The 54,842-nt window shown below is 38.2% G+C and overlaps 1 protein-coding gene across 1 annotated transcript; it reads left to right on the top strand.

Annotated features, from left to right (window-relative positions):
• Positions 1 to 3,696: 3,696 nt before the first annotated feature.
• LOC119510215 (lipase member K) lies at positions 3,697 to 28,482 on the top strand. The gene is made up of 9 exons (XM_037804423.1): positions 3,697 to 3,801; positions 5,748 to 5,865; positions 8,928 to 9,126; positions 14,191 to 14,300; positions 16,118 to 16,254; positions 19,757 to 19,903; positions 20,815 to 20,886; positions 23,354 to 23,425; positions 26,426 to 28,482. Exons 1-9 carry the CDS (start codon positions 3,697 to 3,699, stop codon positions 26,663 to 26,665), a joined length of 1,200 nt encoding a protein of 399 aa, XP_037660351.1. The 3' UTR covers positions 26,666 to 28,482.
• The last annotated feature ends 26,360 nt before the right edge of the window (positions 28,483 to 54,842 follow it).

Raw genomic sequence — 54,842 nt, 5'->3', positions numbered from 1 at the left:
TCTCTTTTCTATGCTAATCACATCACAAGATAAGCTACCTGTGACTCTCCCATTTATATAGCAGCAAAGACGTTAGGAATATAGACCTAGCCTAGGTCTGCTGCCAGTGAAATAGTCATGGGCAGAAACCATGTTCTGTTAATTAAATGGCTGGAGACTGAGTCCAAGCAGGATGAGGGGCACCGTCTGAGATCAGAGCCTAGAGAACAGGACCAGGTGGAAATGGCACACCAGACACAGGAGGGCCGATGGATTTGCAAGGGCAGCATCAAGTCATAGAGGTTGACAAGTACAAGGTTTAAAACCTGCAGATGCAAAGTCTTCCCCACTGCATCCTATCTTGCTTCATCTCTTAAAGTTAAATATTCTGATTTTTTTTTTTTTTCCATTTGAATCTCTACTCTCTGAGGCAGGTAGGATGGGTTTTTTAAGCTTCCTTTTACCACTAAGCAAACAGAGTTATCAGAGATCCATATTTGGAAACTGGCCATTACGTGTTTCCCAAACTAAAACATACTCAGAGCCCCCTGTGGGGTGTTTTGTACCTGCATACTCTGGCCAACTGCCACCTCCATCTCTGAAACATAAGTTGAGAATTTGGGGTGTGGCTGCATTAACAATGCTGCCCAATAATTAACATACACCCAGGTCTGTTTTCTTTTTTAAATACAGTTTTATTAAGATACAGTCACATACCCTACAATCATCCACAGTATACAGTCATTCACAGTACTATCATATAGTTGTGCATTCATCATCAGCATCAATTTTTGAACATTTTCCTTACTCCAAATAAATAAATAAAGTAAAAAAGAACACCTAAAACATTCCACCACCACCCCCAACCCACCCCATTTTTCATTTAGTTTTTGTCCCCATTTTTCTACTTATCTGTCCATACACTGGATAAAAGGGAGTATGAGCCACAAGGTTTTCACAATCACACGATCAAACCATGTAACTACATAGTTGTACAATCATCTTCAAGAATCAAGCTGCAGTTCAACAGTTTCAGATATTTCCTCCTAGCTATTCGAATATACCAAAAACTAAAAAGGGATATCTATGTAGCACATAAGAATGCCCTCCAGAGTGACCTCTCGACCCCATTTGAAATCTCTCAGCCACTGAAATTTTATTTTGTTTCATTTTGCATCCCCCTTTTGGTCAAGAAGATGTTCTCAATCCCTCAATGCCGACACCGGGGTCTGTTTGATGCACCTGACAGTTCTTATTATGGAGCAATGAGGCAACGTGACATAAAGTCTCTGTTATTTCTGCAACTGTAATAATATCTTAGAGGTATCCCATGCTGTAGTACTGCCGTGGGAAATGCTGATTTAGAGTGACAAATCTATAGTTGGCTTAGTCTGGGTTCTAGAGGTCAAGGGTCTCATCTTTAAACACTAAGCACCCCTGGAATTTGTAGTCTTCTCTCTTCTTTGCCTGATGTTCCAATATATGTTAGTATGGACCAGCATGAAGTCAGTGTGGGACACATGGGAAGGTGATATTCACCAGGGAGCTGGTGCAGAAACAGGTCATAGAAATCAGAAGACACTTGGAGTATCAATAAGAAGGGGTACCAACCTCAGGGAGACTTACCCAATAATTACAGTTAATATTGTGGGGCGCAGACAGGGCAAAGCAGGTAAGGAAACCTGTGGTGAGAAGTGCCTAAAGAGAGGCTGTTTGGTTTGGACCTGCCACTCCTTATAAAATGGAACAGAGTCTGCTTTTGCCTGGGTGTGTCCCCCATCTCTACGCAGATCCATTTACACAGGTGAACGAACCAAAGGCAGCTGAATGGGTTCTAAGTCATGGCTGTAAAAGGCACCCTGTCCTGACTAGTGCATTTGCCTGTCATTCCTTGAGGCTTGGACTTCAGCTTCTACAAGCATCTCACAGTGCTAGCCATCCAGCCCACCTCCCCTGCACCCTGACAAGCCCTACTGGCTCTCTGACTTGCCCATTTCAGTAGAGAGCTGGATCTGCTCTGATATGGAGGAACCCAGGGCTACCTGCCAGTGATTGTGACTCAGAGACCTCAAAATGGCAATTACTTCGCTGAAACCAGAGTACCTAAATTATAAAAGCCTTGAGAAAGAAGACCACTTGTTAAAACTTCCCTGCTATCTTACATGTGAAACAGCCCTAGATTAAGGACATCATACATTTTCAAAGCTTATTGTCAGAAAGGACCAATGAGGCAAGGTGAATTGAAACAAGTCAAGAAAGATGTGATACAAAATAGTGAGTCAACTGGGCTTAGTCATTAAGACTAACTGATTTACTCATTCATTCCTTCACCCATTCATTTGACAAACATGCAATGGGACATCCATGAGAGGTCCCAGAGAGCCAGAAATGAGAATGAGAACAGTTTTCTGTTCTCAAGGAGTCCAGTTTTTCAAACTGTTTTTCAAACTCTGTTGTGTATATGAATCACTTGGAATGGTGATTTAAAATGCAGATCCCTGGGCCCCAGTCCCAGAGATTTATGGGGATTGTGATGCACAGAGTCTGTGGGCCATCCTGAGAGAAACATTGAGTGGGGGTATAGCAACCAGAGGGCCCTAGTCATATTCTGAATGGACTGAGTGGTTAAGGGTATAATGCTTGCAAGCATTGCTTTCAGATCAGGTGACCTGAGTTCAGATTCTGGCTCCATCACTACCTATTTGACCTTGGGGAAAGGAAAAATGGCCTCTTCAAGACCTACTTTTATTCATAAAATGGGGACAATATTTTCTACTCCTTGTGATTGTTTTGAAAATAAAATGAGATAATGTATATCTGGCTAGTAAGTGATAGAGCGAGGACTCTAACCTAATGCTCTTAGCAACTATCTTATGATAAATCCATCCTTTATCTCTTTATTATATACTTAATTATATACATACACAATGTATACTCAGGCTGGCTTCTTTACTATATATATATACTTTTATTTTAACTGTGCTGATATATGGTGAAGGCAAGTCCTACAAATTTTCTTAGCTAGTCTTTGGCTGTAAGGACAAGGAGTTCATGTTTGTGTTTGTGAATCTTGTTCTCCATGTACATTAGAGTCATTTTGTCATGTACAGTCACTGAGAAAAATTCTCACACGTGATTTTTTTGAGCAAGTAATTGCGTAGTCATCTTTTTAGATGTACTATTTTCTACTACATTGTCAGGCTGTTGCTAATATACTGGACAGTTATTAATTTTCTATATTTATCTTAAGTTCATTCATGTTATAGCAATTTTTTATCAATTCAAAAAAGTCCTAGATTAATCTTTTGTGTTTTTTCTGGGTAGATAATCTTATAATCGAAAATAATAATAAATTGTGCCCACTCATACAATATCTCCTATTTCTGGATTCACTGCATTAAGTATTTCCAGAATACTGCTAAATAAAATGAGGTATTTAAAACTAATTTTGAGCACAATTAAATAATGGCACATTAACATGATGTCATGTATATCCGTGCTCATATCATGTCTCCCAAAACTAATGAACAAATACTTCAGATTTTTCATGGAATGAGTCTTGAGTAATTAAATAAAACTTGTTAAAGCATAACCTGGAAACATATGTTTCTGTTCTCTCCCTCAGTAGTGTTACAGATAGATTATATCAACTTTGACTCTGTAGAATTTCTCTTTGATAACAAATATTTAACATTTCCTCTCCCAAGCAGACCCCAAATGTGGCAGCTTTTAGCAGCAGCCTGCTGGATGCTTCTTCTTGGACCTATAAATGGTTATAATGCGAAAGGAAGCAACACAAATCCCGAAGCTAATATGAATATTGTAAGTCACTCATTAAGGAAAAAACATTATGATGGAGAATTATGAATTTAGATATAATCTGGTGTGTCTGTCTAGTTTTCAGCAGTTCCTCCAGAAACCAAGTTTGTGCTTCCTCCCCTGTTTTGACCCAAGTTGTGACAGTAACATTCCCTCTCTTGCTGTTTTGAACCACCATCTGACAGTGGAGGTCTCCTGAAGAGACAATCCATGAGTTCCTACTGATGATCTCTTCAAAGCATCCTTGAATCTTTCCTGAGGCTTTTTGTAGAACAGTTGCTTCAATTTTGTGAGCATGATTTTATTACTTTGGTTTAGTAAGCAGGGCTGGTTTCTGATGCTTGTAACCAAAAGTATCTTAACTTATGCAGAAATTCATACCAGAAGTGAAATGGAATAGTGCCCCCTCCAAAAGCCAAATGACCAATGTCTACCATAGGCTTCATTCCAATGGGATTGCTCACTATGGATGTTATTCCCACATCCAAGCTTGTATTAGAACTTTAAGAATGGAAATGTCAAGGGTTTTTATCAGCATCTTCTTGTTGCTTTCTCCAAAGTATTTGGCAAGTACCCCTGATCTCTGGCCACACTGCTGAACTCACAATCCATGAAAATATCTCCCCAAATCCAAATGGCCCTATTCATCCCATATTCACACACATTCTTTTTCTCCCTGGTCTGAGTGCTTCTTGGCTCTTTCAGTAATGATAAGAAGAATAACAAATACTTACAGAGCACTTATTTCATGGCAGGTGCTGTTTATATACTTTATATATAATCCTAAAAACAAATCTGTGAGGGAATACTATTATTATAGTTGAGGGAAATGAGGCACAGAGAATTTAAGTACCTTGTCCAAAATTACATAGCTAATAGAGGAAGAGGTGGAATTCAACATCATGCAGCCTGTCTCCAGATTCTGGACTCCTAAGCATTGCCCTATGCAACCCCATAATATATACATGCGTTTTATATATCTGATGTGGACAAAAGCATAATATTGTGGCAAGGGCATAGTCTTTGGAGCTAAGCTTACTTTGGCTTTAATATGTTCTTTATATCTTTCTGGTTTATAATCTTGGACAGATTATTAATCTTCCTAAATTTGTGTTTTTTCCCAACTATAAAATGGGTACAATTCTATCTCAAACACCTATTGTAAGGAGAGTCAACCACTTCATGTAGAAGATGACCAATAAGCACCAGTTCCCCTCTTCTTTGCATATCTGTGGATGGGGCTTCTTCCATTTAAACCAACCCCCCTCCCAGATCTACTTTCTATTCTTTTACACCCTTTTCTCTGCTCAGGGGCTTATAAGAGCTAGGTCAACAAGCCCCCTTGACCTCTGATTTTTTTAGTCAGTTTAGCCAATGGAAAGCTTGAGCAGGATGTCAGAAGGAGGGAGGAGAATGAGGTTGGGCTATTTATGGCCTTGGCTTCCTCCCTGTGAGGTCATCTTAGGCTGGCTGTATCCCTTCACTGAAAGTCGCAGCTCGTTTCAGTGTGGTTCTGTCTACTTGACTTTCTCCTTCTGGGTTCTGGTAACCACTTCCTCCCACCTGCCTTCAGGTCCAAGGTTAGTAACAGTTCACTTGTTATGAGCCGTACAGTATTACACTATACCTTGTGGCTTCCCTCATTAGATGACCGTATAATTTTTTTGTCAAGACATTTTGAGAGTGAACCAGGGCACACTGCCAATACCAGGTCAGCAGGCATAAACCAGGGACTGTCCTGAGCAGACTGGGATGTGTGGTCACCCCACCCTCTGCTTCACTCACGCAGCCCCTTCTTTAACTCCTGCTCAAGTTTTTTCCCTTTATATACTGTCACAATACATAGACAGACTAACAGTATATTGTGACTTAAAGTTCTACATTGCAACACGTGCAAAAGTTAAGAGATAACATCATGAAGATATTTATTTTTCTTTCCTTCCTTTCAGAGCCAAATTATTTCCTATTGGGGTTATCCCTGTGAAGAGTATGATGTTGTGACTAAAGACGGTTATGTACTTGGAATTTACAGGATTCCTCATGGAAGAGGATGCTCAAAGACAATAGGTAGACTTTATTTCACTATGAAAGGAATAATGCCTGAAGCAGAGATGCTTGGATGCCCTGGAAGCAGCAGGGCAGTTTTTGTTCTGAACTAGATCCTAGTCCCTTCCCTTAGAGGGAAATCATCGCCTCTATCTCTAGAACCCCGTTTCATTTGTATAACCCTTTGGAGTGTTCAAGAAACTTTCATAAACACTAAGTTCTCTCCCTTTCTCGCCTTTTCTCCATCACTTGGTCCTCATTACAAACACACACACACACACACACACACACACACACACACACACACACAAACAAAAAACAAAGAAAAACTTGTTCTTACACCAGAATACCCTGTCCAGTTTTGAAAACCAGAAATCTAGAACTCATTCTTAATACCATCTTCTCCTTCACCTCATATCCAGCCAATCACCAAAATCGATCAATTTTGCCTTCTAAATTTCTTTTTACGTTTCTTTCAGTTTCAACATCACTCAGGTCCAGGTTTGGATGTTCTCTCTTTTTCAGCCTCTACCATCTTCTTCTAACTGGTGTTACTCTACTTGTAATCAGCTCTCTATCAAAGCCAGTGTGATGTTTTTTAAAGTAAATCCAATCCTATTAGTTCTAGGCTTACACATCACATTGATCTTGGGATAAATATCCATGGCCTACAAGGCCCTGCAGGACCTGCTCTCCTCTCTCCAGCCACATGCACCACCACATTCCCCCTGCTTCTCTGAATATAGCACACAGGTTTTCTTCAAGTTCCTTTTTGGTGCCATGTCCCTTTCCTTTATCAAGGGCTTTTGCCTAGAAGGTTCTCCATTAATGGAGAAGTTTCCACATTTTGCTACATCACTTAAACTCATTTCCAGATTTTAGCTCACAAACATTACTTTTTCAGAGAAACTTTTCACACCTTCATCCTGCTGTTTGTTTCATTGAGTACTTTGTATAGTGCACAATGCTGAGTGCTGCACACACATTACCACATTTAATCTTCATAATAACACTATGAGGTAGGTATTACTATCATTACCAATTTATAGATGTGAAAACTGAGACTTAAGGAGGGTAAGTAATTTTTCCAATGCCCCAATATAGTAAGCAGTTGAGTAGGATTTGAATCTAAGCAGTGTGATTTCAGAGCTCGTGTTCTTAACAATTATGTCATACTACCTCTCCACAATTCTTTAACACCGTTCTTTTATATAGATTTTATTTTTAACTAAATGGTTCAACTACTTTAATAATATCAATTCCACCATTAGACATTTAATAACACAAGGGCAGGGACTGTTTTGCCTGCCATAATGGCCCTCAGCTCCTAGAGCAGGGAGCATTTGATATTTACTCAATTATTTGTTGACTGTGAATACACAGAGTAAGATTATTTTTTCCATTTGGAAGAGATGGAAACTAAGGGGATTTTTCTGAGTTGGCACTGAAAAGTGGTATCAGGTTTGGGACTGGGGCACTTTTGGTCCAAAGTTACTTTTTACACCCAGTGTGTCAGGGCCTTTCACATGTTGGTCTTGACTTGAAAAGTGATTTTAAGAAAATTTGAAAGAACTAAGGAAAGCATCCCTAATTTTTTTTAATTAGACTTAAAGTCAAATTCATTTTCCATATTCTGTTTGTAGGCTTTCTTACCAAATATTAATTATGAGCCATTTCTAGTCCCCTATAATGCCAGTTGGTATCCGTGGAGAAAAGAATGCTACATTTGGCTGTAATCATTTGCTTTCTTTTCTCACTTCTTAGCTCTTTTTATTTTTTCCTTTGGTATGTTGTATAACAAAATTTCCCAATATTGAGAGAGTTGGCTATTTAAAGAGAAAATCTAGATCTCTGGAAAGAGAGAGAGAGATATAAAGGTGTTGCTGATGTTATAGAGCTAATCGTTCCCCCCAAATAACTCCATTACCTTTGTAAATACTCATGAGGACTTCTCCAACTTCTATCATCTCTGCCAGATAACTGCCACAATGCAGGAGATGGAAAGCTGTCTGCCTGAGGGCTCAGCTCAGAGGGGATAGGCTAGGACTGCTTTTCGGTGGCACTTAACTTTGTCTCCAAAAGGTGGATAGGTGGACATAGACTCATTTCCTTGCTTCCAGATGGCTGAGGGCTCCTGAGTCTAGTCTAGCCTACCAATCTCAGGAAGCAGGTCTAGCCCAAAAGTGACCCAAGGGACTACAACAAAAAGTAAAAAATGTGGCCTGGGGAGAGAGCCCTGTGGTACCATCACCACCATCACAAACTTTATAAAAGACGAAAGATCCTAGGTTCCTCTTTCCTCTCTTCCATTTTCTACTACCTTCCATTTCCCCACTTCCTTCTTTTTCTTGCCTCCTTCTTAGTCAAGTTGTTCCAATTCTACAGAAAGAAAAGGATTTTTATATTAAATTCACAATTTCGCATGGTATAAAATTCCATTTACAGCCTTGCAGTTTACTTCCTGACAATGATAATTAAATGAAACTGTGGGTGTAAAATGTAGCTTAGTGCTTGGCAGTCACTAAACATTCAACAAATGGTATTTTTGTTATTTATTATTATTGTTGTTATTATTTTGAGTAAACCTTAAAGTTTTGTAATCAGGTGCTTCTTGGGAAATAAGACACTATTACATGAATAATAACAGAGCTAATACTTTTTGTGCTAGACAATCTTTTAAGTGTTTTAATTCTCAAACTTGTTATAACTACACTATGAGATAGCATCTGTTATCATTCCCCATCATACAGATGAGTCAATTGAGCGCAAAGATGCTAATATGTAACAGAATGGATTTTGAACGAGGGCCATCTAACTCCAATGCTACATAACAAAACAATGCATTCTATATTGTCCCAATTTTACAAAAGAGAAAAACAAGACATACATAATTTTACAAAAGAGAAAAACAAGGATACATAACTTTCCCAAGTAAGTAGCTAGAAGATATTGGAACCTAGTTTTGTCTGTCACCAAATTTCATCTCTTACGCTCTCGTCCATATAACAGGAAGTCAGAAAAGAGACTTTGCTCATAAACACTGCAGAAGTTCAGATGTGAAATTCTTGTTTCCTGTTCTGCAGCTCCAAAGCCTGTTGTGTATTTACAGCATGGCTTAATTGCCTCCGCCAGTGACTGGGTTTGCAATCCACCCAACTGCAGCTTGGCTTTCCTTCTGGCAGATGCTGGTTATGATGTGTGGCTGGGGAATAGCCGGGGAAACACCTGGTCCAGAAAACACTTGAAATTGTCACCCAAATCACCAGAATACTGGGCCTTCAGGTAAGGAGATGTCTACTAATGAATAAAGTGTGTACTTTGTTCTATGTGTGAACACACTTTGATTTTTCCTTCTTGCTCAAATGCACCTAATGGGATCCAAGAAATGGAAAGAAAGGAAACGCTTCTTCCTCTCCCAGGCTTTCTTCACGGCCTCTGAAGAAATACCCTTGTTATTGCATTGCTGGTTTGTTTGTTGTTGTTTTTCATTAGAAAAGATGTAAGTTCACAGAAAAATCATGCAGAAAATAGAGTTCCCATATACCACATTAGTGTGGTACATTTATTACAATTGATGAAAGAATATTATTATAATTGTACTATTGACTATTGTCCATGGTTTATATTAGGGTTCTGTGTTTGTGTTGTATAATCTTATGTTATTGTTTTTAAAGTTTTTATTCTAGTCTTACATATACACAACCTAAGATTTCCCTTTTAAAAAAAACAGTTTTATTCACACACCATACAATCCATCCAAAGTGTACAATCAGTGGTTCTTGGTATAATCACAGAGTTGTGCATTCATCACCATTATCAATTTGAGAACATTCTCATTGCTCCAGAAGGAAAAATCCCATATCTCTTATACTGCCCTATTACTGACACTTAGCATTGGTATAGTTCCTTTGGTATAATTGATAAAAGAATATTACAATGTTACTGTTAGAGTCCATTGTTTGCCTTAGGTGTATTTTTTTCCATATATCACAGTATTATTAACACCTTGTAATAGTGACAAAGTTTTTCCAGTTCATGTAAGAACATTCTTATGTTTGTACAATTTACTACACTCATTATCCATAATAGGGTTCACTGTGTTATACAGTCCCATGTTTTATCCTCTAGCCTTCCTTCTAGTGAGGTACATGACCCTAAGCTTTCCAATTCAACCATAATCACACCCATAATTTGGTGCTGTTAATTACACTCACAGTAATATGCTACCATCACTTGTATCCCTTTCCAAACACAATCAACCTTATTAAAAATTCTATACAAATTAAGCATCCACTCCCCATTCTCTACCCTCAATCTATCTCCTGGTAACCTATACTCTAGATTTTAACTCCAGGAGTTTGCTCATTATAATTAGTTCATATTAGTGCCCTTTGCGTCTGGCTTATTTCACTCAACATAATAGGTAACAAAATATGATACATACATATGACAGAATTATTTTTCAGCTGTAAGAAGTAGTAAAGTCCTGATGCATGAGACAGCATGGATGAACCTTGAGACTTGCCCTTTGAACCACATTCAAATATATAATTCAGTGCTGCTAATTATGTTCACAATGTTGTGTTACCAACCCCACACATCCATTACCAAAACTTTTCCATCACCCCAAATAGAAACTGTACAATTTAAGCATTAACTAACTCCCCATTCCCTATACCCACCCCAGACCATGGTAACCTACTTTCTGACTTTATGAATTTTTTTCCTAATTATTTTATAACAGTGAGATCATACAATATTTGTCCTTTTTTTCTGGCTTCTTTCACTCAAAATAACATCTTCAAGGTTCATCCATGCTGTTGCATGTATCAGAACTTCATTCCTTTTTACGGCTGAATAATTTTCCATGGTATACCACATTTTGTTTTATCCATTCATTGGTTGATGGACTCTTGGGTTGCTTTCAGCTATTGGCAATTGTGAATAATACCACTATGAACATTGGTGTGCCAAAGTCTGTTTGCATCCTCACTTTCAATTCTTTTGGGATATACCTAGAAGTGGAATTGCTGGGTCTTATAGTAATTCTATACTTATGCTCTTTGTTTTTAAAATCCCTTCTTCCTGGTGTGTGTGTGTGTGTGTGTGTGTGTGTGTGTGTGTGTGTGCATGCAAAATATGTGAGAGTGCATGTGTGAGCAAAGATCAGTTTTAGAAAAGTTAGGTTAATTCCAGGACTGATAATCAATGTGGATACCAGAGGAAGCTTGTATGAGACCCCATAACTTACTAAGAAGTAAAATGAAGCTGTTAGAGAAATGGGAATAGAAACGAGTTTCTGGTTGAAAATCTTGAGCACAAAACATTCACAATAAACCAAGAATGAGCCTGGTCCTTGGGCATAGATCACACTCAAATGTTTATTCATCCAATAGGGAGGAAACCCTGCCCTCCATGGGCTGGCTGTACTGAAAGCCATCCCTGGAATTAGGTCCTGAGGGGCGTAAAGGACAGGGCCTGATCACAGATGGAACAGGGACAGAGAGTTCAGCAGCCCCTGGACACTGTCTGCCTCCGAAGCCAGGCCAGCTTGGTCATGGGGACAAACCCAGGTATTTGCATAGAAGACAAAAACCATGCCTTGAAGGTCACCAAGCCATTGGTTCCTTGACCTCATTTCTGCCTTATTCCTGGAAGGCATTTGGCCTCTCCAAATCCACATACTGCAATGCAGTTGTGCCACTGCGTAATTGCAAGGAACATGATCATTCCCTAGGCCAGTGTTTCCCAAATTGCATACAGAATAAGAAGCACCTGAGATGACTGGTAAATATTTAGATTACCACCAGGACTTTTCCCTGGAAATTCTGATTCAGTGGATCTAGGCTAAACCTGGCAAATCTGTTTGTTTTATTCTGTTTTATAAATAAGCACTCCAGCTAATTGTTCTTTCCAGGGGAATTTAGTAAATTCTGCTATAGAAATATGGGAAATATTACTAGCCTTGCAGTAGGCCTCTGAAGATCAGATTTTTCTGATTTATAGATAACATTTCTTAAAAATGTTGGCTCTTCTTGGATTTGGCAGTGGGTTCTTAGATATGACACCAAAAGCATGAGTAACAAAGGAAGAATTAGATAAATAGGACTTCATCAAAATTAGAAACTTTTATGCATCAAAGGACATTATCAGGAAAGTGAAAAGACAATCTACAGAATAGGAAAAAATAGTTGCAAATCATATATCTGATAAGATATAAATGAAGATATAAATGACGCCTACAACTCAGCAACAAGACAAACAGCCCAGTTAATTAATGGGCAAAGGACTTGAGTAGACACTTCTCCGAAGAAAAGATACAAATGGCCAATTAAGCCTATGAAAAGATGCTCAACATCATTAGCCATTAAGCCTATGAAAAGATGCTCAACATCATTAGCCATTAAGGAAATGCAAATCAAAATCCCAATGAGATACTACTTCATAGTCATTAGGATGGATAGAGAAATCAAAACACTCATGCAAGGCTGGTAAGAATATAAAATGGTGCAACTGCTGTGGAAAACAGTTTGGTGGTTCCTCAAAAAGTTAAAAACGGCATTATCATATGACTTGGCAATTCTACTTCTAAATATATACGAGAAAGAATTGAAAACAGGGACTTAAACAGATATTTGTACATCAATGTTCATAGTGGCATTATTCACAACAGCCAAAAGGTGGAAACAACCTAAGTGTTTGTTCTAGTTTGTTAATGCTGCCATGAAGCAAAACACCAGAAATGGATTGGCTTTTATAAAGGGGGTTTATTTGGTTACACAGTTACAGTCTTAAGGCCATAAAGTGTCCAAGGTAACACATCAAGAATCGGGTACCTTCACTGGAGAATGGCCAATGGTGTCCAGAAAACCTCTGTTAACTGGGAAGGCACATGGCCAGCGTCTACTCCAAGTTCTGGTTTCAAAATGGCTTTCTCCCAGGATGTTCCTCTCTAGGCTTCAGCTCCTCAAAAATGTCACTCTTAGTTGCTCTTGGGGCATCTGCCCTCTCTTAGCTTCTCCAGAGCAAAAGTCTGCTTTCAAAGGCCATCTCCAAAATGTTTCCGTAAGCTGAAGCTCCACTCTCAGTTCCAGTGCGTTCTTCAAAGTGTCCCACTTGGCTGTAGCTCCTCTTCAAAATGTCACCCTCAGCTGCACTTCAAAATGTCACTCACAGCTGCACTGAGTTCCTTCTGCTTGTCAGTTCATTATTATGGCTCCAGTGATTTAATTTAGACCCACCCTGAATGGGTGGGGTAACACCTTCATGGAAATTATCCAATCAGAGTCATCACCGACAGTTGGGTGGGGTGCATCTCCACAGAAACATTCTAAGAATTACAATCTAATCAACACTGATACATCTGTCCACACAAGATTACATCAAAGATAATGGCTTTTGGGGGACATAATACATTCAAACCGGCACAGTGTTCTTAACAGATGAATGGTCAAATAAAATGTGGCATACACATGCAATGGAATATTATTTGGCCATAAAAAGGAATGATGTATTGACACATACTACAACATGGATGAGCCTTGAAAACATTACACTAGATAAAAGAAGCCAATCACAAAAGATCATATGCTATTTGATTCCATTCATAAGAAATTCAGAATAGGGAAATCTATAGAGACAGAAAGTAGATTAGTAGCTGCTTAGGGCTGGGGAGGGATAATGGTGTAGGCAAATTATGACTAGAAGGTATGGGTTTCTCTTGGAGGTGATGAAAAAGTTTTGGTAATGGATGATGGTCATAGCAGCACAACATTGTAAATATAACTAATATAATTAAGGGTACTTAAAATGATTGAGATGACACATTTTATGATATATATATGTTACCACAATAATAAAGAATAAAGCAGGTTATTTGGGCAGATACAGAAAGATGTCCTCAATATAGCATTGAATTTTAAAAAATAGTGTATGGTATGCCTAATTTCTGTAATACCAATAATTGTTATTACATTTATGTGTGTTATTAAAATTTACATGGGAAAAGACTGGAAGAATATGTTAATACCTGTTATTTTGGGGGAGGAAATTAGCTGACTACATTTTAAATGTTCCTATAGTGTTTGGAATATTAAAAAAACAAGCATGCATTGCCTTGGTAAGAAGAAAACATAAAGATTTGGAAGGAAAAGTGAAAACAAAACTTGTTTCTTGCAATCAAGGTGACGGCCTTAAAAGGTGCAGAGGCACATAATTTTGGTTAATTAGGCTCTGGTCTTATATGTATCAAAAGCAAAACATCTATGTCTGTAATGAATGTGTCTACATATTACAGATCTAATGATGAGACGTGTTTCCAATTTTGTTATTCCTTCTCTTTGGCAGTTTGGATGAGATGGCTAAATACGACCTTCCAGCCACCATCGATTTCATCATAGAAAAAACTGGACAGGAGCAACTTTTCTATGTGGGCCACTCCCAAGGAACCACCATCGGTGGGCTGGGGGCAGATGTGAACTGAGAATGGCTCTTTTTCCATACTCATGGCAGGGGTCAGAATTTCTTCTTTCTGTGCAGTGTCTATTTTGAAGACCTGATTTGGGAAACCATTTTACTGGCTGGTTTCTGAAGAGTGAAAACAAGGATGATAACAGGGACTTATTCCCAGCAATGAATTTGCAGGTTGATAGATAAGCCCGAAGGAGGGAGAATTGTGCATTTATTCATTTGCGCACTCAACAAATATTTGCCAGAAACTGGACTAGATGCAGGGGTAACAAAGTTAATATGGTATGTTGTCCTTCTCAAAAAGAAAGCAGAGAATTACCAAACGTGGTGCTTAGATGCTACAATCCATGTGACTTTTATTGCCAGGGGTGAGCCAGGGTGGGCAAGATGTGGGTGGGGCCACGTTGACAGTGCCACAAGGCACCCACATCACTCCCCTTGCTGCTCTCCATAAGGCCAGAGGCCTCAAGTATACCAACAGCATTTCCACCAGTCTTTTTTCTGTATCTTAATCTTACTCAGGTTTCTGGCAAAAAGTAGGTCGTTATATGCCTGTACTATGGTAGGCCTTTTATATATGGTTTCTCATTGGAAACCGCAAACATCTAAGACGATTATTGTTCTGGTTTGCTAATGCTGCCGTTATGCAAAATACCAGAAATGGATTGGCTTTTATAAAGGGGGTTTATATGGTTACAAAGTTACAGTCTGAAGGCCATGAAAAAATGTCCAAATTAAGGAATCAACACGAGTATACCTTCACCGAAGGAAGGCCAGTGGGTCTGGAAAACTTCTGTTAGCTGGGAATGCACGTGGCTGGCTTCTTCTGATCCCAGGTTGTGTTCCACCTCCTCTCTCAGCTCCTGTGAATTTTTCAAAATGTTGCTCTTGGGGCATTTGTCCTCTCCTAGCGTCTCTGGAGCAAACACTGGGCTAGCATCTCCAAAGTGTCAGCAAAAGTCTGCTTTCAGTGGCTGTCTCCAAAATCTCTCTCTCAGCTGCTCCCCAAAATGTCACTCTCAGATACTCTGAGGGCCTTCTATTTGTGAGCTCTTTTATAGGACTTCAGTGATTTCATTAAGACCCTGCTGAATGGGTGGGGCCACACCTCCATGGAAATAATCCAATCAAAGGTATTACCCACAGTTGGGTGGGTCACATCTCCATGGAAACAACCTAATCCAAAGATTCCAACCTAATCTACACTAATACATCTGCCCCCACAAGACTGCATTAAAGAACACAGTATTTGAGGGGACGTAATACATCCAAACTGGCACAATTATCATCCATATTTCACAAATAGCTGAATTTAGGGATCCTTTCTAATAATGATAATGCCAAGTACTACATTATGTACTTTATGTATGGATGTGGAGCCCTAACAAGATTTCTATAAGGATTCTATTACCTGCATTTACAGATTGAGAGAACTGAGACTTATAGAGGGAAGTCACTTGCTAGTGAGTGGGAAGCTGAGATTAGTGCCCAGGTTGTCTGATGCCAAAGACTGACCCTTGGAGTTTATCTAGATGTGCCCAGCAACAGATACTGAGACCTGTCCACAACACTCAATATAAGTAGACGTGTGCTCCCCAGGTACAGGGAACTCACTTCATTCTGAATTATCCAGTTCTAACATTGGGAAATTCACAAAATCCTTCCCTACAAATGATACCTACCCAGAGTTGTTCTTTTTTTGGTTTGGTTTGGTTCGGTTTTTAATCTGGCTACTTTTACTATCATTTCAAATAGACGACAGTTTTGTTTTAAATTAATGAACTAGTGTCTTATTCCTTTTCAGCTTTCATAGCATTCTCTACGAATCCTGAACTAGCTAAAAGGATTAAGATATTTTTTGCTTTGGCTCCAGTCACCACAGTAAAATACACCAAAAGTCCTCTGAAAAGATTTACAACTATTTCTAGGCAAGTAGTCAAGGTATGTGACTTCCCCACATTTAAATCTGTAGTAGCTAACACTAGCTCTATTTCCATTATTTCAAGAAGAGAACCTGTGTCAAATGACATTTTACAAACTTCTAAGAATACAATAAGAATTCAGGATATCCCTCTGGGTTTACTGATTACACATAATATTACTCAGAAGTTTCAGGGAGCCCATGCCAATATCATTCCATCCTATTGTCTTCATTTATGTCTAGAAGCTTCTCTCCATGTATTTCTCCATCCCATGGTGAATCTATTATGCTAAAGTTCTCTCCAGTGCTCCCTAATTTTTCAGGAGCAAAATAACGTAGTAGTTTGAGATCACAGCATGGAGCCAGATAGCTGGACAGATTTGGGCAAGATCTTAAGTTCTCTGTGAATTGTTTTCATCATCCATAAAATGGGGATAGTAATAGCCCTACTTCAGAGGGCTGCTGTGAGGATTAAGTTAGTTAATACACGTAAATCCCTTAGAACCAGGTCAAATACATTATAAGCCTTTAATAAATGTCAGCTATTGTTACTGCTGTCTTAAAGTTTAGACTGCACACCCTCTCCAATCATTCAAAGCCCAATCTTACTCAGTTGGCTGCCATTTCACAAGCTTGCATTCTGCCAACTCTCCAAACCCAAGGCAATAACACAGGCCCCAGATTTTCTCTGCTGACTGATAGCTAATTAATCTGATAATTTACCCAGTCAAGGCAAATTGAAGTACATATATTGTGGGTTGGTGGATTATCCTGTTGCACTTTAACGTGGGCTTCTCCCGTGGCAGACTGACAGCTATTGCACATCTGCAGTGAGGGCAGATGAAAGCAAAACAATCTTTACAGAACCCAGGGATTCCAGGAGTTGAGAGATAAACACATTAACTCATGGTGAGTCAAGTCCATACCTATAAAGCCCAAAAGGACAGGGAGCCGAAAAACCTCTGGAACAAGACAGAAAATGCTTGTATTTGTCTCATGATACTTGGGCCTCTTAAACCACAGAGACTTCACAGTAAGTTATATTGAGAGCTATTTTTAGAGCCAAGCTCACACGCACTGTAGTTATTTTCTTATTTATGTGTGTGTAGCCCAATCTTGACACCCTTGTCTATCCTTGGTTACCATTCTGGCACCATCCCAGATTATTAGATAAACAACTTTGGACTTCTTGCTAATTTATTTCAGCATTCCCACACAGTTCAGAGATAGTTCGGGATGGTGGATCTTTCTACTGTCCTCAGTTTACATGCTCTGCCTTTAAACTTCCGTATGTTCTGACATTCCTGGGTATGTTGCAGTGCAATTCAATTCAGCAAAACAATATGAAGGAGTTACTATTTCAAAAGTATGGAATGAGAAAACAGCTATGTTTGTAAGGTGGCTTTTAAGCAGATTGTAGGACTGAAATTTAGAGTGTGTGGGAGAGTAGTGAGTGATTCGACTAAGGCGAGGGGGACCAGTTAATGGAGGGCAGTTATGTAATGTTAAGGAGTTTGGACTTCCTGTCAGTGATGGGAAGCCATTAAAGAACGTTAAGCCAAGAAGTTGCATGATCAGATTTGCTTTTTAGAAGAGTGTCCTCAAAGAGCATTTACTCCAATAGAGGAGCTACCACATGTGTCACACTGATTCCTAATAGAAATTTAATCATCATCGTAATAATGTAGCAAAGAAAGTGCTAGGCAAACTCAGAGAAAAGTGAAAATGCTTTTAGCTGATGAAATCACAAAAGACTTCTTGGATGAGATAGCATTTAAATTTTGACTTAAGGACAAGAATTCAATATACAGTGTGGTGTAGGAAGGTTTTCCAAACCAAGAGGGAGAGAAGTCTCAATGAGCAACCACATGTAACTGATTTTAGTGGGATGTAAAATTTGTGAAGGAGAGTAAGAGAGATAATATTGGAAATATGATAAATTCTCAAAGGCATTGAATGCCACGTTAATGAGTTTGAACTCGATTCTGTAGATGATGAGAGACCATACAAAATATTTACATAGAGGAGCGAGATGCACAGTGCTCTTTTTAAGAAAGATTATCCTGGTAACAAAATGTAAGTGGATGAGAGTAAAGGACATCAAAGGGGCAAAAGATGAGGAGCATGGTTATGGGATTATGTTACACTTCAGTTAATAGGAGTTGGGGATGTCAGCTAGAATTGTGCTTGCAGAAGAGAAAATATATAGGATTTGGCAACTAAATGGCAGAAAGTCTTTTAGGCACAGTATAAACTTTCAGAGGGTAGGGTTTGCTTTCTCCTCCTCTGCTCCCTTTAGCCAGATGTTCTTAGGCGTGTTTGGAGAAATGACTTCCTTTTCCACTGGTGAGATCCTGGACTGAGACAATTTCTGATTTGAACTAGGTTAACGTATTCTAGTCTCCTCTCTCTGTTGCTTCCTTCCTCTCACTCTGGCATGACAGAGGAATAAGAAGTCCTGTTATGTTATACATTCCATTAATATTCCATGAAATATCAAATAGTCCATTAAATGTGGATTACCTTCAACCATAAAAGATAACCATTTTTCAAACTCAGAATTCAATAAATTATTCCCAGTAGGAAATTACAGGACTGAATTCATCAGAGATAGTGCAAGATCTTGTACTACATTAGTACAATAACAATAAATACTAATTATTTGTTCTTTGGTTGTAATTGCCAGTTAATAAAGGATTCTAAGAGAAAAATATGCCAGTTTTTATTGCAAGTGGGTGTTTCCAAAAGTTTTTAAGAACTAAGCAAGTCTTTTCACTGTCATATCTAGTTTAAGTGATGCTAAGTTTATAAAACTTGCTATTGTGAAACAAAGGCAAGAATGGATTTATTTGCACAAGGGTTTATTTACATTATGATTGATTAGAATGGTTCCCAAATTTCAGAAGGTAAGTTCGACTTATTTGCGACATTGCCTGAAATTCCACCAGTAGAGATTCATTTCTTTGGATTGAGCTTTTGCCTTTAGAGTTCATTAAAAGATTCTGGAGGGAATGGTTCATTAAGTCTCTATCAGTCATTAGTTATAATAATAGTTATTGTTCTGGGGTTGTTTACTAAGGACTAGAACTGATTTGGGTGCTTTTTTAAGCACCTATTACTTCACAACAGTTTTACCTAGTAGGTATTTTTTCCATTTTATACTTGAGAAAATTCAGGATAATAGAATTTAAGCTGCTTTCCCAAGGTATGAGGGGTGGATTCCAGAATCAAACCCAGGTATACCTGACTCCAAAGCCTTACCAGTTTCCCATGAGGACTGGTTTCTGAGGGGACATTCCAAGAAAACACCCCAATTAATGCTCTTGGGAAAGGCATCAAGTGGTGAGTTGGGAGAACCACAGAGGTGAGTAGGGAGGATGACACAAGCAAAATTTAACAGGTCTGATGGCCTCACCAAGGACCAGTACTGAGCAGATGTCACCTTGTCTGCATTACCACTCATTTTACACTCTTGACATTCAGAGCCACAAGATTTGACTGTGTTTTAAATTTATCTTGCAGGTTTTATTAGGTGACAAGATGTTCTACCCGCATACATTTTTTGACAAATTTATTGCCACCAAGGTCTGCAACAGGAAGATATTCCATCGTATTTGCAGCAATTTCCTATTTACTTTCAGTGGATTTGATCCAAATAACTTAAACGTGGTATGTGCAAGTAACCACTCTGGGAAAGCAATCACTTTGTTGCACAGAGGAGATGAGAGTTTGTTCTGTATTGTGTGGAAAACACATGTCAAGGTCTCACCTTTTGTTTCCTGGAATCTGGTAGGGATTTTTATCATTTCCAACCAGGGCTGAGGGTCTTTCACCTTGAATAGGAGGATTCTCACCGACTATTGCTTTTGTCCAAAATGCCACCATTGAAATGCCATTCATTTGAATTAAGGCTATGATTTTAAAACTTATCTGGCTGCCCTAAGACCTATCCCAGAGCTAATGAAGTAGAATCTCAGGTAGTAAGCACAGACATCTGTATGAAACTCACTTCAGTGAAAACTAACTCTTATAACATGATTTAAAACACAAAAGAAACAAGTTCTCATTTGATCCAGAAAAAAATTAAAATGTTAATGGAGGTTAAAATACTGGATGGATTATATCCCACCAATTTTCAAAGAGCCCTTTAGAATTTGACCACATTGTTTATCAGAAGGAAAAGGGAAACATTTACATGTGTTCTGATGAAGGACTTTTTCCAAATGTCCTTTAGGACTTAACACAGGGTGAAGGAGGATGTTTCCTCTCCAGATAGGTCACTGGGGCTTTTATCCCTTGACCTCCCTCTACTCTTGGAACTGTCAGAGGTGAGTCTGGAAAGGAAAGATGCATTACCTGAGGTCTCTGGTAGGCAGATGCCCAACGTGAACTTTACTGAGGGACCTTCCAGGACAGAACAGAGATGGGGAGGAGGAAGTTCTTAAAAATGGCTTCTTTGGTTAATATGTCTTCAGAGAATATAATAAGAGTTTTTCCTTAAAAAAAATTCAAATTTCTTTCAAATGTTTACTTCTAGTATGATTATCCTCTAAAAGAGAAATAATCTCTTTACTTTGCAGAGTCGCTTGGATGTTTATTTGGCACTGAGCCCTGCAGGAACATCTGTTCAGAATATGTTGCACTGGGCCCAGGTACACACTTCTTATTTCTGATATCACATGCATGGACCTGTGCAGTGTTCCTGAGGAGCACTTCCAGAGAGATCACTGTAGGGTTTTGCAGGCACCTGCCCCTGTCTGTGCGATGTTTCTGTAATCAGCATCAACTCCTCATAGTTACAAGGCCTCCCTTTCTGTGGAATGTAAATTCTGATTCCCACTACTCCCCTCCTCCTTGTCCTGGATTTTGAGCCCCAGCTCTCTGAAATTCTGACTTGAATTCCCACCCTTCGGTTATTCCACACTGCCTTTTCAAGGGAGGCTTGTATTTCCTCTTTGGACAAATTCTCAGCTCTACTAAAACTTTGTAAAATGTTACAACATGTTCCAGAAAGATCTTTTCATCCTCCAGTTGGCATTTGGGGCATTTTGAAGCATAAAAACAATGCTTTATTCAGAGAAAATAGGTTAATGTCTCACGTTTTACCCTCAGTTTAAGTACTAATTATTTTGCTATTTTAACTCAATATTCAGCAAGCTCAGAGGTAAGTTAAATTGCTATAGTTTTTTGAGATTATATATATATTCATCTCTTTCATTACATAACCTTTACCTGTATTCTTGGCCAGTGGCTTTAGTCTCAAACACTTTTGAAAGGTGGAAGACATTCTTGTATGTGTTGGGAGGAGAGGTGAATAGGTGTGTGTACAGAAAAGAGAGACAGAGAGAGGTTTGGTATATCTGGGATCCCTAGGAATTTGCATTTCAGCCAGCTTTAACGTTTAGAACCACTGCTAACGATTTTAGAAAAAAGGTTCTCTGTAGTCTGGTATAGCCTGAAACACAAGTTGAAGATTGTTGTATTGCTTTGAAGAGTTGCACCCTCCGGAGATCAGCTTTCAAGTTCCTATAGGAAGAAACATGTTCAGAGATATAGTGCTTCCTACTGGTGAGGAGACAGATAAACGCTCTGATGGGCATGGCCTCCCAGTTAACTCAATTTCAATTTACATTAATTGAGCACTTACTATGTGCTCTTCCTGCTGTTCATATACATAATTTCATTGTCTCATTGAATTCTCATAGCAATCTTTCAGTGAAGACACTGATATCCTGATTCTTCAAGGGTCATAGTCAATTCCTTATAAATTCCCTGGCTGACTTCTCTTAGGAATTCTTCTCCTTTGACAGGAAGTCCCTTCAGGATAGAAATAAAGAAGGGGCATGAAATATTTGGTCATACGTTCCATGGATGGCGGTTCTGTAGACGGCTAAGACAAGGACAATGATGATGGTATTTAATATTAGTAAAAAGAGCTATTTGTTGAGCATTCCCAGGTGTTACATGCTTGACCCTATTCATCACCTTAATTTAATTTTCACAACCCTATGAGATAAATATGATCATTTTCATTTCACAACTGAGGAAACAGCTTTAGAGAAATTAAGTATCTTGCCCTGGATTATAGATGCCATAATTGGTTAGAGCCTGGATTCAAGTCCAGGTCTGAGATAAGAACCCATGCTCTTATCTCACACAGTACACTCTTCTGCCTCCCCAGGGCTGAAAACCTGGGGAATTCAAAAGCAGCCCACTGATGCTCCTGTAAATATAAATCATGGTAGAAATAACTTTTAACTAAAAATTGAGATAAGATCAATGAATGTGAAAATAAAAACCTGAGGTTCAAGCTTAGAAAAAGACCCCTTAGAGTAGTCTGGGGATATTTTAACATATTTTGTTAATATGAAAATTGTCAATCTCCTGAATCTAATATGGGTGGCAAAGAGCATAAAAGGGAAATTCAAAATGTATAAATTTTCTATTCTAATATCTGAAGTCTGAAAATAAAAATGCAGCAATGGTCCTGCATGGAGACTCAGAGGCTCAGCTCGGGGCTCGGTTACTGTCAACACTGAGGCAGGTTGGCCCAGCGGGCGAGGGGCAGACTGCACCCCACCCAGAAAGCACTGCAGGATCTCTGGGGGTGGGCATTTCTCTCCAAGTGTAATAAAAATGTTTAAGAATAGGGAGTATAGTTATAATATCCTGACCACATGACTAGGATAATAAGGTGTAAAGTTGTTGAATAAAAATAGCAGTAATTTTTTAATGTAGGAAATGTATAGCTAGTGCCTTTTTAAAAAAATAATAAAAATTTCAGGAATCAAGATATTTCAAGAAGCGTTCAAATGAGCACGCTTTTTAAATTTTTTATGTGCTGTATTATAACATTTAAAGGCACCCCTGCCTAAGGGTTTTCACTGGGAATGTATAGAAGAGGAGTAAAAGATTGTGTCACACCAATTCAGCTCTGTGAATTAAGTTAAGTGTCATTTTAATTATTTGGCTTTTTAAACTTTATTGAATTTTAAATCATATCCCTAAATAGTGGGACATAATGTCAACCCTCTTGTTTATTTCTTGTTTATTGTCTTTAAATAACACTGTTTTCTTATTTAACATTTAAATATGCTTGGTGTTATTATTTTATTTTAGGCTGCTAATTCTGGTAAGTTCCAAGCTTTTGATTGGGGAAACGCAGAGCAGAACATGATGCATTTCCACCAGGTATGATAATAATAATAAATTGCATACTGCAATGAATTAATAAATACAGTAACCACTTGTTGAGTACCTACTAGGTCTCATTCACTATGGGATATTTTATATAGTTTCTTATTGGTTCTAATTATGCTTAATTATGCTTACCATGTGCCAGATCATTATTTCTAATTCTCACAATGATCTTCCAAGGGAAATGCTATTATTCTAATTTTCCCAATGGTTCCATGAGTTTAGGTAAATTGCCAGTATTATTTAACTAGTAAGAAACCAGGGATTCCAGGATCTAAAGTCCATTCGTCTTCCAATACATCTATTGCTTCTCAAAAAAAAAAAAAAAAAAAAAAAAAAAAAAAAAACAAAGAAAAACACCAACATATGGTTTATTAAAGATATACCAGAAAGAAATATCCCCATCAGGAAGAAAAAATTGTACCTCAGGAAATGGTGTGTCCAGATGTTTCTTACCATTATCTTTCAAAACCTGGGGAAAAAATTCCTATACTAAAGGGAAATGCATGTTGTTGTTGTTATAGTTATTATCATCCAGTGTATAAAGAAATCCAATAATGATTTTGGCTTCTTGCTGATAGATTGAGATTAAATTGAGCAAGTAGTCATCAACAGAAATGCTTCCTTCAATTCAGAAACATGGAAATTTGAAAATTCTTTTAAATGACTAATTTTCAGTGTCACTGTTATAACCACAAGATTGATAATGCTTAACAGGCATGAAAAATCTCCTTTTTCTCCTAAACTGCAATAGTCATACTTGCATGGGTGCGCATGCACACACACACACATTATTTACTCTTGTTATTTACTATTTACCATTGTTATTAACCAATCCTTTGTCCCAAAAAGAATATATAGTTGTTTTAGTGAAAGCTTTTTTTGGAGATTAACTTTCCTTAAGACTCAGATGCCTGCTTGAATGAAAGATAGGTCACAGGTGGGTCACAGCTTTTGCATTGATTCAGTCAAAATCATGAGTTCATGATGACTCAAGATTCAGTTATGGATCTTTTGCTTGAGCCTTTGGGGGTGAAGAATAATTAAGGAAAACCCAAAACAACACCAGGTTTGACCTGCATGCATGTTTAAAAAATAAGAACCTTCATTACAATTTAAAACATCATAAATTAAACGAGATTAACAAAGCAATCACCAATCCTTTCTTACAAAGGTGGAAACATTTCTTAGCCAAAAGTCACTGACTATCATTTGAATCCTAATCTTGATATTCATTTTTGCTTTGTCACCTTCTGGAACCCCACTCATCCTTAGCAGGGTAATTAGATCATTGTGGTAAAGGCCTTCTGCTTTCAGGGGCTTTTCAGACCTACTTTGTGCCTTGAAGCTTCCTGGTGCCTCTGCCATTGTAGTTTTGCTTTGCTATTCTTTATCTTTCTCTCCATCTTTGCATTTATAATTAAATAATGCTTTGCATTATGCTGCTGAGAAAATTCTAATGAAAAAAAAAAAAAAACAAACATGCCTCTTCTTTCCTGGGTTGCAGCTTGCATTTGGAGCAATGTACCAGGCTAGCCTGAGCCCATCTTCCCCTTGCATGCACCACTGTGCTAATCTGCACTCAGTTCCTCCTCTGCTCTTTGCATCACCTTCTCAAAGCTGCAGGCTCTCATTGACCACTTAGTTCTAATGCCAGATCCAAAGCCTACAAGTACTATGGGGCAGAGGTCATATCCTTAAAATACTTAGTAATGGAGAGATCCAGGCACCAGCCCATCAACTGGCAATAACACCTGGAGAGCTCTATCAGCGCCTCTGCCTGGATATCACCCTGCTTAGGGTGCACAGTCGCTGGGTCAGGGACCAGGCATATTTCTAGTCCTCCAAGAAACCTCTCCCTGCCCAAGGTCACAGTCTCCTAAGGATCTATACCTTTATCCACTTTACCTCTTCTTGCTAATCTTGCTGCCAAACTTAACTATGGTGACCTGTAATTATCTGTAGTAGTCAAGACTCTTTCGGTTGCAAGCAGCAAAAACTAACTCAAAAAAAAAAAAAAAAAAAAAAAAAAATACAAACTACAATAGCCAGGAACTTAAGCACTGACATCAGTTCTCTGGTGTTCATTCTCTCTCTCTCTCTCTCTCTCTCTCTCCCTCTCCTGCTTGTGTATCTTCACTGCCATTCTTAGTTCTTTCCAACATAATAGTTAAGATGGTAACTGGATGTGTTTAACTCATATAGTTCTTTCACTCTCAACCCCAAAGAAAAAGCCAATATTTTTTCTCAACTCTGTCAAAGAGTTCCAGGTAGAACTCTGGCCCAGTTTTAGTCATTTTTAGCCATTCCTTGTACAACCACTGTAGCCAGAGGAAAGGTGGACTAATTGGCCAGGCCTGGTCACCTGGACTATTCTAGAACGAGGGGATGGGGCCAAAAGGATGGACTGAGTTAACACACAAAAATAGCGTGTGTTCCCAAAAAGAAGTGGGGGAGGGAAAACTTGCTGGGAAATTTACACCAACGCCGCTCTCTTTCTCTATGACAAGTTGGTTTCTTTTTAATCATCATATTTCAAATGTCTGTTTCATACATCTGCTCAGTGCTTCCTGAAGAGGTGGCTAATGCTCAAGTCTTCAGTAATTCACTGAGCCCAGACTTCTATTTATGTCCTTCCCAACATTTTGTTTGCGAAAGACATATTCCTGAAGTGCTACTAGAAAGATGGTGCCCCGTGGAAATAAAAGCCTTCTCCCTCTAGGGTTTCTTCCTATTTCCCCAAAAGTGCAAGTCAGGAATATAAGGGTTGTCCTTATTATTCATATTATTCACAATTCGTATTATTGCTCAAAAACGCTTTCAAGTACTTTTTACATTTTAACATTTAATGTTTCTATATCACTAATTTCTAATTGTGCACTTCTAGTATTTGAAGTACTTGCTTAATAGCTGAAAGCTAATGTTACTTCTGTAATTTGGTTTTCTGTGAAAACTCGTTTATTTTCCCCTCTTTATCTCTTTCCTTGTATTTAGCTTACGCCTCCTTTGTACAATGTTACTAAGATGGACGTTCCGACAGCAGTGTGGAGTGGTGGACAAGACCGTGTAGCTGATCCCAAGGATGTGGAGAATTTGCTCCCTGAAATTGCCAACCTTATTTATTACAAGTGGATTCCACACTACAATCATGTGGATTTTTACCTTGGACAGGATGCACCCCAAGAAATTTACCAAGACCTAATTCTGTTGATGAAGGAATGCTTTCAAAATTAAATACACTTTCCTTTCTATCAGCAATTGAAGTTTGGTAATAATGTGGCATACAGACAGTAAAGTGATTCCCAATGATTCCCACCTTCTGGTATTTGTGCATTTGTGTGATCTGCTCTCCTTGATTGTGGGTAGGTTACCTAAAATATCTTAAAACTACGTGAGCTGGAGAGACATATAATTGAGAATTTTTATACATAGATAGATAAGTAATTTTATCTCACAGTTCAAAATCATTACATAAATAATTATGCATTTGATAGAACAACATATCAACATCTGAGGGTGGGGGACTAATCCTAACTAAATAAGCTTGTTTTCTAAAGTTCAGAGTATTAAACCTGAATTTACTTATGGGCATATCTTATCCTTCATCCCAAGTCCAAGTAGACTTTATGTTTTGAACAATGCAGTTTAATCTACTTGATGGACATAAATAGCAAAAAGAAAATGTATGAGGATTTTACTAAAGTGTATTAAGAAATATTGCATTGCTTATACTAGAATCTACAATATAGGACCCACTTGGTCAGTCAAGATTTGGTACCCTAGAGATTTTCATCCCCTGGAGCAATGCACTGCTTTAAGATTCATCATGTGTGAAAAGGATCTTTCCTTTAGTAGAGGGAGAAGGGTGATTTTGAATGGGGAAGTAGGAAAGTGCACACCTATATTCCCAGCAGAAAAGTCTTAAGAAAGTAACACAGAAAGATTTGAAATCAATACCCTTTAAATTATGCAACTCTGTAGACCTCCTGGAGAGCCCTCATGTGCATAAACCCACTGAGAAGACTTTTGAAGTAAGGCATCTGTCTACCCGTGTTTCTTACCTGAACTCGCTTTAATTTCCTCTCATGCTCTTCTCTCAAGAGCTACACAATCTTTGACTATATCATTTCAAAGAAAACTTTGTGCCCCAGATGATTTCAAAACCCTGGGTAATGCACTATAATAAGATTTGGAATGGCCAACAGATGTGTCTTCTCCTTAAAGTGGAAGAAGTCTCATTGTGATAGGGATCATGGTGGCAAAGGTGAGGAAGACAGCAGGGAGATGTTTGGAAAGTTTGGGAAGTTTGGATTTAGGAAAGAGTATACAGTATACAGAAGTTTAAGGTTTGAAAATGATTTTCCTTAAAACTATCTGAGCCTGTATACTACCAAGGAATGCTTCACTCCACCCACCCCTCAATCCATAGTGGTCCCTTTACCCTAACTTGAAGATTGTAAGCACAAAGCGTTATATGATATAAGGTCTAATAGCGTGACAGAATATATAAAGAAAATGTTACCCAAGGAAGTCTTCAGTGTATGATCACCCATCACCTAATCATAATAAATCATTCATTCAATCTTTTTTAATATCTTCATTATTCTTGGAATATGCACATCTCATTCTCCAAAGCAGGATATTTTGAAAAAGCCATTTGGCTTAGGGATAAGAGGAAAAAGACACTTATCAAAAAATCAGTTGAAATTTTTACTTTGTTATTATTATTCTAGTGCTGTGTGTGTGTGTAACACACTTGCTGTACCCTCAACAGATTTTTTCATGCCATCATGCTAATTCTCCTCATTCTCAGAGCTACCCTCTCAATCTCCTTTCATCCCTCCTCCTTTACCTCCTCAACAGTGTTTTGTGATTCTCAGTGTATAGATCTTGCACGTATATTGTAAAATGGATCCACAAGTATTTCATGGTTTTTGATGCTATTAAAAATGGCATTTTTATATTGTAATTTCCAGTTGTTCATTGCTAGCATATAGTAAAACAATTGATTTCTGTATGTTGACTTTGTATCCTGTCACTTTAATAAATGAATTGTTAGTTCTAGGAACTCATTTGTAGATTTCTTGGGTTTTTTCTAATACTAACATATCATCTGGAATAAAGACAGTTTTACATTTTCCTTTCCAATCATTGTGCATTTTATCTGTTCTGTCTTGCCTATTGCATGACTTAGCACCTCCAGAACAATGTTAAAACGAAGAATGAGAATAGGTATCCTTGTTTTGTTCCTGATTTTAGAGGAAAAGCATTTTTACCCTTCACCAATATGTATGATGTTCACTGTAAGGTTTTGGTAGGCTTCCTTTATCAGGTTGAGGAAGTTCTTTCTATTCACAGTTTGGTAAGAGATTTTTACCATGAGTGAGTGTTGATTTTTGTCATAATTTTTTAATGTCGTGAAATGATTATATGGATTTTCTCTTTTTTGCTGTTAATATGGTGAATTACATGGATTGAGTTTGAATGTTATACCAACCTTGCATTCCTGGATAAACTATACTTGGACGAGGTACATTATCAGTTTTTTATATTGCTGGATTTGATTTGCTAATCTTTTGTTTAGCTTCAAGTTTTGCTCTTTGTTTTTTATATTTGTATCATTCATTCTTTCCCCCTTTTACTTCTTTTCCTGACTTCTTTGGATAATATATGTGCTAGTCTGGATATATTATGTCCCCCCCAAATGCCATATTCTTTAATGCAATCTTGTGGGGGCAGACATATTAGTGTTGATTAGGTTGGGATCTTTGATTGAGTGTTTCCATGGAGATATGACTCAATCAACTGGGCAAGACCTTTGATTGGATAAATTCCATGGAGGTGTTGCCCCACCCATTCAGGGTGGGTCTTAATTGGATCACTGGAGTACTTTAAAAAGAGCCACACAGCCCAGATGTCAGAGCAACTGAGAGTGACATTTTGAAGAGCAGTTGCAGCTAACAGTACAAAACACTCCAAGAACAACATTTTGGAGAATGCCATCTTGAAACCTGGGAGCAAGTGGACACCAGCCACATGCCTTCCTGCCTTCCAGGCTAACAGAGGTTTTCTGGACACCAATAGCCATCTTTCAGTGAAGGTACCTGATTGTTGATGTCTTATCTTGGACACTTTATGGCCTTCAGACTGTAACTTTATAAACAAATAAACCCCCTTTTATAAAAGCCAATCCATTTCTGGTGTTTTACAAAATGGCAGCATTAGCCAACTAATAATAATATATTGTTATTGATATTCCATTTTATCTATTTTGTTAGCTTATTAGTCATACCTCTTTATTTTTAATGGTTGCTAGAAGGATCACAAGATGAATCTTTAGCATCTCATCATCTACTTTCAAATAATATTATCCCACTTTCCATATCATTTAAAAACCTGATACCTATTGTTCTAGTTTGCTAATGCTGCCAGAATGCAAAACACCAGAGATGGATTGGCATTTATAAAAGGGGATTTATTTGGTTACACAGTTACAGTCTTAAGGCCATAAAGTGTCCAAGGTAACACATCAACAATCAGGTACCCTCACTGGAGGATGGCCAATGGCATCCGAAAACCTCTGTTAGCTGGCTGGCGTCTGCTCCAAGTTCTTGTTTCAAATGACTTTCTCCCAGGATGTACCTCTCTAGGCTTCAACTTCTCACAAATGTCACTCTTAGTTGCTCTTAGAGCATTTGTCCTCTCTTAGCCTCTCCGGAGAAAAGTCTGCTTTCCAAGGCCATTGCCAAAGTGTCTCTGCAAGCTGAAGCTCCTCTCTCAGTTCTAGTGCATTCTTCAAAGTGTCCCTCTTGGCTGTAGCTCCTCTTCAAAATGTCACTCACAGCTGCATTGAGTTCCTTCTGTTTGTCAGCTCATTTACATGGCTCCACTGATCAAGGCCCACCCTGAATGGGTGGGGCCACACCTCCATGAAAATATCTCATCAGAGTTATCACCTACAGTTGGGTGGGGTGCATTTCCATGCAAACAACCTAATCCAAATGTTCCAACTTAATCCCCACTAATATGTCTGCCCCACAAGATTGCATCAGAGAATATGGCTTTCTCTGGGGGACATAATACATTCAAACAGCACACCCGTACACTTTCATTTCCCCATTTTGTCATACATTTTGTTTTTACATATATTCTAAATCCCAAAGTACTTTGACATTTAATTCACCTTAGAGGTAATTATTTTTGAAAAGTTAACAATGAGAAAATGTCATTTATATTTACATCTAGAAAACTCATTTCTAGTGAACTTGATCCATTTGTGTAGGTCCAAGTTTCCATCTTGTTTTATTTCTCTTATGCCTGATGAACTTCCTTGAATATTTATTGTTTTGCATATCTACTAGTGATTGATCCTCTCAGTGTTTGTTTACCTGAAAAAAAATCTTTACTTTTTCCCTAGTTTATAAAAAATATTTTTTTTCTGAGAAGAGCATTCTAGATTGATATATTTCCTAATTGTTATTTTTTCAGTCCTTTAAAAATGTAATGCATTTTCTTCTGGCATGCATAGTTTCTGATAGTATTTTCTCACCTCTGTTGCTCAGTGTTTAATGTACTTTTTTTCTTTGCTTTTAAGATATTCTCTTTAAATGGTTTTCAGCAATCTGATTTTTATAAGCCTTGTTGTGGATTTGTTGTGTATCCTGCTTGTAGTTTTGTAAGCTTCTTGGATCTATGCATTTATAGTTTTCATGAAATTGGAGAAAATTTGGGCCATTAATTCTTCAGATATTTTCTCTACCTCCTACCTTTTCTGGAACTCCAATTACATGTATGTTAGATCACTTTCTATTGACCTGCAAGTCACTATTTTTTCCAGTACTTTCATCTGTGTGCTTCATTTTAAATAGTTTCTGTGGCTCTGTCTTTTCTTCTTTAGTATTTCATCTGTTGTAATCAAATCCAGTGTATTTTCATTTTGGAAATCACGTATGTTTCTAGAAATCAAATGTGTCCTCTTTATATCTCCTGTTTCTCTCCTCATTGTTTTCATTTTCTTATTTAAATTGCTGAGCATAAGGAACGTATTTTAAAAATCCACTTTAAGATATTGCTTAATATTGCTTATTCCATAATCTCTGCCATTTCTGGGTTTGTTCTATTGTTTGATTCTTTTTTCCTTGGTCATGCATTATATATTCTTGATTGACTTTTTTCCTGTTTATGGGTTATATATTATATTTTCCTGTTTCTTTACATATTTAATACTTTTTTTATTTGGTGCTGGACATGGAATTTTGCATTGCTGCATGCTGGATTTTGTTTTATTCCTATATAGTGTGGGTTTTTTTTTCTTTTTTGGCAGGTGGTTAAGTTGTTTGCAGGTCACTTTGACTGTTATAGGGCTTGTTTTTTCATCTCTTTAAGGGCTTGTCTAGAGTAACCTCTACTCTAGGGAAGTTTTGCTCTACTACTGAAGCATGAACCTTCTGAGGTCTCTATTGAATATACTCCATATGTTCAGAAAGTTTTCTCCACAGTGGATGGTGGAAGCTTAAATTAGTCCCCTATGTGCACTATGTGCACTCTAGAAATTGTTTTGCTCACAGTTCCCTGGTAATTGTTTTTTTCTCTGGAAGTTTACTTTGTCTAGTCTTGTGGAATTTTACCCTTTGCATATGCAGATTATTATTCAGTCAAAGGTTTACAGGAATGCCTATGCAAACTCTACATAGTTCCTCCTTCTCCGGTATTCTGAATCACAAATTTTAGTGTTTTCAGCCTTTCTGTCTCTTTAAGTCAGTCTTAAGTCCCCTTAAGTCACAGAACTCTTGAGTTCCCCTCTCTCTGCTACAATCTAGAAATTGCTGCTAGGCAGAAGAGGTCCTCATGTAGCTTATGTAACTCATATTCTTTCTGTAAGGGCTCATAGTTCTATGCTTCCTGATGTCCAATGTCTGAAAACTGTTGTTTATTGATTTAGTTCCAATTTTCTAGTTTGGAAAATTGGATGTAATAACTCCACACCATGTTATTCCCTCATGGCTGAAGTATCAGGATTTTTTTTGTAATTATGTCATTCTGCTAACAGAAAACCAGCATAACCTGACACATACAAAGTAACTACAAAAAAAATGAATATGTAACAAAAATTTTAAAATTCCTCTATGTTCCATCTAAAAAATTGTCTCTTACTATCAGTGGCATATGCATATGAAACTCTGATGAATCCAGCATTTTGAATTTGGGATGAGTAAGTAGAGTCATAGAGAGTTTGAGTGCATGCCCAAGGTCTCATAGTTAGTGACAAAGATTACCATAATCTCTCCAGAATGCTGATCCAGTGCTATTGCTACCACATCAGTCTTTCTCTCCAAAAGCTTTACTGCTTCCTCCCTAGTATCTCTAGTTATAGGATTTCACATGGATCCATCTTCCCTATCTGTAACTGAAAAAATGTTTTTAACATGAAATATCACTGTACCAGAACCTACAGCAAATCTCTTCTTTTTATTATAGTCTATCAAATCCTAACTCCTCTATCTGTCTTTCAGGGTTTTTCCATACTCTGATACTCCATGCATAACCAATTACATTTGTCTCTGCTTCCTAACCAGATGTGCATCTTCCATTCAAGCAAGGTTTGTATCCTTAATAACCTTCTCACACATCTTTCTCATTCTCATCAATAGGATTTGCCCATACCATTTACTCTAAGCTGAATGGAACTTGATTAAAACTAGGACACATCATTGGATTTCTCAATCAAGTAAGAATTTTTTGTTTTAATTACTGTATCTTAAAAAGATTCTTTTTTATTTGTAATTTATTTCCAGTAGGAATCTCCAGGTAAATTACTATCACTACCATCAATCTTATCAATTTCATACTATTAGTTTGATTTTATATTACATACATTTTCAGGGAGTCTGAACACATAGCTTCTAAGGGAGAAAATTTTAACATCAAGCTATTGTTTCAATTCCACAATAAGCCTACGTTCTGAAGGACACAGCTTAGCAATAGGGTTGTGGTTTGTTTGTTTGCTTTTTGTAATCCCTGCCAAAACAGTTTCCTCAACATAACAAATCATTAATTAAGAAGTATTTACCTGCACTATGATGTGTTAGGGGTTGAAGATATGGGTGAAAAAAGAAAAACATGGTACTTTTCTTTATTGCTTATATTGAATTTAAAATCTGGTGGGAAATTTTAACCTTTGGAACATAATAATAAAAATAACTAACATTATTTATCACTTATTATGTGCCAAATACATGGCGAAGTCATTTGTTCCTGGCCCATTTCTGTGATATAGGTACTACACTTATCTCATTTTACAGATAAGACCCCTGATGCTCCAAAACTTATATACCAGCACAGGTCAAAATTTAAGAATTAGCAGCAAATCTGGGTCTTGAACCCAGTTATCTGAATGCAAAACCCAGGCTCTTCTCTTTGTCGCTCAGATGTGGCCCTGTCTCTCTAGCTAAGCCAACTTGAAAGGTGAAATCACTGCCCTCCCCCCTACGTGGGATCAGACACCCAGGGGAGTGAATCTCCCTGGCAACGTGGAATACGACTCCCGGGGAGGAATGTAGACCTGGCATCGTGGGACGGAGAACATCTTCTTGACCAAAAGGGGGATATGAAAGGAAATGAAATAAGCTTCAGTGGCAGAGAGATTCCAAAACGAGCCGAGAGGTCACTCTGGTGGGCACTCTTACGCACACTTTAGACAACCCTTTTTAGGTTCTAAAGAATTGGGGTAGCTGGTGGTGGATACCTGAAACTATCAAACTACAACCTAGAACCCATGAATCTCGAAGACAGTTGTATAAAAATGTAGCTTATGAGGGGTGACAATGGGATTGGGAAAGCCATAAGGACCACACTCCACTTTGTCTAGTTTATGGATGGATGAGTAGAAAAACAGGGGAAGGAAACAAACAGACAAAGGTACCCAGTGTTCTTTTTTACTTCAATTGCTCTTTTTCACTCTAATTATTATTCTTGTTATTTTTGTGTGTGTGCTAATGAAGGTGTCAGGGATTGATTTAGGTGATGAATGTACCACTATGTAATGGTACTGTAAACAATCAAAAGTACGATTTGTTTTGTATGACAGTGTGGTATGTGAATATATCTCAATAAAATGAAGATTAAAAAAAAAAAAAAAAAAAAAACCCAGGCTCTTAAGACCTCCTTTGGTTGTCTCTCTGAAGCTATAGATAAGGAAGTTCAGTATAGTGTCCTAGTCAGGGCTGCTCAGAGCACCTGGTGGTTGAAGAATTCTTAGGTATCTGCACAGGGGGCCAGGGCAGAATTTGGGACAGATTTAAAGAGAACTGGGAGGGTGGGGCAAGATGGGGGAGTGGTGAGGTGTATGTTTTAGTTACTCCTCCAGGGCAGTAGGTAGAAAGCCAGGAACTGTGTGGACTGGACACCACAGAGCAATTTGACTTTGGGCATACTTCGTACAACACTCATGAACATGTGGAACAGCTGAGATCAGAGAAATCTCTAAGTTTTCACAGCCGGGGGACCCGTGCCCCTCCCTGCCAGGCTCAGTTGCGTGGGAGGAGGGGCCATCAGCGCTGGGAACGAAGAGGGAGAACTGCAGTTGCGGCTCTTATCAGAAACTCATACTACTGATCCAAACTCCAAGCATAGACAGACTGAGACCAGATACCGGAGAATCCAGGAGCAGCCAGCCCAGCAGAGAGGAGACAGGGATAGCAAAAACAGCATGGAAAACCCAAAAATAAAAGCAGAGATTTTTTTGGAGTTCTGGTGAACATAGAATGGGAAAGGGCAGAGCTCAGGCTGAGTCAGGCTCATATGCAAATCCAGAAGGCCAGTTTCTTTGTCTGAAAAACTGGTTTCTCTGCTCCCTTGAGCATTCCTTAATAGCCCTAATCTCATTGTCTCTTAGCATTTCAATAACCCATTAGAACTGCAAGGAGGGCCCTTCCCTGCCCCCTTTTTTAAATCTTTTTCTCTTTTTCTAAAACAATTACTCTAAGAAGCCCAATACAGAAAGCCTCAAAGACTTGCAATTTGGGCAAGTCAAGACAAGAGCAGAACTAAGAGAGCCCTGAGGCACAAGGCAATAAGTCCAGTGGCTGAGAAAATTCACTAAACACCACAACTTCCCAAGAAAAGGGGGGTGTCCACTTACAGCCATCTTCCCAGTGGGCAAGGAACACTCCTGCCCATCGCCGGCCCCATAGCCCAGAGCTGCCCCAGACAACCCAGTGTGACGGGAAGTGTTTCCAACAACACATGCACACACCACAAAATCGGGCGTGGACATTGGCCTTCCCTGCACCCTCAGCTGATTGTCCCAGAGTTGGGAAGGTGGAGCAGTGTGAATTAACAAAGCCCCATTCAGCCATCCTTTCAGCAGACTGGGAGCCTCCCTACACAGCCCTGCAGCCCAGAACCACCCTGGAGGGATGGCACTTACCTGTGACATAACACAGTCATCCCTCAACAGAGGACCTGGGGGTGCACAGCCTGGAAGAGGGACCCACTCGCAAGTCTCAGGGTCCATACGCCAATACCAAGGACTTGCAGGTCAGCACCAGAGACAAACTGTGGCAGGACTGAACTGAAGGATTAGACTATTGCAGCAGCCTTAAATCTCGAGGATCACCAGGGAGATTTGATTGTTAGAGCCACACCCCCTCCCTGAATGCCCAAACACACACCCCATATACAGGGCGGGCAACACCAACTACACACGCAAGCTTGGCACACCAATTGGACCCCACAAGACTCACACCCCCACTCACCACAAAGACAAAGCAGGGGAGAACTGGCTTGAGGGGAATAGGTGGCTTGTGGACGCGACCTGCTGGTTAGTTAAAGTGTACTCCACGAAGCTGTAGATCTGACATATTAGAGATGAGGGTCTTAACCGGTCTACAAATCCTAAAAGAACCCTATCAAGTTAAGCAAATGCCAAGAGGCCAAAAACAACAGAAAATTTTAAAGCATATGACAAAACCAGACGATATGGATAACCCAAGCCCAAACACCCAAATCAAAAGATCAGAGGAGACACAGTACTTGGAGCAATTAATCAAAGAACTAAAAATGAACCATAACACGAAGGCACAGGATATAAAGGACATGAAGAAGAGCATGGCACTGGATATAAAGGATATCAAGAAGACCCTAGAAGAGCATAAAGAAGAAATTGCAAGAGTAAATAAAAAAATAGACGATCTTATGGAAATTAAAGAAACTGTTGACCAAATTAAAAAGATTCTGGATACTCATAGTACAAGAATAGAGGAAGCTGAACAATGAATCAGTGACCTGGAAGATGACAGAACAGAAAATGAAAGAACAAAAAAAAGAATGGGGAAAAAATTGAAAAAATCAAAATGGATCTCAGGGATATGATAGATAAAATAAAAACTTCCAAATATAAGACTCATTGGTGTTCCAGAAGGGGAAGAGAAGGGTAAAGGTCTAGGAGACTATTAAAAGAAATTGTTGGGGAAAACTTCCCAAATCTTCTAAACACCATAAATACACAAATCATAAATGCCCAGCAAACTCCAAATAGAATAAATCCAAATAAACCTACTCTGAGACATATGCTGATCATACTGTCAAATATGGAAGAGAAGGAGCAAGTTCTGAAAGCAGCAAGAGAAAAGCAATTCACCACATGCAAAGGAACAGCATAAGACTAAGTAGTGACTACTCAGCAGCCACCATGGAGGTGAGAAGGCAGTGGCATGACATATTTAAAATTCTGAGAGAGAAAAATTGCCAGCGAAGAATTCTTTATCCCGCAAAGCTATCCTTCAAATTTGAGGGAGAGCTTAAATTTTTCACAAACAAACGCTGGGAGAATTTGCTAACAAGAGACCTTCCCTACTTGAGATACTAAAAGGAGGCCTATTGACAGAGAAACAAAGAAAGGAGAGAGAGATATGGAGAAAGGTTCAGTACTAAAGAGATTCAGTATGGGTACATTAAAGGACATTTATAGAGAGAGGGAAAAAATATATCTGACAAACATAAACCAAAGGATAAGATGGCTGATTCAAGAAATGTCTTCATGGTAATAACATTGAACGTAATGGATTAAACTCCCCAATTAAAAGATATAGATTCACAGAATGGATCAAAAAAAAATGAACCATCAATATGTTGCATACAAGAGACTCATCTTAGACACAGGGACACAAAGAAATTGAAAGTGAAAGGATGGAAAAAAATATTTCATGCAAGCTACAGCCAAAAGAAAGCAGGAGTAGCAATATTAATCTCAGATAAAATAGACTTTAAATGCAAGGCTGTTATGAGAGACAAAGAAGGCCACTACATACTAACCAAAGGGGCAATTCAACAAGAAGAAATAACAATCATAAATGTTTATGCACCCAATCAAGGTGCCACAAAATACTTGAGAGAAACACTGCCAAAACTAAAGGAAGCAATTGATGTTTCCACAATAATTGTGGGAGACTTCAACACATCACTCTCTCCTATAGATAGATCAACCAGACAGAAGACCAAAAAGGGAATTGAAAACCTAAACAATCTGATAAATGAATTTGATTTAACAGACATATATAGAACATTACACCCCAAATCATCAGGATACACATTCTTCTCTAGTGCTCACAGAATTTTCTCCAGGATAGATCATATGATGGGACATAAAATAAGCATTAATAAATTTAAAAAATTGAAATTCTTCAAAGCACATTCTCTGACCACAATGGAATACAATTAGAAGTCAATAACCATCAGAGACTTAGAAAATTCACAAATACCTGGAGGTTAAACAACATGCTCCTAAACAATAAGAGGGTTAAAGAAGAAATAGCAAGAGAAATTTCTAAATATATTGAGATGAATGAAAATGAGCACACAATGTACCAAAACCTATGGGATGCAGCAAAAGCGTTACTGAGGGGGAAACTTATAGCACTAAATGCATATATTAAAAAGGAAGAAAGAGACAAAACCAAAGAACTAATGGATCAACTGAAGAAGCTAGAAAATGAACAGCAAACCAATCCTAAATCAAGTAGAAGAAAAGAAATAACAAGGATTAAAGCAGAAATAAATGACATAGAGAACAAAAAAACAATAGGATAAATAACACCAAAAGTTGGTTCTTTAAGAAGATCAACAAGATTGACAAGCCCCTAGCTAGACTGACAAAATCGAAGAGAAGACCCATATAAACAAAATAATGAATGAGAAAGGTGACAGTACTGTGGATCCTGAAGAAATTTAAAAAATTATAAGAGGATACTATGAACAACTGTATGCCAAGAAACTGGATAATGTAGAGGAAATGGACAATTTTCTGGAAACATATGAACAACCTAGACTGACCAGAGAAGAAATAGAAGACCTCAACCAACCCATCACAAGCAAAGAGATCCAATCAGTCATCAAAAAGCTTCCCACAAATAAATGCCCAGGGCCAGATGGCTTCACAGGGGAATTCTACCAAACTATCCAAAAAGAACTGACACCAATCTTACTTAAACTCTTTCAAAACATCAAAGAAAATGGAACACTACCTAACTCATTTTATGAAGTGAACATCAATCTAATACTAAAACCAGGCAAAGATGGTACAAAAAAGAAAAACTACAGGCCTATCTCCCTAATGAATATAGATGCAAAAATTCTCAACAAAATACTTGCAAATCGAATCCAAAGACACATTAAAAAAATCATACACCATGACCAAGTGGGGTTCATTCCAGGTATGCAAGGATGGTTCAACATAAGAAAATCAATCAATGTATTACAACACATTAACAAATCAAAAGAGAAAAATCAAATGATCATCTCATTAGATACTGAAAAATCATTTGACAAAATTCAACATCCCTTTATGATAAAAACACTTCAGAAGGTAGGAATTGAAGGAAACTTCCTCAATATGATAAAAAGCATATATGAAAAACCCACAGCCAGCATAGTACTCAATGGTGAGAGACTGAAAGCCTTCCCTCTAAGATCAGGAACAAGACAAGGATGCCCACTATCACCACTGTTATTCAACATTGTGCTGGAAGTGCTAGCCAGGGCAATCTGGCAAGACAAAGAAATAGAAGGCAACCAAATTGGAAAGGAAGAAGTAAAACTGTTATTGTTTGCAGATGATATGATCTTATATCTGGAAAACCCTGAGAAATCGACGATACAGCTACTAGAGCTAATAAACAAATTTAGCAAAGTAGCGGGATACAAGATTAAAGCACATAAGTCAGTAATGTTTCTATATGCTAGAAATGAACAAACTGAAGAGACACTCAAGAAAAAGATACCATTTTCAATAGCAACTAAAAAAATCAAGAACCTAGGAATAAACTTAACCAAAGAAGTAAAAGACCTATACAAAGAAAACTACATAACTCTACTATAAGAAATAGAAGGGGACCTTAAAAGATGGAAAAATATTCCATGTTCATGGGTAGGAAGGCTAAATGTCATGAAGATTTCAATTCTACCCAAACTCATCTATAGATTCAATGCAATCCCAATCAAAACTCCAACAACCTACTTTGCAGACTTGGAAAAGCTAGTAATCAAATTTATTTGGAAAGGGAAGATGCCTCAAATTGCTAAAGACACTCTAAAAAAGAAAAACAAAGTGGGAGGAATTACACTCCCTGACTTTGAAGCTTATTATAAAGCCACAGTTGTCAAAACAGCATGGTACCAGCAGAAAGACAGACAACTTGATCAATGGAATTGAATGGAGAATTCAGAGATAGACCTCCAGATCTATAGCCAACTGATCTTTGATAAGGCTCCCAAAGTCACTGAACTGGGACATAACAGTCTTTTCAACAAATGGGGCTGGGAGAGTTGGATATCTGTATCCAAAAGAATGAAAGAGGACCCCTACCTCACCCCCTACACAAAAATTACCTCAAAGTGGATCAAAGATCTCAATATAAAAGAAAGTACCATAAAGCTCCTAGAAGACAGTGTAGGAAAACATCTTCAAGACCTTGTATTAGGTGGCCACTTCCTAGACTTTACACCCAAAGCACAAGCAACAAAAGAAAAAATAGATAAATGGAACTCCTCAAGCTTAGAAGTTTCTGTACCTCAAAGGAATTTCTCAAAAAGGTAAAGAGGCAGCCAACTCAATGGGAAAAAATTTTTGGAAACCATGTATCTGACAAAAGACTGATATCTTGCATATATAAAGAAATCCTACAACTCAATGACAATAGTACAGACAGCCCAATTATAAAATGGGCAAAAGATATGAAAAGACAGTTCTCTGAAGAGGAAATACAAATGGACAAGAAACACATGAAAAAATGTTCAGCTTCACTAGCTATTAGAGAGATGCAAATTAAGACCACAATGAGATACCATCTCACACCAATTAGAATGGCTGCCATTAAACAAGCAGGAAACTACAAATGCTGGAGAGGATGTTGAGAAATTGGAACTCTTATTCACTGTTGGTGGGACTGTATAATGGGTCAGCCACTCTGGAATTCAGTCTGGCAGTTCCCTAGAAAACTAGTTACAGAGTTACCCTTTGATCCAGCAATTGCACTTCTCGGTTTATACCCCAAAGATCTGAAAGCAGTGACATGAACAGATATCTGCACGCCAATGTTCATAGCAGCATTATTCACAATTGCCAAGAGATGGAAACAACCCAAATGTCCTTCAGCATATGAGTGGATAAATAAAATGCGGCATATATAAACAATGGAATACTACACAGCAGTAAGAAGGAATGATCTCGTGAAACATATGACAACATGGATGAACCTTGAAGACATAATGTTGAGTGAAAGAAGCCAGGCACAAAAAGAGAAATATTATATGCTGCCACTAATGTGAACATTGAAAAATGTAAAACAAGTGGTTTATTATGCAGAATGTGGGGGAACTAGTGATAGAGAGCAATTAAGGAAGGGGGAACGATAATCCAAGAAGAACAGATAAGCTACCATGGGTAAATTTAACATTCTGGGAATGCCCAGGAATGACTATGGTCTGTTGATTTCTGATGGGTATGGTAGAAACAAGTTCACCGAAATGTTGCTATATTTGGTTACTTTCTTGGGGTAGAGTAGGAACATGTTGGAAGTAAAGTAATTATCTTAGGTTAGTTGTCTTTTTCTTACTCCCTTGTTACAGTTGTTTGAAATGTTTTTTATTGTATGCTTTTTAAATTTTTTTATTTTTTATATAGTTGGTTTAAAAAAAAAAGAGTTAATTAAAAAAAAAAACAAGGAAAAAAATATTCAGAGCCCCCTTGAGGAGCTGGTGGAGAATGCAGGGGTATTGGGCCTCCCCACCTCAATGGTTGCTGATGTGCTTGCAGACATGGGGGACTGGTGGTTTGATGGGTTGAGCCCTCTACCACAGGATTTGCCCTTGGGAAGACTGTTGCTGCAAAGGAGAGGCTAGGCCTCCCTACAATCGTGCCTAAGAGCCTCCTCCTGAATGTCTCTTTGTTGCTCAGATGTGGCCCTCTCTCTCTAGCTAAGCCAACTTGGCAGGCAAAATCACTGCCCTCTCCCCTACATGGGATCTGACACACAGGGGAGTGAATCTCCCTGGCAACGTGGAATATAACTCCCAGGGAGGAATGTAGACCTGGCATTATGGGATGGAGGGCATCTTCTTGACTAAAAGGGGGATGTGAAAGGAAATGAAATAAGCTACAATGGCAGAGATTCCAAAACGGGCCAAGAGGTCACTCTGGTGGGCACTCTTATGCACAATATAGACAACCCTTTTTAGGTTCTAGTGAATTGGAGTAGCTAGCAGTAAATACCTGGAACTGTCAAACTGCAACCCAGAACCCATGAATCTTGAAGACAATTGTATAAAAATGTAGCTCATGGGGGGTGACAATGTGATTGGGAAAGCCATATGGACCACACTCCCCTTTGTCTAGTTTATGGATGGATGAATAGAAAAATGGGGGAAGGAAACAAACAAACAAACAAAGGCACCCAGTGTTCTTTTTCACTTTAATTGCTCTTTTTCGCTTTAATGATTATTCTTGTTATTTGTGTGTGTGTGTGTGGTAATGAAGGTGTCAGGAATTGATTTTGGTGATGAATGCACAGCTATGTAATGGTACTGTGAACAATCGAATGTACAATTTGTTTTGTATGACTTCGTGGTATGTGAATATATCTCAATAAAATGAATTAAAAAAACTGAAAAAAAAAAAAGAAAAGAAAACAATCATGTGGAACTCTGCGAAAGCAGTATGTTGCTCCATTTTGAAAACTGCATAATACAACTTTAATTGACCTCTATGGAATTTTCCTGGGCAGAAAAATCAGTTTTTTAATAGATTTCCTTGGAAATCTGTGAAAGCAGTTTGTTACTCCATGTTGAAAACAAAGAACAATACAGGATGCACTGACTTCTATAGTGTTTTCCTGGGCTGAAAAACCACTTTTTTGACAGCAGTCACTTGGAATTCTGCAAAAGCAGTATGTTGCTCCATTTTGAAAACTAAGCATCATACAGTATTAATTGACTTCAATGCTATTTTCCAGAGATAAAAAATCACATTTTGGAAGCAGTCACTTGGAACTCTGTGAAAGCAATAGAGTGCTCATCTTTGACAACTAAACACAGTACAGCTGCCAATGACTTCTATGGTGTTTTCCATGGCTGAAATATTATTTGTTTTGTAAGAGTAACTTGGAATCCTGGGAAACCAGTAAGTTGCTCTGTTTCCAAATCTGAGCACAGTACATATTTCATTAATTTCTATGGGGTTTTCATGGGCTGAAAGCTCACTATTATGGAAAACAGTCACTTGGAACTCTGCAAAAGCAGGATTTGGCTCCATTTAGAAAACTTAGCATAATACAGATTTCATTGACTTCTATGGTGTATTCCTGGGCCGAAATATAACTTTTTTTAAAACAGTCACTCGGAACTCTGTGAAAGCATTAGGTTGCTCCATTTTCCAAATTCCGCATGATAGAGCTTTCATTGACTTCTCTGGTATTTTCCTAGAATGAAATGTCACTGTTTTGAAAATAGTCACTTGAAACCCAGTGAAAGTAGTATGCTGCTCCATTTTGAAAACTAAGCATATTACAGCATTAATTGACTTCTATGGTATTTTCATGGGCAGAAAAATCACTTTTTTGAAAACATTAACTTGGAATTCCGTGAAAACAGCGTGTTGCTCAATTTTGAAAACTTAGTGTCATACAACTTTCATTGATTTCTGTCATGTTTTCCCGGGTTGAAAAATCATCTTTTTTGGAAACAGTCACTTGGAAGTCTAAAAAAGCAGTACTTTGCTCCATTTTGAGAACTCTTGCATGATAAAACTTCCATTGATTTCTATCGTGTTTTCCTTGATGGAAAAATCACTTTTTTGAGAACAGTCAGTTGGAACCCTTTAAAGAAGAATGTTGCTCTGTTTTGAAAACTAAGCACAAAACAGCCTGAATTGACTTCTATTGTGTTTTCCTGTGCTGAAAAATCTCTTTTTTTGAAAACAGTCACTTGGAACTCTGAGAAAGCAGGATGTTGCTCCTTGTTTAAAATTAAGCATAATACAGTTCTCATTGACTTCTATGGTGTTTCCTTGGCCTGAAAAATCACTTTTACTGAAAATTTTCACTTGCAATTTTGTGAAAGCGGGGTGTTGCTCCACTTTGAAAACTAACAGCTTTGTCTTGTTTGGTGTTTCCATGGTCTGAAAAATCTCTGTTTTGAAAAGAGTCCCTTGGAACTCTGCAAAAGATCTAGGTTGCTCATTTTGAAAACTATGCATAATTCAGCATTCATTGACTTCTGTGTAATTTTCCAGGGTGGGAAAATCACTTTTTTAAAAAACAGTCCCTTGGAACTCTGTGAAAGGAGTATGAGGCTCTGCTTTGAAAACTAAGCACAATACAGCTTTCATTGAATTCTACAGTGTTTTCCTGGGCTGATAAATCACTAATTTGGTAACAGTTAATTGGAACTTCAGGAAAGTAGTATGTTGCTCCATTTTGAAATCAAAGCACAATATAGGTTACATTGATTTCTTTAAAAAAAAAAGAAAGTGAACTGAGAGACTAAAGCAAAATCAATGTCACAAGAACTAAAAAGAGGGAGCGGCTGAACAAGCAAGCAGGGCAGGGGAGGAAATGGGCAATGCCAGGAAAGAACAGGAGTGTACTGGGTATGTAAAACAGGTAACCTAAGTTCTGAGTCAAATTCAGGTTGGCAGAGAGCAGGGCTAAGGCTCCTGGGTTGGTTGGTCCCCATCTGACTGAAGTCTGTTGACAGGTGTGCCCTAATGCTTCTCCATAGCCAGCTTCTGAAGACAGATGCCAGAAGTCACCACTTGACCCTATCCAATGTAATTCCTCTCAAGGAGGCCCTGCTTGGCAATACTGAAGAATTACCCAGGCCCCAAAAGAACTCTCTCTCCTTCTATATAGGATAGAATCAATGATTTTGAGAAGTCACTACTGCTGTAATATAAAGTCTTTGCCTTATCTTCATACCTGAGACTTCAGACCCAAGGCCAAAAATATGCACATCTTTTGGGTTCTGTCTTCCAGGCCCAGTCCTTTCAATGTTCATTCAATCTGTTGTATCCTGCTCACAAATATGGTGTCAGTAAAACGTGTTGGTTTTCTGGCAGTCCTGCTTTCATGATGTCATGGATACTTCCAGTAGTTATAAAGATCATCATAACAACAAATACTCTCATTTCTATGGCACTTCAAGTTCTCTTCAAAGTGCTTTCACAGGCATAATTACCTTCCTTTTTATTGGTTTAGAATTAACATGGGATTCGCTATGGAAAGAATGCTCGTGTTAGCACTGAAAAACAGGAGTCCCAGAACTGCTCCACTACTTATTAGCTGTGTGACCCTAGAACTGTCATTTATCATTTATTCTAGCAATTTCCTTTTCTAGAAAAGGGGGATGGTCATTCTCCCTACCCTATAGGCCATCATGAAGATCAAAGATATATATGTAAACATGTTTGTATAGCAAAGCGGTTAAATATGGGCCTTGAAGTCAAAGTGTTTAGGTTTGATTCCTGGCTCCATTATTTATTATCTCTCTATCAAATGCAAGTAAGTTAATCTCTCTAATCTGCTTTTTTGCCAAGTATAAAATGGAGATGATGTTTTATGTCTATTAATGCATTAAAAGAACTTAGCACAATTCCACTTACATAGAAAGGGCTTAATAAATATTAGGTATTATTACTTATAAAATGCTATGTAAAGATAAAGGCTTAATGTTTTTAATTTTGACTGCTATATAACTAAATAGAATTCATAACAACATATGAATAAAATAAATACAAAATAGTTTAAATGACATATATAAATAATCCAGATATCTAAACATATCTAAATAATCATAAGACCTATTTCTTTGTCCTATGTGCCAGTTTGAATGTATTGTGTCCCCCAAATGCCATTATCTTTGTGGTCTTGTGTGGGGCAGACGCTTGGGTGCTGGTTGGATTTGCTTGGAGTGTGCCCCACCCAGCTGTCGGTGATAATTTTGATGAGATGTTTCCATGGAGGCGTGGCCCCGCCCATTCAGGGTGGGCCCTTATCGGTGGAGCTATATAAATGAGCTGACTGGGGGGGAAGAAAGAGAGTGCAGCTGGGAGTGATGTTTTGAAGAGAAGCAAGCTTGCTAGAAACGAACGTCCTGGGAGAAAGCCGTTTTGAGACCGGAGCTTTGGAGCAGGCGCCAGCTGCCTTCCTAGCTAACAGAGGTTTTCCGGACACCACTGGCCATTCTCCGGTGAAGGTACCCGATTGCTGAGGTGTTACCTTGGATGCTTTGTGGCCTTAAGACTGTAACTGTGTAGTGAAATAAACCCCCGTTTTATAAAAGCCTATCCATCTCTGGTGTTTTGCATTCTCCAGCATTAGCAAACTAAGACATCCTAGTTGAGAATTTTATATACTTCATCTTAATAATATTAACAGACATGTCTGTTTTCTCTGCCCATTAGCATTTGTCAGGCATTATGTTAAGAGCTTTCCATGCAGTATCTTGTTTGATTCTCATAATAGCCCAGAAGAAGATAAGTTCTATTATTTCCCCCATTTTGTAGATGAGGAGACTGAATGTCCAGAAGCTTAACAACTTCCTAAAGTGGTGGAGTCAGGGTATGAACACAGAGCTGTCTTACTGCAAGGCCAGAACTCTTAACTAACCATGATGCTATACTGCCATGTTAATAGTAACTGCCAACATAATAGTATCTGTCAGTCAAATATTCTTCATTTGTTCACACAATCAATTTTTAATATTTTACCCAATGCTGTGCTATCTGCTATGGGAGGAGGTATTGCGTGTGTGTGTGTTGTGAAGGGGGTGGGATAGGGAGTGACAGTATTTATCAAGTTCCTACCATGTGCCAAGTACCATACAAGACACACAGGGCCCATATTGTCTCATTTACTCCGCATAAGAGCTGATTAGTTAGATATTAGTATCCCCACTTTACACATGAAGAAACTAAGCATTAGAAATATTAACCAAGCTACCCAAGGTCAAATAGCAAATAGCTAGCTGGTTGCTGTAATTCCCAAGAGCATTTTCACAAGTTCTCAAGGTTGCAGTCCAGTTGTAGATATAATCACCTGTGCATGAGAGGTAACAGCACATCATAACAGACGCTAAATGCCACATGAATGGTGAAGCACAAGGCGTTACTGAATCTCAAAGGAAAAGATCACAGAAGGCCAAAGGGTCAGAGAAGGCACCACGGAAGAGGAAAAGGATGATCTAAGTTATAAAGGAATGCTTGGGGTATCTATAGACAAAGAAATGGGCAGATCCAAAGTCTATCTGGTTTCCAAATGAATTTGGGTGGGAGGCTAGGGGTTATGTCTGTCTCATCCACGCTTCTGTCCACAATCACCCAGGCATAGTCAGTGAGCAGCAAATACTTGTTGAATGGCTGGGAGTGTCCTCTCACTCTTAAGAAGCACTTGATTGGACCGTTTAGAAATTGGGGTACTTTCAAGACATGCAATTAATATATATTTGGCTAACACTCATTTCTCAAGAATTTCTTGCCTGAAATAAAGGGGCTATAGACATGATGGGGAGGGGATCTGAGCCTTGGCAAGGGAAGAAAGGCTGGTGAGCTATCAAGAGACTTCACAGGAAGGGACCTCTTTGATGACTGTGGCATATCAGATCAGTACACCCAGATAATCAGTCTTGTCAGTGTCCCAGAAATGACTGTATTTACATATGCTGAGCCACATGAATGAAATTTACAAGAGTCAGCAGAGCATAAACCAAACCCCAGCTTATAATTTACAATAAAACTATAATTGTCAAAGAAGTATGTGCATATTTTGGCTAGACTAGTCCATTCTTTCCCTGTAATGAAACACATGGGAAGTCCTAGTATTCAAATGTTTCTTCGTGTGTTGGAATAAAAAACCAGGGAAGTATATGATTTGACAAGAATCATCATCTCCAGAATCATTCAAGTGCACCGAACCTTTGCCTAAGGCAGGAACAGTCTGAGCACTCTACATGGATTATCTCATTTAATCTTCATGACAGCCTTATAAAGTAATACCATTCTTATCTCTTTTTTATAGACTAGGAAACTGAAGTTTGGAGATATCAGGCAGCCTGCCCCACAATATCAGATCTCTGAACTCTGAAGTCTGTACTTTAGATACCCAAGCTCTTAATCTTTATGTTATAATGCTGTGGATATCTATTATGAACCAGTTGGACATTCAGAACAAGATTACTAAGGAGGTACCCACTGTTCCTGCCCGAGGGCAACTTGCAGTGTAAGGAAAAGGGCAGATCCTATCCAGCTACTAACTCACATAATTAAATATTTAATTACAATTGGGATGAGCCTCCCCAAAAGCAGAGCATCCTCATCTGGTGATAAGGGGAGTCTTCTCGGAATGAAATTTCAGCTGAGATCTGTAATAGCTGGTGGATATTACAGGCAGGAGAATAGCTCAGGTGGTAAGGAGCTAGACTTGATGGCGAAAATTGAAAGAAGCCCAGAGAGCCAGGGAGAAAATGGGGCCAGATGAGCTGGAAGAGGTGGGCAGGGCCTGCTTTGTAGGCTTTCCTAGCCACTCATGGGATTTGGAATGCAAAGCCATTGAAAAGTTTTAATGTCAAGAGCACTGAAAACATAATCAGATGTGTCATTGAAAATGACCACATGACTGTAAGGTGGAGAATGAATTAGATAAATGCAGGGAGTCTAGTTAGAAGGTTCAGCTAGAAATGAAGACAATTAGGCTATTACATGGCTATTTGGAACTACAAAACTGTCCACAGACAACTATTTTCAGTGAATTTGTGCTGATACCTGCTGTTTCAAAGCAAAATCTCAAGAAATCTGCTACGTTAATTACACACACATATATAGTTATTTATTTCATCAATACTCTCAAGTTAAATATATGATGCAAAGTTATGTATTTGAAATGAGTTCTATATGAAAAAATAATTTGGTTGAAGAAAACTTGGGGAAAACAAGCATAAGTCTTACAGTACAAAACTGTCCAATCACATCCCCTAGCCACTGAGCACTTGAAATGTGGCTAGACCTAATTAGGAAGTAAGTATAACATGTAGTATCTAAGTATAACCTACATACTGGATTTCAATGGCTTAGAGTGAAAAAAAGTAAAATATCTCATTCATAATCATATTGATTACATGTTAAAATGATAACATTTGGAGATATTAGGTTAAATAAAATATACTAGTAAAATTGGTTTCACCTGTTTCTTTATACTTTTTTAATGTGGTTATTAGAAAATTTAAAATTATATATGTGGTTCACATTACATTTCTATTGAACAGTACTGGTATAGAACAAAGAGTAAGGTAATTATCTCTTTAAAAATCTGTAGAAAAACTTAAATAAATCTGCACTTAAAGACTTTTTAAATTTATAGGGGAATAAGAGAATACAGATCGTATGAAAGATATCAAATTGTCTCATAATGGTCACCAGGTTTAAGAGTAATTTGGTGGCTGAATAGGAGAGAAACTGTTATTGAATAGCGAATTTTTATTGTATTAGCATGCATTGTAATCTAAGAATAATGGTGTACCTAGACCAATATAGTTCAAAAACAGAGCAAGATCGATTTTTCCTATGAATTTCCTTTGTCCCATAAAATGTGTTAGTAATAATATTAAGAAAAAACATTTAAACACACTTAAGAGCAAAGAGATCCAGTAGAATTTATAGCTGAGTTGATAGTGTATCAAAGTTAAATACCTAGCATGTAGTAAATAATTAATAATTCACTGTTATTATTAATATGATATTAACAATAACATTATTATTCATATTGATATTAATAATAACATTATTATTCCTCAGTAACCAAGCTAAGCTTTCTGGACTTCTGGATTCATCCATCCATTCATTTAGTCACTCACTCAGCAAATATTTTTTGAGTGACTGCCATGTTGATGATGATAAAGGCAGGGCTGAAATCAAGAAGCTTAACCAAGATACTCTGAAACTGAAAGTCATACACTCATTTTCAAGAGTGCTGGGGAGATTTGAAGGCAACCTAATAGTAATTTAACAAAAATGGAAAATTAACTCAGCAAAGAAACAGGACCACATATCAAAACAGCCAATGTTACTTGTTTGCAAATTCCAACTGCCATTTATTTAGCTCCACAAATTGGATGAGACCGTATCTAAAACTAGAACCAACTTGAATTTCTGGCTAAGTCTTCTGTGTGGCTTTTTAAAAGAATCTCCATTTGAATATACCTCCTACAGGAATTGAAATACAAAATGAGTCTGGAGAACACCATTAATAAATTCTACACATTAAGCAAGCAATGAGGCAGGTAAACCTGACTGGGGAGCCAACAACATAATTTTCCTCCTGTTTGATGGTACAGCCCTACCTCTTCATTCTCCCAAATCTTTGCCCTTTCTACCAACACAGTCCTGATCCTGCCACCCCTGGATGTGGATGTCATCCAGGGCAGGCCCTGGAATTTTTCCAAAATAACTTTCTTTATAAATGGAAGTGAGCTATCCTTTGAGCATTTTGGATTGGGATGAGTATATGTTCAATAGTTTATTATGCCCTCTTTTTACAAACATTTACCAATTCAGTTATTTATAATACATAGAACTTTTTATTTGTCATTTCTTTCTTTTGCATCTTTAACATAGCTATGCTGCATTTGAAGATGGGTGTAGTATGGTGAAGCTGAAGCAGAAATTCATTGTCACCAACACTAACAGGAACAGACTCCACTCTAATGGGTAATTTCAAAAATAACATTTTTCCTTATAGATATAGATATCATGAACATGATCAATGGTTTTATGCATAAAGAAGTGAAATTTTAAAAATAATTTAATTTGTCTTTCCTAAAGCTAAAATGTGCAAATTAGTTATTTTACATGATCAATGGTTTTATGCATAAAGAAGTGAAATTTTAAAAATAATTTAATTTGTCTTTCCTAAAGCTAAAATGTGCAAATTAGTTATTTTACAAACACACACACACACACACACACACACACACACACACACACACACATACACTTATTGCTCTATTGAGGCCTGTTTCAATTTCCAGATGCAGGATGGATTACATAAATTATCTAGTGAACACGGGACAAGTGCCATGTTCTTTTCCTTGCAAAGTCTTTTACTCCAAGGCAAACTTTGTCCCCAAAGTGTGAGATCTCAAATGATTCCTTTTTCCAAAATTGTAATTAATTTCAGTTTTGTTGGTTGCAGCATAACTTTTAAATTTCAGTTATTTTCGGGGGCAAGATGGTGGCATAGAGAGTAGTGGAAGCTAAGTAGTCCCCCTGGAACAACTACAAAAAACCAGAAACAACTAGTAAATAATCCAGAATAACTGCGGGGGGACAAACGAGACCATCCATTCATCATACACCAACCTGAATTGGGAGGAATGCCCGAGAACACAGCATAAAATCTGTAAGTAAAACCTGCGGAACCAGGTCGGGAGACCCCCTCCCCCATAGCCCGAGCTGCAGAGCCACGTGGTGCCAGAGAGAAGCTCTCTCCCAGCAAGCGAATACAGCTCAGCTGAGCTCCAACTAGGGTTTTAAGTAGCGAGTGCGAACTTCTCACTACAGGTACGCAGCCCCAAAAAACAGACAGAGGCTTTGGGTGACGACTGATCTGGGAGAGTCAGAGGGTTGCCTTGGACTGGGTCTGAAGGGGACTATCTGTTTCTTTTTTGGCTCAGTGGAGAAAGCCCCAGTCGTTTTCAGTTTCCAGGGCTGTGACTCTGGGAAGGGTGGAGACACCACAAGCAGAGAGCGAGACCATTGAAATGCTAATGACCTCCACCTGAGGGGTCTGTCTTCTCTAGGAGGAAAGGGGTGGGGCCCTTTCCATTCAGAACCAGACCCCAGAGCCTGGGGGAACACGGCCATACCTCCTCACACCAGTCAAGAATTATAGGCTAACAGGCGTCACCTGCTGGGCAGAAAAGCACAGTGACCCGAGGCATCAAAGGGTGGAGCAATTTTCTAAGACACACCCTCAGGGAAACCAGATACTGAATATTTCTTCCCTCTGGGACCTGAGCCTGTTCTGGTCTGGGAAAACCTGATTTGGATAACCAAGGAAACCATGCCTAGACAACAGAAAATTACAACCTACACTAAGAAAAACAAAGTTATGGCCCAGTCAGAGGAACAAACGTACACTTCAACTGAGATACAGGAATTTAAACAACTAATGCTAAATCAATTCAAAAAGTTTAGAGAAGATATTGCAAAAGAGACAGAGGCTGTAAAGGAAGCACTGGACATGTATACGGCAGAAATCAAAAGTTCAAAAAACCTACTAGTAGAATCTATGGAAATGAAAGGCACAACACAAGAGATGAAAGACACAATGGAAACATACAACAGCAGATCTCAAGAGGCAAAAGAAAACACTCAGGAACTGGAGAACAAAACACCTGAAAGCCTACATGCAAAGGAGCAGATGGAGAAAAGAATGAAAAAATATGAGCAACGTCTCCGGGAACTCAAGGATGAAACAAAGTACAATAATGTACATATCATTGGTGTCCCAGAAGGAGAAGAGAAGGGAAAGGGGGCAGAAGCAATAATAGAGGAAATAATCAATGAAAATTTCCCATCTCTTATGAAAGACATAAAATTACAGATCCAAGAAGTGCAGTGTACTCCAAACAGAAGAGATATGAATAGGCCTACGCCAAGACACTTAATAATCAGATTATCAAATGTCAAAGACAAAGAGAGAATCCTGAAAGCAGCAAGAGAAAAGCGATCCATTACATACAAAGGAAGCTTCATAAGACTATGTGCGGATCTCTCAGCAGAAACCATGGAGGCAAGAAGGAAGTGGTGTGATATATTTAAGATACTGAAAGAGAAAAACCACCAACCAAGAATCCTGTATCCAGCAAAGCTGTCCTTCAAATATGAGGGAGAGCTCAAAATATTTTCTGACAAACAGACAATGAGAGACTTTGTGAACAAGACACCTGCCCTACAGGAAATACTAAAGGGAGCACTACAGAGTGAAAGAAGACAGGAGTGTGTGGTTTGGAACACAATTTTGGGAGATGGCAGCACAACAATGTAAGTACACTGAACAAAGGTAACTATGAATACGGTTGAGAGAGAAAGATGGGGAGCATGTGAGACACCACAAGAAAGGAGGAAAGATAACGACTGGGATTGTGTAACTTGGTGAAATCTAGAGTATTCAACAATTGTGATAAAATGTACAAATATGTTCTTTTACGAGGGAGAACAAGCAAATGTCAACCTTGCAAGGTGTTAAAAATGGGGAGGCATTGGGGGAGGGATGCAATCAGCATAAACTAGAGACTGTAACTAATAGAATCATTGTATTATGCTTTCTTTAATGTAACAAAGGTGATATACCAAGGTGAATGCAGATAAGAGGGGGGGATAGGGGAGGCATGTTAGACACTTGACATTGGTGGTATTGTCTGATTCTTTATTCTACTTTGATTTAAGGTTATTTTTCCTTTTGCTGCTTCCTAGCTGTCATATTTTGTTTCCTCTTTCTTTTGCCTCTCTACCTTCTTTGGCTCTCCCTCCTGCCTTGTGGAAGAAATGTAGATGCTCTTGCTTAGTATGAGCAGAATGTTCAATTAGGATGAACTTAAATGTTTGGAAATGAACAGGGGTGTTGGTAGCAAGATGTGAGAATCACTAACAGCACCGAATGGTGTGTGAATGAGGTGGAAAGGGGAAGCTCAGAGTCATATATGTCACCAGAAGGAAAGTTGGAGGTCAAAAGATGGGAATGTATAAAACTGAATCCTATGGTGGGCAATGTCCATGATCAACTGTACAAATACTAGAAATCACTTCATGAACCAGAACAAATGTATGACAATACAATTAGAAGTTAATAATAGAGGGGCATATAGGGAAGAACTATATACCTATTACAAACTATATACTACAGTTAGAAGTATTTCAACATTTTTTCATAAACAGTAACAAACGTACTATATCAATACTAGGAGTCAACAATTGAGGGGGGTTAGTTAGGGATAGGGGAGGTTTAGAGTTTCCTTTTCTTTTTTTCTTTTTTCATCTTTCACTTTATTTCTTGTCTGGGGTAATGAAAAGTTTCTAAAAATTGAACAAAAATTAAGTGTGATGGATGCACAGCTGTACGAGAGTACCCAGGGGCAAGTGATTGTACACTTTGGATCTTTGGATAATTGTATGGTATCTGAACAATCTCAATAAAAATGAAAAAAAAAAAAAAAAAAGTAGAGCCAAAAAAAAAAAAATTTCAGTTATTTTCAAGGGAAAACTATGTCATCTTTCACACAAAACAATGTGTTAAGGAAAGGCAGTCTTTGGGGAGAGAGAAAAAAATCAAACACAAGAAAGATAAAATATTGTAATAGCAAATGTGTTTTGAATTAGGACATTGAAAGGGAAATAAATGTCATTTTCACAGATTGACACCAAGGTCAAGGATCTACGTTCAACTGTGTATTTTCAGCCATTTTTGTAACTGAATGGGCAGCCATAATTATCTCATTTGCTCAGTTATAATGTGATCCTTAGAGTAAGATACCAGAACTACCTCAGGCCTTCTTGCAGGTTTCCCATTGGGCTATATTTGCCCAAGTTCCCTTTCCAGTTTTAATATCATCTACATCTATGAAAAAGAGCAGGAAAAAAATAAGCTTTGAGAGTATAGGGACTACCACTTTGCATTCCCCAGGGCCAAAGAAGAACTTTCAATTTATTTCATTTTAATTCATTCCAATGTATTGAATATTTACTAAAACAGCAAGGTGACATAAGATGAAAATATTGTGAAAAATCTTACATTTATTTATTTGCAATATCTTAGTTTTTGTACAAAGAAAGGAAATGGAAAGCTGGAAGAATTGTCTAGATTATTTAAAT

This window comes from Choloepus didactylus, chromosome 15 (genome assembly GCF_015220235.1).
Source record: "Choloepus didactylus isolate mChoDid1 chromosome 15, mChoDid1.pri, whole genome shotgun sequence".
Taxonomy (NCBI): domain Eukaryota; kingdom Metazoa; phylum Chordata; class Mammalia; order Pilosa; family Megalonychidae; genus Choloepus; species Choloepus didactylus.
The sequence above is the reverse complement of the archived record's forward strand: the minus strand, read 5'-3'. Positions and strand labels throughout refer to the sequence as shown.

Excerpts from the sequence above, each read along its gene's own strand:
- LOC119510215 (XM_037804423.1), top strand. The coding sequence starts at position 3,697 with ATGTGGCAGCTTTTAGCAGCAGCCTGCTGGATGCTTCTTCTTGGACCT. Across the intron at positions 9,127-14,190 it reads CCAGAATACTGGGCCTTCAG|TTTGGATGAGATGGCTAAAT; the intron begins GTAAGGAGATGT and ends TCTCTTTGGCAG. Across the intron at positions 14,301-16,117 it reads CTCCCAAGGAACCACCATCG|CTTTCATAGCATTCTCTACG; the intron begins GTGGGCTGGGGG and ends ATTCCTTTTCAG.